This window comes from Cebidichthys violaceus, unplaced genomic scaffold (assembly GCF_023349555.1).
Source record: "Cebidichthys violaceus isolate CVI_PGR_0920_01 unplaced genomic scaffold, fCebVio1.0.p SCAF_1, whole genome shotgun sequence".
NCBI lineage: Eukaryota > Metazoa > Chordata > Actinopteri > Perciformes > Stichaeidae > Cebidichthys > Cebidichthys violaceus.
In genome coordinates this window covers 1202948-1275036 of record NW_027176262.1, presented here as the reverse complement: position 1 = coordinate 1275036, position 72089 = coordinate 1202948, and the positions used below count along the sequence as shown (strand labels likewise).

General features: G+C 43.8%; 7 protein-coding genes across 7 annotated transcripts; 1 reads left to right on the top strand and 6 right to left on the bottom strand.

Moving 5' to 3' along the window:
• Positions 1 to 1574: 1574 nt before the first annotated feature.
• LOC137870352 (olfactory receptor 4B13-like) lies at positions 1575 to 2510 on the bottom strand. The gene has a single exon (XM_068707573.1). The coding sequence runs from the start codon at positions 2508 to 2510 to the stop codon at positions 1575 to 1577; it is 936 nt and encodes a 311-aa protein (XP_068563674.1).
• Positions 2511 to 5516: 3006 nt separating this feature from the next.
• On the top strand, positions 5517 to 6443 carry or60a1 (odorant receptor, family 60, subfamily A, member 1). The gene has a single exon (XM_068733814.1). It carries the CDS (start codon positions 5517 to 5519, stop codon positions 6441 to 6443), a length of 927 nt encoding a protein of 308 aa, XP_068589915.1.
• A 9537-nt stretch (positions 6444 to 15980) lies between these two features.
• On the bottom strand, positions 15981 to 16907 carry LOC137870295 (olfactory receptor 10A6-like). The gene has a single exon (XM_068707436.1). It carries the CDS (start codon positions 16905 to 16907, stop codon positions 15981 to 15983), a length of 927 nt encoding a protein of 308 aa, XP_068563537.1.
• An 11264-nt stretch (positions 16908 to 28171) lies between these two features.
• Positions 28172 to 29164, bottom strand: LOC137889683 (olfactory receptor 11A1-like). The gene has a single exon (XM_068733691.1). The coding sequence runs from the start codon at positions 29162 to 29164 to the stop codon at positions 28172 to 28174; it is 993 nt and encodes a 330-aa protein (XP_068589792.1).
• An 8786-nt stretch (positions 29165 to 37950) lies between these two features.
• Positions 37951 to 38916, bottom strand: LOC137889599 (olfactory receptor 6N1-like). The gene has a single exon (XM_068733570.1). The coding sequence runs from the start codon at positions 38914 to 38916 to the stop codon at positions 37951 to 37953; it is 966 nt and encodes a 321-aa protein (XP_068589671.1).
• A 1831-nt stretch (positions 38917 to 40747) lies between these two features.
• Positions 40748 to 45961, bottom strand: LOC137889520 (olfactory receptor 8U3-like). The gene is made up of 3 exons (XM_068733446.1): positions 45041 to 45961; positions 41795 to 42012; positions 40748 to 40775 (listed from the first exon to the last, which is right to left on the bottom strand). The coding sequence occupies exons 1-3, from the start codon at positions 45959 to 45961 to the stop codon at positions 40748 to 40750; spliced, it is 1167 nt and encodes a 388-aa protein (XP_068589547.1).
• Positions 45962 to 58000: 12039 nt separating this feature from the next.
• On the bottom strand, positions 58001 to 64879 carry LOC137889434 (olfactory receptor 4B13-like). Its single transcript, XM_068733330.1, has 5 exons — positions 63952 to 64879; positions 58906 to 59073; positions 58531 to 58697; positions 58324 to 58383; positions 58001 to 58141 (listed from the first exon to the last, which is right to left on the bottom strand). The coding sequence occupies exons 1-5, from the start codon at positions 64877 to 64879 to the stop codon at positions 58001 to 58003; spliced, it is 1464 nt and encodes a 487-aa protein (XP_068589431.1).
• Between the last annotated feature and the right edge of the window lie 7210 nt (positions 64880 to 72089).

The window sequence follows — 72089 nt, the reverse complement described above, 5'->3', positions numbered from 1 at the left end:
TTTACACATCTAAATAAATCTCACAAGTGTTCCTTTTATTATAACACCAACACTATTAAAATACACCTTGTAGTTGCAGAAATATACTCATTTGAGTATGGGTATGCAATTTTCGAGCAGAGGCCTAAAAATAGGGTTAGGGTTCAAGAGGAGACCGTTTTCTCCAGTTAGCTGATTTCTTAAACTTAATGTGCACGAGGAAACAGGGACCCTGTTATTGGGGTAGGGAAATCGGATTTCCAAAGGTCATAGATGGCAGAGATCCGCCTACAGACGGATTTCCATCAAATGAGAATTATTTCTTCTGTCATAGTCCGTTTATGTATTTATTCATGTCCCACCTCTGAGCAGGCGGTCCGGCCGACACCTGTTTCCAATTACCAGTCAGCAGTCCAGAATATGTGGCCCATTGTGACAGGGCTTTGGTGGCTTTACTGTAGGGAACATTTTAGCAAGTCGGAAAGGGACTTTAACTGGATCAATCCATGTCCTACATAGAAGGATGAGATGTGGGTGCATGCTACACAGTTTTCTATATTTGCTCCGATAGTTCTTCCCCAATGTCTTGTGCCCAAACTGCTTTGTATATCAGCCCATGTAAGGAATTTAATATGCTGGATCAAGGTACACCATGGAGATTAGGCCCTTCCCATAAGGTTTAAGATCTAAAAGGTAGTGTACTGAATTGACTGGGGGAGTACAAAAGGATGGAAAATGCTTTTTAGCAAAACTCTTGACCTGCAAGTATCTAAAATAGTGTGACCCAGGGATATTGTTTTTACAGTGTAGTTAAATGTAGTCAAAGTGTTATTAATAAACAAGTCAGAGAAAAAAACAAGACCATTTCTTCACCAAATCTATTCAGTGTTAGCATAGAAATAATGCTTGCTTGAAGCGTCTTCTGAATTGCAGCCAAATTGGAAAGGAATTTTTGTAAAGATTTGTAAAGTGGGTACCAGGGTTTTGTAATCCAATAAGGGAATTTAGAAATGTTTGCTGCCCAGTATAAATACTAGAAATTGGCTTTAAACATTCCAGATAGACCTTTCAGATACGTAGGTGGAGTTATTCCAATACACAAAAATATATTTTTGTTCAATTCATAGTGCGTTGTTTGTTTCATGGCACCAAGTGCGTCCAGACTTAACAGCACCTGGGAATTTAATGGGTAGTTGGACCGGGCAATAATCTGCGATCTCTTTGATTTGGTTATTGGATATATATGGCAACATATTGAGTATGATATAAACTTTCCAAGATAAGTGCTGATGAATTAATTTAGTTTTGATAACAATTAGAAAACAATACTTTTCAGCTCCTTTCTTTGAGGTTTGTAAACATGTTTTTCTAAAATAATTAGACAATCAGATTAATTCTAAAGTAGAAGACAGAATAAAACAGTATGTATGAATGCACTTTTGGTCATTTAAAGAAAACCAACTGATAAGTGTTTTATTAAAAAATAGTTGTCACATATAGTTGTAGTTGACAATAGTATTGGGAGAGTTATCTCATTTAAAAAATTTTTTTTACCAAAATGAGCAAATCTGTTAGCTTTCAGACAACAAGTGTAGTTACATTTTACCCCCAAAGAGCAGACTTCTACATAAAATGCGTATCTTGGACATGTTCAGTCCGTACATTAAAGGGTTTAAGAGCGGTTGGCATGTAAGCCAGTATAATGACAAAATAATGCGAAACATGTTGGGTAGATTGTTCATATTAAACCTACCCTGCACTATTTCAAAGAAAGTCCCAAAGGAGAAGTTGAGCAGAGAAGCGAGGTGAGGTGTGCAGGTACTGACAGCTTTCTGTCTGCTCTGTTTACAACCAGAGAAACAAACTCTGAGGATCCTCGTGTAGGAGTAAAAGATTGAAACTATAAGACCTAAGATTACTGTAAACATGTTAACAAGTCCAACAATGTTGTTGACTGTAGTGTCATAACAGGCCAGTTTAACAACATAATAGTTGTCACAGTAGACTTTGTTAATGATGTTCCCACACAGCTGTAAAGGAACAGTCAAACCAGCCAATATCAAAGCATTGATAAGAAGAGGATATAACCATATTAAAGCAATAAGCACAGCAATCTTATGATAAGTCATTCGTGTGTTATATTGTAGAGGATGACAGATCGCAAGATATCTGTCATAAGACATGACGGCTAAGTTTAAAAATTCTACACCTCCATAAGAGTACAAACTGAAAATCTGCAGGAAACAAAGTGAAGCAGAAACAGTGTGAATGTCAGAGAGGATCTGAACCAGGAGGAATGGAAACAACCCTGTACTACCATACAGTTCATTTACAAACAGGCTGCAGAGAAAAAGGTACATAGGTTCATGTAAGCTTCTGTTCATACAGATAACCACAATCAGCAGAAGATTAGAACCAATAATTGAAATATAAAAAGTCAGAATAATCAAGAAATATAAGTATTTAAAAAGCCCGGTGTCAAAGTAGCCACTAAGTGTGAAATAAGAAACCCGTGTGGAGTTTATCATCATCCTCACTTTGATTCTTAAAGCAATAAATAGTACCGCTCAATGGATGAACATATTGCAGGAATTAAGCAACACTTTGTGAAAGTTAATCAAATTTAAATGAATGACGGAGAAATAAATCATCAATAATATACAAACACACCTCAGTGTATAAACACCAACTAAATTCATCCGAATGAAAACAAATATCACCAATACAGCACACTTACACTACGTTCTTTAAAGTCAGTCAAACACAGGCTGAGACATTGGATGAACCTAACATTGATCTGCTCACCTGTTATTGTCACAATGACTCCCTCCAAACTAAGTTCAGACACTGAGTCTCTGTAGTTTAACCTTTTCAAGTCAGGGAGTTGCCCACAGCAGTAGTCTATCCTAATAATTAGATTACAGCAGGGGCGTCGCTAGGCCTATTTTAGGGGTGCTTCAGCCCCCCCAAATAATTTGGCTTTATTGGCTTTAAAAAAATAAAAAATAAAAATAAAAATGATTTTGGTGATGTCATTAAATTAAACTATTGTTTCTCACATGGACAAGTTATTTATAACTCTAACATGCTATATATATATATATATATATATATATATACAAAAGTATATACGTATATGAACATAAAACACAACAACAATGACAATGAAATGGAGGCAAATTAGGAGCATAAATCAAGGCCGACAACCTGATCCTGAAACAAGAACAGTTCCAAGAAACAATATCAAAAACAAAAGTAAATTGTATTATTGGAAAACCTTGTAGTGGAAAGTTGCATCACCTGTAGTGTAATACAGAGTGTGAGTAGGATTTAGTGGCACAAATTAGGACTGTAGCGTGATTGTTTGTTGCAGTTTAATAAATAATTAATATCAAAATATGTAGTGATTAACAATAACTCAATTATGAATCATAAACCCATAAATTTGTATAAAAAGAATGATGCTACTAAGCTTTCGCGATAAGACATCATTGATATAAGTAAGAGGATTTAACTTTATTTTAAATTTAGGACCCCAGCTAATTTCGAAAAATAAGGAAACTCCAAAATGTGATATTAATCAACTATATCTTAATCTCAGGGTTACTACAGAGTTCTTGTCATGGTGTACAGGGACCTATTATTTAATTTACACACAAATCAAATGATCAAGTTCTTTATAATAGAAATATGTATTGGACTAACTACATAACTGAAGTACTAAACAGAAAATAAACATCTGGGATGGTGGGTGGTTGTGAGGCATGGGCCCCTGCTGAGCTGGAGGAGGGGGACCTGGTGGTCTTGAGCTGGTGGATGGGGTCATGGGGGATTGGCTCAGGACTGTTTCATTGTCTTTCAAAGCGGAAGTAAAACTCATTCAGTGGGTTTGCCAGGCGTAGGGCGTTCATGGAGTGGGGGGCTTTAGGCTTGTGGTTTGTTATCTGTCTGAGAGTCTCCAGACAGAAGCAGAGTCACTTGCTGAGTCTGGTGTTGCAGTTTAGCATCCCCACTCTTAAATGCCTGTTATTTGTTCAACCTTAGCTGTCTGAGTTAAGCTGTGATATGGTAACTTTAGGTTTTCATATTCATTGAGGCAGAGGTAGTGTTTTCCTCCCCTCTATGCTTTTTCACTGCGGTTTAATGTCAGATCAGCAACACTAAATATGTTCTACACAGACGTGAAATACATTACCTATTCTATGTAAAGAAAGGACATATAATAAAAGTATCTACAAATATTTTGTGGTGGTTTGTCACCACTTGTTTGTCACAGTGGTGACAAACAATGAGAAAGCAAAAAGCACGAGCTCAACACAGTTAGTGAGGGATTCACAATCTGAGATGAGGCACAGCTCGTCGCTGCCTCACCTGACCGCACGTCCCTGATGACACCATAGCACGACAGGACACTTACAAGCTACGGTGCTTTTGAAAACCTTTGCTGAGACCCGAGTGGATCTACAACTCAACAAACACGTTCGCAGGAGGACCTCTGGCTGGAACTGATCCGCACCGATGTTCTGTAGAACCGCGTCATTAAGTCTTCATTAACAAAGAAAGGAGGATGGACTTTGTCTTTAAGTGAACAGCAGCTTTGGTAAGTGAACTGCTTTTGTTTTTTTTTACATCTGCAGTAGTGTTACTACTGTGTTCATGTGTCTATGGTGTTGTTTTTATGATATGGTTATATGGTCATATTATTCCTCTGATGTAAATCATATCTGAATGGTGCTCTTCAGTGTGTGGATGAATATGTGTTGTAGCGCCGCAGTGTTGCTGGATTGATTTGTTGCTTTGTTGTCATAGGGTCGGATATTTGATTCTCTGTTTGGGGTTTTGTTTTGTTTAACAAAGCAAGAATTATGGTCTGGAGAGATGTGGATTGTGTGCTGATTGCTTTAGTCCTGTTTGAATCAGTAGAACAGCTAAACACTGCGGGGAGAGTGTAGCGTGTTTGCTGTTGTTGGATTTAATGCTAAGCTAGTTTAGCAGAACACACTCGCCGTACCAGAGTACAATGTTGTGGTTCCGGGGTGGGCGTGTCAGACAGCATGTTGCCAGGTTGGGCGCAGTGGCTCCACCGAAAACATTATATTTCCCACAATTTAAGCTTCTGCATTTTCCAAACGCACTAGTATTATTCAAACGTATTGTTCGGTTCTTAAGCCTTGTACCGAACGGTTTAATATGAATATGTGTATTATTACACCTCTAGAAACAAACAATAACCGTAACATTTTATATTGCTACTACTGAGGAGGAAACAGCTGTTATCAGAGCGGTTATCAGTCAACAACTATTGAAGTCAGTCAAACATTTCATCAGATCTTAGCTGATGAAATGTTTGAAATATAATCCAAACATTTCATCAACTAAGAGCTGATGAAACATTGTGTTGCCTTCAGGACCCCAGAGGAAAAATCCACAGATGGATATCAGAGCATTAAAAACAGCCACATGTAATGGACTGATTCAGAGGAGGAGGAGGAAGAAACATTATTGCAGGTCTAACTGTGAGTGTGTTGTGTTTCACTATGAACAGCTCTGAGTCTTCGGCCTCCGTCACCTTCGCCGTCTACAGCTCTCTTCGTCTGAATAACGCCACTCTGCTCATATGTATATCCGTCCTTTACGTTTCAGGACTGTGCATCAACCTCTTCCTCCTTCTGGTTGTCTGCGTGGAGTCTGGTCTCCACAGGCCGATGTACCTTCTGCTGGTGAATCTGTGTCTGAGCGGAGTGATGGGCAGCTCATCCGTGTGTCCTCACATCATCACGCGCCTGTTAGCCGACAGGGAGGCGTCTCTCCCCGGATGTCTGACTCAGGTGTTCTTCATCAACGTGTACAGCGGCTGTGTATTCTGCATCTTAGCTCTGATGGCCTATGATCGCTACGTCTCCATCTGTAAGCCTCTGCTGTACCACTCCCTCATGACTCCGGCTAAAGTCCGGCTGATGCTGCTGCTGCTCTACTCCGGCCTGGGCTCCTCCTCGGCCGTCCAGGTGTTCCTGACCTCCAGACTGCGACTGTGCAGACACCAGGTGGATAAACTGGTCTGTGACAGCTTGGCGGTGGCGAACCTCTCCTGTGAAAACACGCCTCTGATCAATGTGTATGGTCTGTGCTGCGCCGTCTGTTGGGTCCTGTGCCCCTGTTTCCTTGTCATCGCGTCCTACGTTCACATTTTCACGGTGGTCCTAAAAAGCTCGAGGGCGTCTCAGAGGAAAGGGCTGCAGACACTCACCCCTCACGTAGTGACCTTCATCAACTTCTCCGTGGCCTCCTTCTTTGGGGTCATTTATAACCGCATGAATCACCGAGTTCCTGAAGCGGTGAATATCTTCACAGGGATTAACTTCTTCATCCTCCCTCCTCTGCTGCATCCCATCATTTATGGTATCAAAATGCAAGAGATTCGGCAAAGTGTAAAGAAACTGATGAAAAGGAAAATGTTTCTTTAAGGGTTCACTGTTCTTCCTTCCTGTGAAGCTGATGATGATGATGATGATTATTCTGTTGTTATTAGTGCTCCTACTCTCATTCTATGAATCATTGATATCACATGGATTGAATGTGTTGTAGTTGTGTTCACATCTATTGTTCTCTATTGTCACATGTTGTTCACATGTAAAGCTGCTGTGTGTTTTCTGCTTTGTGTTTCATAACTTACTGAATGTTTGACTCTTAATTAAAGAGCATCAGGGTCCTGAGATAAAAAATGTAAAACTGTAAAAGTGAGTTTATTTTACTGATGATCAGAACGGGAAATTAAATCAAAACAGACAGAAAAGAAAGAAAAGAAAGAGTGGAGACAAAAATGAAAGGATCAGAACCAAATGAAGAGCGATGCATAATAAGTGAAAGAATGAAATGTGATCAGACGACGGTTACAAACTTAAAATCAGAACATGTTTCTTGTTTTCAGTGAAACTCTGACTTTGTTCAATAAAAACATTTTACCAAGAAAACGCTCCAAATGTTTCTTCATTTATTGTTGAATCTATAAAATGAACCTTCGAAAAACACAAAGAGATAAGTGAAATATAAAACGCTGAAAAAGTTTCAGTAACATCACATATTAGTATTTATATCTGTATATATACAGACAGATAATATACTGTGTGTATATTAGTCTATATACACACACATACTGATATACTGTGTGTATATTACTATGTGTATTATATTGTATATGTATATTACTACTCTACTAATCCACTGATTCACAATCTAAAACACGTCTGAGGCGTCACAAGATGATTCAAAGTAAAAATGTTTCTGTGACACAACTTTACTTTTAGGTTGTGAACTTTCATGAACGAAGCTGAACCTGAACGTCTCACTGAGACTGGAACAGGTCAATAGAGTGTACGGTCCACCTGAAGAGACTCGGACTCGTTCTGACGGTCCTTGAACACATCATGTGTGACGAACGCTTCATCAGAAAAATAAACAGAAAGAAGATTAAAGTTGTGATATTTAATAAACACATTTTGTTCTTCATGTCCTCATTATAAGTCTCTCCTCTAATAAAGAGTTCACTTTAACCAGATTGTGTTAAAACATTAAATTATGAACTCCTCGGTGAAACTGAGGAGAGGAGAGGAGAGGAGGAGAGAGGAGAGGAGAGGAGAGGAGAGGAGACATGTCAATAGTTTAATATTTATAACATAGAGAGACTTATCTTTTCTTTTCCAACATTAGTAACACTATACAGACACTATATATACATATTATAATATGTTGGATATATAGATTCCAAACTTGTTTTTGTCTTTTTAATGACTGATGTCATCATAACTGTGTTATTCTCACTAAAGACATGTTCTAGTTCTACTTCCAGTCATGATGGTTCTGTTTCTATAGAGATGAATTACTTTTATTTTGAAATGAAAAACAAGGTCATAATGTAACAGGAGATAAAAAAGGCCCTGAAACAGCTCGACGTTCAGAGGATTACTGATCGAGTTACACACCGAGGAAGATCAGTGACTCCTCAGGTAAACAATGTCACATGATCAACAGAGAAGAAACAGGTGACGTCATGAATAACCTGCTGAATGTCCTTAAAGAGGACAAGGAGATGGGTTGTTACTTCATATATATATTTAATATGTTCTTCATTGAGCCTTCATGTTACATGCGTCTGTTTGAAGACAAAGAAGATCTTCATACCATAATTGATTTACTTGATGAAGATCAATGGAACTTCTACAGACCTCTAAAAGTAGCTGGTGAGCTTCATTGAGCTGGTCTCCTAAACATCCTTCATGCATTGTTCTCTATAAAAACACAAGCTGCTCAGCTGACGGAGATAAAGTGAGCAAAGACTCATGTCTTTAACCGTGGTAACATCTTTGATCAAATGCCAACCACTTCTCAAAAACACTCCCCGTCTAAGCCCCTCCCTCTCCTCCTCATCCTCGTCTTCATCACCTCTCGACGGGACTACAGCGTACGGCTCATCCACCAACACCATCAACAAACTACAAAACATCCAGAACTCAGCAGCCTGTCTGCTCTCCCAGTCCACCAGAGACCACATCCCACCTGTCCACCAGAGGCCACATCCCCCAGTTCACCAGAGACTACATCCCACCTGTCCACCAGAGACCACATCCCCCCCAGTCCACCAGAGACCAAATCCCCTCAGTCCACCAGAGACCACATCCCCCTAATCCACCTGAGACCACATCCCCCTAGTTCACCAGAGACCACATCACCCCAGTCCACCAGAGACCACATCCCCCCAGTCCACCAGAGACCACATCCCCCCAGTCCATCAGAGACCACATCCTCCCAGTCCACCAGAGACCACATCACCCCAGTCCACCAGAGACCACATCCTCCCAGTCCACCAGAGACCACATCACCCCTGTCCACCAGAGACCACATCCCACCTGTTCACCAGAGACCACATCCCTCTAGTCCACCAGAGACGACCAAATCCCCCCAGTCCACCAGAGACGACCAAATCCCCCCAGACCATCAGAAACCACATCCTCCTAGTCCACCAGAAACCACATCACCCCAGTCCACCAGAGACCACATCCTCCCAGTCCACCAGAGACCACATCACCCCAGTCCACCAGAGATTACATCCCACCTGTCCACCAGAGACCACATCCCCCCAGTCCACCAGAGACCACATCACCCCAGTCCACCAGAGACCACATCCTCCCAGTCCACCAGAGACCACATCACCCTAGTCCACCAGAGACCACATCACCCCAGTCCACCAGAGACCACATCACCCTAGACCACCAGAGACCACATCCCCCCAGTTCACCAGACATCACATCCCCCCAGTCCACCAGAGACCACATCCCCCCAGTCCACCAGAGACCACATCCCCCCAGTCCATCAGAGACCACATCCTCCTAGTCCACCAGAGACCACATCACCCCAGTCCACCAGAGACCACATCCTCCCAGTCCACCAGAGACCACATCACCCCTGTCCACCAGAGATTACATCCCACCTGTCCACCAGAGACCACATCCCCCCAGTCCACCAGAGACCACGTCACCCCTGTCCACCAGAGACCACATCCCCCCAGACCACCAGAGACCACATCCTCCTAGTCCACCAGAGACCACATCACCCCAGTCCACCAGAGACCACATCCCCCCCAGTCCACCAGAGACCAAATCCCCTCAGTCCACCAGAGACCACATCCCCCTAATCCACCTGAGACCACATCCCCCTAGTTCACCAGAGACCACATCACCCCAGTCCACCAGAGACCACATCCCCCCAGTCCACCAGATATCACATCCCCCCAGTCCACCAGAGACCACATCCTCCCAGTCCATCAGAGACCACATCCTCCCAGTCCACCAGAGACCACATCACCCCAGTCCACCAGAGACCACATCCTCCCAGTCCACCAGAGACCACATCACCCCTGTCCACCAGAGACCACATCCCCCCAGTTCACCAGACATCACATCCCCCCAGTCCACCAGAGACCACATCCCCCCAGTCCACCAGAGACCACATCCCCCCAGTCCATCAGAGACCACATCCTCCTAGTCCACCAGAGACCACATCACCCTAGACCACCAGAGACCACATCACCCCAGTCCATCAGAGACCACATCCTCCCAGTCCACCAGAGACCACATCACCCTAGTCCACCAGAGACCACATCACCCCAGTCCACCAGAGACCACATCACCCTAGACCACCAGAGACCACATCCCCCCAGTTCACCAGACATCACATCCCCCCAGTCCACCAGAGACCACATCCCCCCAGTCCACCAGAGACCACATCCCCCCAGTCCATCAGAGACCACATCCTCCTAGTCCACCAGAGACCACATCACCCCAGTCCACCAGAGACCACATCCTCCCAGTCCACCAGAGACCACATCACCCCTGTCCACCAGAGATTACATCCCACCTGTCCACCAGAGACCACATCCTCCCAGTCCACCAGAGACCACATCACCCCTGTCCACCAGAGATTACATCCCACCTGTCCACCAGAGACCACATCCCCCCAGACCACCAGTGACCACATCACCCTAGTCCACCAGAGACCACATCACCCCAGTCTACTAGAGACCACATCCCCCCAATCCACCAGAGATTACATCCCCCAGTCCACCAGAGACCACATCCCCCCAGTCCACCAGAGACCACGTCACCCCTGTCCACCAGAGACCACATCCCCCCAGACCACCAGAGACCACATCCTCCTAGTCCACCAGAGACCACATCACCCCAGTCCACCAGAGACCACATCCTCCCAGTCCACCAGAGACCACATCACCCCAGTCCACCAGAGATTACATCCCACCTGTCCACCAGAGACCACATCACCCCAGTCCACCAGAGACCACATCCTCCCAGTCCACCAGAGACCACATCACCCTAGACCACCAGAGACCACATCACCCCAGTCCACCAGATACCACATCACCCTAGACCACCAGAGACCACATCCCCCCAGTTCACCAGACATCACATCCCCCCAGTCCACCAGAGACCACATCCCCCCAGTCCACCAGAGACCACATCCCCCCAGTCCATCAGAGACCACATCCTCCTAGTCCACCAGAGACCACATCACCCCAGTCCACCAGAGACCACATCCTCCCAGTCCACCAGAGACCACATCACCCCAGTCCACCAGAGATTACATCCCACCTGTCCACCAGAGACCACATCCCCCCAGTCCACCAGAGACCACGTCACCCCTGTCCACCAGAGACCACATCCCCCCAGACCACCAGTGACCACATCACCCTAGTCCACCAGAGACCACATCACCCCAGTCTACTAGAGACCACATCCCCCCAATCCACCAGAGATTACATCCCACCTGTCCACCAGAGACCACATCCCCACAGCCCACCAGAGACCAAATCCCCCCAATCCACCAGAGACCACATCCCCCCACTCACCAGAGACCACATCCCCCCAGTCCACCAGAGACCACATCACCCCAGTCCACCAGAAACCACATCACTCCAGTCCACCAGAGACCACATCACCCCAGTCCACCAGAGACCACATCCTCCCAGTCCACCAGAGACCACATCACCCCTGTCCACCAGAGATTACATCCCACCTGTCCACCAGAGACCACATCCCCCCAGTCCACCAGAGACCAAATCCCCCCAATCCACCAGAGACCAAATCCCCCCAATCCACCAGAGACCACATCCCCCAGTCCACCTGAGACCACATCCCCCCAGTCCACCAGAGACCACATTCCTCCAGTCCACCAGAGACCACATTCCTCCAGTCCACCAGAGACCACATCCCCCCTGTCCACCAGAGACCACGTCACCCCTGTCCACCAGAGACCACATCACCCCTGTCCACCAGAGACTACATCACCCTAGTCCACCAGAGACCACATTCCCCCAGTCCACCAGAGACCACATCACCCCAGTCCCCCAGAGACCACATCCCCCCAGTCCACCAGAGACCACATCCCCCCAGTCCACCAGGGACCACATCACCCCAGTCCACCAGAGACCACATCCTCCCAGTCCACCAGAGACCACATTCCTCCAGTCCACCAGAGACCACATCCCCCCTGTCCACCAGAGACCACGTCACCCCTGTCCACCAGAGACCACATCACCCCTGTCCACCAGAGACCACATCACCCTAGTCCACCAGAGACCACATTCCCCCAGTCCACCAGAGACCACATCACCCCAGTCCCCCAGAGACCACATCCCCCCAGTCCACCAGAGACCACATCCCCCCAGTCCACCAGGGACCACATCACCCCAGTCCACCAGAGACCACATCACCCCTGTCCACCAGGGACCACGTCACCCCTGTCCACCAGAGACCACATCCCCCCAGACCACCAGTGACCACATCACCCTAGTCCACCAGAGACCACATCACCCCAGTCCATTAGAGACCACATCCCCCCAATCCACCAGAGACCACATCCCCTAGTCCACCAGAGACCACATCACCCCTGTCCACCAGGGATCACATTCCTCCCGTCTTTCAGACCCTCCACTGGCTCCCATACAGCAAAGAATCCAGATCCAGATTCTCCTCATCACATAAAAACCCCTTCATGACCCTGAACCCCTTTATACCTTCAGACCTCCTTCATTGACGCATTCCCAACCTGAGATCCACCGACACCAACCTCCTGACCCCCTCTACTGGGTCCGAGCATCCGACCCCTCGGTCCACCGGACCTGGAGGGCCAGGGTCTTCTCCATTGCTGCCCCTTCCCTCTAGAACTCTCTCCTCCAGCTCCTCAGACATTCTCCGTCACTTAAACCTTGTCTATTTAAATCTGCCTTTAACCTTTGAAGTTAGTTATGTCTGTTTCTGTTTATTACTGTTATGATGTTACGCTATACAAATAAAATGTTTTATTATTATTATAAATATATATAGACTTTGTCATGATAACGTGATATGTTATTTACACCATTTCAAGCCCTCAGTCTCTCACACTCAAACATTTAACAGGTGACATCGGTTTAGTCCCTGAGGGTTCAGGGTTTAAGGCTGGGACTGGGTCTCTGTGAATCAATTACTTGAAAGAACTCTACAGCATTTACTATATTTTGTATGTTCATGGTGACGTGTGGAGACAAGCAGCTGGTTGTCCTTTCATCTTTGTTCCTGGAGTCAGTATGAACCATATATATATATACATATACATATATATATATATATATATATATACGTATACATATATATGTATATATATATACATGTATACATATATATATATACATATATATATATATACATATATATATATATATGTATATATATATATATATATATACACATATATATATATACGTATATATATATATATATATATATATATATATATATATATACATATATATATGTATACGTATATATATATATATATATATATATACGCATATGTATATATATATATATATATGTATATATATATATATATGTATATATATATGTATATATATATATATATACGTATATGTATATACATATATATATATGTGTATATATATATACACATATATATATATATATACATATATATATATACGTATATGTATATATATATATATATATGTATATATATATATATATGTATATATATATATATACATATATCTGTATATAAAAGAACTCACAGTGTTTGAGGCGACACTTCCTTCATTCATATGAAAGCTACTCAGTTTGACTTCCGAAAATAGAGATAGAAATACATTCACATGAACGCAGGAAGGAAAATAACTTTTACTTTATTATTTCATATTAGAGTATTATAAGTAATTTGTTGTATCCATCAACAATATAAAGTTTATATTTTCACTTTGAGTCTTCTTTAGATCTGTGACTACAAACGCTGCTGTGTTTCCTGTAGTAACCATGGCGACAGCAGAGCGTCCTCCCATGATGCAGTGCGAGAATGCTGATTGGCCCGTTGGTGACGCTGGTTGGAGCCTCCAGAGTGTCCAAGTGTCCACAGTCTCCTCTGGGTTTTGGCCTTGTGTTGGTTACTGATGGAAATAGCTGCTGTTGATGAAGCTGCTACAGAGAGGAGCTCCTCCGGGACTCATTACTGTCAAACGATACAGTAAACATGATGAGTCCTCGCTGTCCTTATGTCCACCACAACAAGGACAACTAACAGAGCTGTGACAGGCAGAGGACCTCGAACTGGTTGATGGAATGCTGGCGCCCCAGAAAATGACGTAATCAAGGACGGCCCGTAAGCTCTGCATGTGCATTGGTCTCTACTGTAGACATCAGCAATTAGACGTGTCCATTGGTCTCTACTGTGGACATCAGTAGTTAGACGTCTCCAATGGTCTTTACTATGGACATCAGCAGTTAGATGTGTCCATTGGTCTCTACTATGGACATCAGCAGTTAGACAAGTCCATTGGTCTCTACTATGGACATCAGCAATTAGACGTGTCCATTGGTCTCTACTGTGGACATCAGCAGTTAGACGTGTCCATTAGTCTCTATTATGGACATCAGCATTTAGACGTGTCTATTAGTCTCTACTGTGGACATCAGTAGTTAGACGTGTCCATTGGTCTCTACTGTGGACATCAGCAATTAAACGTCTCCATTGGTCTCTACTGTGGACATCAGCAATTAGACATCTCCATTGGTCTCTATTGTGGACATCAGTAGTTAGACGTCTCCATTGGTCTCTACTGTGGATATCAGCAGTTAGACATGCCCATTGGTCTCTACTGTGGACATCAGCAGTTAGACGTGTCCATTGGTCTCTACTGTGGACATCAGCAGTTAGACGTGTCCATTCGTCTCTATTATGGACATCAGCAGTTAGACGTGTCTATTAGTCTCTACTGTGGACATCAGTAGTTAGACGTGTCCATTGGTCTCTACTATGGATTGGAGGTTCATAGTTATGGCCGGCTCAGGTTTATAGTCAGGGCTGGATCAGGTTTGCCTTGGACCAGCCCCTAGATAAACTGCTGTAGGCCTGGACTACTAGAAGACTTCCTAGGGTACACTGAGCTCCTCGCTCCTCTTCTCTCTCTACTTTTGTATGAATTCATGTCCCATTAATTCTCATCACTAACTTTGCCTCTTCCTCAGAGTCTTTGTGTTTTCTCTCCTCACAGGTTTCCATGGATCGTGGTTTTATCTGGACTATCATTATTATTAGTAGTTGCATTGCTATTGCCGATATCATTACTGCTTTTATTATCATTGTTATTTTACTATATCCACTTCTGCTGTCATTAGTAGTAATCGTAATGTTTCCATCACTATTATACTTACTCTCATTATATCAATAATTTCTGTCATAAGCATTGAATGAGTTGTAACTCTGTTGTGTTGTTCATTGTGTCCACATGACATCTATCACACTTCATCCTGATAGAGGATCCTCCTCTGGTGCTCTCTCTGAGGTCTCTTCCTCTTTTCTCTGTTAAAGGTTTTTTGGGGAGTTCTTTTGTGTTCTTCTCAGGACAGCAGAAGAGATCTCTAGCTAAACTAAGTTGAAGACTTTAAACATGGAAGCATCCATCATGAAAATCACTTTAGGGCTTTTCTGATTAAGAGCAAACAAAATCCCCCTAAATTCCACAGTACAATTATGATGTTTAACTTTGAAAAGGCGTTCTAACAACCTTGGCTTAATACAAATTACATGAGAAATGTTGACATCTTCAACTATCAAACATACTCTTTTATGTTTCTATTGTTTTTCAGACTGAGAGAATATCAATGCCTCTCATGCATATTATTTATTTGCATCTTTAAAACAGCTTTCAATAAAAAAAAACACATTTCTCGTATTATTATCACTTTGTGGAAATGCTTTTCATAACAGTGTGATAAGAAAATGTTCCTCCAATACTAATATATCTAATCAGAGGGAAGCTTGTGAGTTCACAGCAGTCGTGCAGCTGAATTTCGATTGTCATACTTTACACCTTAAACAACCACGAATGCATTCTCAATGTCTGATAAACCCTTACATCTGCTGGGCCGCCTGACATAAGAGGCCTACATTTTAGCAAAGACAAGACTTTTACATATGATTCGGATTTTGGACATATTTAGCCCGTACAGTAAGGGGTTGAAAACCGGCTGGCATGTAAGCCAGTATAATGATAACACAATTCTCAAAGTATTGGGTAGATTGTTCATATTGAATCTGCTCTGTAATATTTCAAAGCAAGCCCCACAGGAGAAGTTGAGCAGAGAAGCGAGGTGAGGTGTGCAGGTACTGACAGCTTTCTGTCTGCTCTGTTTACAACCAGAGAAACAAACTCTGAGGATCCTCATGTAGGAGAAAGAGATTAGAATTAGAGGACAAAAGATTGTGAGTGAAGTGACAAAGAGTCCATAGATGTTATTAACTGAAGTGTCATCGCAGGCCAGTTTGACAATGGAGTAGTTGTCACAGTACACTTTCTCAATAATGGTCCCACACAGCTGTAGAGAGCTACTCAAGCATGTCATCACAACACACAGCAGTAAAGGGCAAAGCCATGTTACAGCAAAGAGAACAGTAATCTTGTTAAATGTCATACGTGTGTTATATTGTAGAGGATAACAGATAGCAAGGTATCGGTCATAAGACATGATGGCTAAGTTTAAAAATTCTACACCTCCATAACAGTATAGGAAGAAATTCTGCAGGAAACAAAATGGAGCAGAAACAGTGTGAATGTCAGAGAGGATCTGAACCAGAAGGAATGGAAACAACCCTGTACTACCAACCAGTTCATTTACAAACAGGCTGCAGAGAAAAAGGTACATAGGTTCATGTAAGCTTCTGTTCATACAGATAACCACAATCAGCAGAAGATTAGAACAAACAATTAACACGTATAAAGACAAAATAACCACGAAATATAAGTATTTAAAACCCCCGGTGTCAAAGTAGGCACTAAGTGTAAAATATGAAAACTGAGTGGAGTTTATCATGATTTCCTTTTGCTTCATAAAGCGGTCGTAACACTGTTCATAGGACAAATTAATTCCAATAAATGTTACATTTTGTTTTTGTAAAACATAATACACTCTCCATTCGTTCAGGACAATGTGCTAAAATATTAAACACTATTATATCTAGTATTCAACCTATAGAAAATAAAGACATTCATTATCAAGAAAACAATTGGGACAATTTTCCCAAATTCCGTTATTTAAAATCTATACAACACTAACGCAATAGAGTATAATCCTAACATTCATCTGTTGACCTGCTGTAGTCAGACTCCCTCCTAACTGAACTGACTCTCTGCCTCTACTTCTTTTAATATTTTCAAGTCAGAGGACGCCCACAGCGGCAGACTGGCCTCATTCCTCTAACTCAGGGGTGTCAAACTCAAGGCCTGGGGGCCGGATCTGGTCTGCCACGTCATTTTTTGTGGCCCGCGAATCCGCCAGCAAATTAAAAAAAATATAGAATATAAAGTTAGACTTGATAATAAAAATATCCCCATAGTCGAAGTTATGAGATACTTCAACAGTCATAGAAGCAGCTCTTCATAGGTTACTCTACATTTTAACATATAAATGTATTGTGAGTACAGTGAAGAGTACTTTGGTTTTACAACAGATTCAATACTTCATGTGGGATTGTGCAAACGCACCCTCGAAAGGATTTTAAGTTTTGAACAAAGTTATTGTAATAACTTGTGTTTGATATTTTTTGAAAAGTTTGATCTTTGATAGAGTAATGTGGGTTTCTTAACCCTAAAATAAAATGATATACTGTATGTTATAATAACAGAAATGTGCTTAAATATATTTTACATGTACAATAGTTTAATTTACTTGAATAAACAATAATCAAATGAGACAGTTATTTACCAATATGTTAGGAGTAGTTACACTTACACAGTCTTACATTTACAACCGGCCCTTTGAAGGAAACCGTGATGCTGATGTGGCCCAGAGTGAAGATGAGTTTGACATCCCTGCTCTAACTGATGTCAGAAAAGTTACGATTAATAGATACTTTATATTAGTAAAAATACAAACAAAAAGTAAGGAATCCTATATTTGTTGACGTATGTATAATGTGTCAAACTTGAAATATTGGAACCATAATTATTTCCATTTCTGTATGTCCTACAAAAATGATATCTGACTGACCTATGGCGGGGGGTCACACGCTACAAGAGTTTCCTTCTGGAGTCCCTGATGAGGTGTCGAAACTAAGTTTTGTCACGAAAACATGCGAGAAGTGACACATGCGAAGCATAGTCATGCTTCTTGATGTTGACGTTGCCACACGTGTTCCCATAAAAGCCTGTTTCCATACGTCTTTACTATTTTCCCTATGTAGATCAGTGACTGTGATATGATTCATGTAAACATCGACCGCCATACGTGCAGTAACAACAACTTTGGTTTGTGTTACAAATGCAACGCATAGCTCACACAGGTAGGCTACAGGCGAGGCGACCCCTCCACCAGGTCTCCCCTCAACCCGAAGTCTGCGCTCTCATTGGCTGGAGCGTCCAGACAACCTCCGCGATCTATTCAAATATTTAACATGCTAGATATCTGGTATGAATCTACGATGCACCGGCTTGCATCTTTGAACAGTTCACCCATAGTGTTCTAGCGCCGGTGTGCGAGCGTAAAGTTGTGTAGTGTGAACTAGGCATAAGGCTAAAAGTAGCTTCTAATGGGCTGAATTAGGAGAGACTCCTAAAAGCAATGCTTGTGTCAGTCCTTTAGCAAACATCCACAGAAAGATGATAAAACTGAAATGTGATAATAACAATAATGACACAATCGGAACTAGAGACTGCTCTCAGGAACTTAATGGTTTTACTCTCAATTTACCATTTTTCTGGACAGAGCCAGATGAGAATTGGGGTCAATCACTGACCCCATTTATGAACTACAAGACCTTCGTTAAGGCTGACCCTTGAAGGTTTTCTGACCTTAGGGGGGAGCGGGCCGTTTGTCCGTCTTGAGGCTTGAAGGCCCACTGCCAGCCGAAACATCTCCACAGGCTGAGAGGACATGCAGCCGACCTGAGAAGCAAGAACCTGAAGAAGTGCCTTCCTTCACCTGGTTTCTAAAATACTACAAATATGATTGATCCAGATCTCTCCCTCTAGGCTCTGCTGGTTCCGCCTCTTCTCTGGTATTGTGTTCCTGACCCATCAACTATGGCCATCCGGTGCCATCTAATGTGCCGCGCAGCTCCGACCTGCGAAGCACCAATGTGCTGAAGATTTAGTCCAGCAAATATTGAGAGAAAGAAACCCTAAGAAAGATGCCCTAATCACCCCTGCCGCTACAAAAGGGGATGATAAGATAATTCAGCACAGAGATGGAGACAAGAAGGAACGGTACAAGCCGAACCTCAACATTACATTACGGTCATTTAGTAGACGCTTTTATCCAAAGCGACTTACAATTCAGTATCTATCTATACACCGTAGACACAGCTACGGGAGCAATTTTTGGGGTTAAGTGTCTTGCTCAAGGACACAATGACATGAGACTAGTGGAGCAGGAGCCGGGGATCGAACCACCGACCCTCTGATTGAAAAGCGGCCCTGCTCTCCACTCAATCACGGTCACCCCAACAAAGAAGATGATCAGGTTTACAACAACTTTAGAAAGCACAACACGTCATGTTGATTTAGATTGGGAAATTAACTTTATGAAGCTTAAACACAAGTTCAGTCAGGAAGACTATCTTTACTCTTCTTCTCATTCATAATCTCAGTCTCTCTCTCTGTGATTACTGTGATCAGCTGATTGTGTCAGGATCCCTGTCTGACCCTTTGTGTGTTAACCTCTGTTTTCCCCTCGATCTCCTCTCCTCATGTGTCTGTCATTCCCCTGTTTGTTATTGTGTGCCATGTGCTCTGTGTTTGTTTTCTCGGGCCTGCCTCCAGACACCTCCCATGGTCACGCCCCCTGATCGGTGCACAGCTGCACAATCTGGCTCGTTACCACCTGCAGTTGGACACACTGGGTCTTGATCCCACTAATCACCGCCTGGCAGTATATCTACCCTAATCTTGCAGGCCTGGGTTGTCAGTCCGTACTGTCTTCTGCCTCGGTATTTCGCTACCGCAGTTACGTAAGTTCCCATTGTCTAGTCCAGACCCTAATCGCTCTCCTCTCTGTTACGGGTATAGAGTAGCGGAAAATCTGCCTGCCTCCGGTGTCGAGCCACAGGACATCACACCGTCGATTCGCCAGCCATCCTGTGTCGGACCACGGGCTCCACACAGGCATTCCTGTCTTCGCCGGTCGAAAATAAATAGATTGGTACCGTATTCTGTGTCCTGTGGTTGCTATTGGGTCCAGATCCTGAACTCCCGTGACAGAACGGACTGACCAATGGATCCAGCTACCACAGGAGCAGTTACGCTGGCTGACCATAGCATGCAGCTTGAGGAACTCCGGCAGATGCTCAAGGACATGAGGGAAACGCAGAGGTCCATTGTGTATGAGGTTTCCCAGATTGGCTGCATCATGCAAGAACTAGCTCGGACAGTCCAGCCTCCACCGGCTCCAGCACCGGCACCATCCTCTCCGCTCCTCGCCCCGCTGGTTCGGGAGTCCCCTGTGCTGTCTCCGGAGCCTTAAGACGGTACGCTGGGGAGGTGCCGGGGTTTCCTGTTTCAATGCCGGCAGGTATTCGACCGTTAGCTTCAGACTTTTGCCTGGGACAGATCCAATGTTTCGTGGTCGGATTACTGCGGGGACGTGCTTTGGACTGGGCCACGAATACAGCGAGCATTGACCAGCCTGATTCCGTGTGTTACGTGGACTTTGTGGAGGATCTGCGGAGGGTTTTCGACCACCTGGTGGACTCCGAGGATGCAGTGCAGCGCCTTCTCCGCCTAAGACAGGGCCAGGCGAGTGGAGCGGAACACTCGGTGGATTTCCGCATTCTCGCAGCCGAGTCCGGATGGGGAGAGACGACGCTCAGGGGAGTGTTCCTTCACGGACTATCTGAAGCCATAAAAGATGAACTGGCCACCGGTGACAAGGCCGGTTCATTGGATGAGCTGATTAAGCTCACGATCGGGCTGGATGATCGGATGCGGGAGAGGCGACGTGAGAGGAACAACAGGACCTGGGGGGCATCGCACATGACGTCATCCTCTTCCAGCTTCCGCCCTCGTGCTCCTGCATCAGCCTATCGGGGCGAGTGGACAAATCCTCGGGCTCCAAGTCCGCCCCTTTTCTTCACCTCAGAGGTGGAGCCAATGCAGGTTGGCCGTGCTCATCTGTCACCACAGGAGAGAGAGAGGCGGATCAGAGCAGGCGAGTGCCTGTACTGTGGCCGCCCGGGACATTCAGTTTCCTCTTGTCCAGCTCGGCCAAAAGGGTGCGCTCGCCAGTAATGGTTGGGATACTGGCGGACCCAAGCACTCTCTCCAACCCCTCTCTCCAACCCCTACCAAGACTGTTATTGCCTGCGTCTCTCTCTCTGCACTCTCGCTCTCTCTGCACTGGTAGACTCTGGAGCGGAACAAAATTTCATGGACACAGAATTTATAGCCAGAGCTCAGATTCCGTTAGAGATGCTTGAGTGTCCGCTAGTGGTCCAGGCCCTAGATGGCAGCTTCCTGGCCAGAATCACTCACCGGACCCAGCCGCTCCGGCTCATCCTGTCCGGCAATCACAGAGAGAGACTCCAATTTTATGTTTTTCCTTCTCCTAAGACCCCTCTAGTGTTGGGCCACCCTTGGCACACCACTCATAACCCTCAGATTGACTGGACGGTAGGGAAGATTGCCACATGGAGCCCCTACTGTCATGCTAACTGCCTAAGGTCTGCGCGGCCCCCTGGAGGTCATCCTCAGGGATTACCCATTCCTTCGTCAGATCTCGCCTCCAATCCCGACGCCTACCATGACATCGGGGAGGTGTTTAGCAAGGCTCGGGCTCTCTCCCTACCACCTCACCGCCCCTACGACTGCGCTATTGACCTCCACCCTGGTGCTTCGTTCCTGTCCAGTCGGTTGTATAACCTGTCCAGACCAGAGAAGGCGTCCATGGAGGAGTACATCTCACAGTCTCTAAAAGCTGGAATCATTTGGCCATCCTCGTCACCACTCGGAGCCGGATTCTTCTTTGTCACCAAGAAAGATAAGAGCCTCTGGCCCTGCATCGACTATCGGGGTCCGATCAACATCACCACCCAAAACAAGTACCCTCTGCCACTGATTACTTCTGCATTTGAACCTCTCTCTGGAGCCACGATCTTCACCAAGCTTGACCTTCGCAACGCTTACCACCTGGTGCGGATCTGAGCAGGGGATGAGTGGAAGACAGGTTTCAACACCCCCCTCGGTCACTTAGTCATGCCTTTTGGACTGACCAATGCCCCCGCAGTATTCCAGGCATTGGTAAATGACGTACTCCGGGATTTCCTGAACCGTTTTGTATTTGTTTACTTAGATGACATCCTCATCTATTCCGCGGACCCTCAGGAGCATCAGCGTCATGTCAGGATGGTCCTCCAGCGCCTACTGGAGAATAAACTGTTCGTGAAGGCGGAGAAATGCGAGTTCCATGTGACCTCAGTTCAGTTCCTGGGATTCATCATAGAGAGGGGTCAAGTGAGGACATACCACGAAAAGATTAAGGCTGTGACTGGATGGCCGACCCCCTCCTCTCAGAAACAGCTCCAACAGTTTCTGGGGTTTGCCAACTTCTACCGCCGATTCATCAGGAACAGCAAGGTAGCTGCCCCCCTCACTAGACTCACCTCCTCGAAGACCATGTTCGCATGGACGCTGGAGGCCGGTCAGGCGTTCCAACTCCTCAAGGAGTGGTTCTCCTCTGCCCCATCCTGATTCAGCCCGACAACACCCATCAGTTCTTTTTTGAGGTAGATGCCTCTGACACAGGCGTGGGGGCCATCCTGTCACAACGCTCGGACACAGACTCTAAGCTCCGTCCCTGCGCTTACTATTCCCGCCGGTTGAACCCGGCAGAGAGAAACTATGACGTTGGAAATTGAGAATTACTGGCAATCAAGCTGGCTCTCTTTGAATGGAGACACTGGCTAGATGGGGCTGCCCATCCATTCGTGGTCTGGACAGACCATAAGAACCTGGAGTACATTCGGACCGCCAAGAGGTTAAACTCTCGCCAGGCTCGGTGGTCACTGTTCTTCGGGCGTTTTGACTTTTCCATCTCCTACCGTCCAGGCCACAAGAATATCAAACCAGACGCTCTCTCTCGCCAGTTCTCTCCCGAGGGTCACTCCTCCAGTCCGGGAACCATCCTCCCCGCAACTTGTGTGGCAGCCTCTCTCAACTGGGAGATCGAATCGAAAGTGGTGCAGGATGCTCTCCGGACCCAGCCAGACCCCGGAGGCGGGCCCCCTAGCCGCCTCTTTGTCCCCCTGTCCGCACGCTCCCAAGTACTCCAGTGGGCGCACACCTCCCGGTTCTCCTGTCACCCTGGCATCAGACGCTCCATTAACCTGCTTCGGAGAACCTTTTGGTGGACATCGCTGGAAGCGGACACAAGAGCGTTTGTCTTCAACCTGTGCCCGCAATAAGACATCACAACGACCTCCCGCCGGCTTACTGCAACCCCTTCCGGTGCCACATTGTCCCTGGTCCCATATCACCCTGGACTTCGTCACAGGTCTGCCTCCCTTGCAAGGGAACATGGTCATCGTTACGATGGTTGACCGCTTCTCAAAGGTGGCTCACTTCCTCGCTCTGCCCAAGCTCCCCTCAGCTCAGGAGACGGCTGACATTATGTTCAGCCAGGTGTTCCGTCCTCATGGGATTCCAGTGGACATTGTCTCTGATCGCGGCCCGCAGTTCATTTCCCAGGTCTGGAGAGCCTTCGGCCGGGCCCTCTGCGCGACCATCAGTCTGTCCTCCGGGTTCCACCCCCAATCTAACGGGCAGACAGAGAGACTAAATCAGGAGCTTGAGGCCTCCCTCCGCTGTGTGGCAGCTTCGAATCCTTCCAGCTGGAGTATTCACCTGGCCTGGGTGGAATATGCCCACAACTCCCATACCTCATTGGCTACTGGTCACAATCCATTCGAGGTCTCCCTGGGGTACCAACCACCTCTGTTCCTCGCTCAGGAGGTGGAGATAGCCGTTCCCTCAGTTCAGCTCCACCTCCGTTGCTGTAGGAGGGTGTGGAGGGAGACCCGGGCCGCTCTTCTCCATACGGCAGAGCAAAACAAACGCTTGGCGGATCGCCGCCGCATCCCTGCTCCACAGTACAAGGTTGGTCAAAGGGTGTTATGAAGTGTAGTAGGTGGACCCAAACGCACGCTTGCACAGCAGGTTTAATCCAGCCAAGGACTTCATTTCAAAAAGCAAGTTCAAAACAGAAAAACACAAACAAAAAACTATAGCATCGTGTCCAGCGAACCGAAGTCGGGAGGGAAACTCCACCAAACTCACATCTGGAATCGGTCCGGACAGGGGAACAACAGGACCTTGATCGGTGCGCTCCGTGGCACTACGCGGATCGGCCTCTTCGCACTGGTGAATTCCCGGGGATCGACTCGGCGCGGCAGGAGAGCAGAAGAACAGTCAAAAAGGTTAGAAATGACCCTCTTCCCTTAAACAGACAATCTGAACTCACGTGGCAACAAAATCCAGACAGGTAACCCGACGGACTGACGGCATGTCGGTGGAAAGCTGAGGTATTTAAGTCAGCTGGAGCTGATCATCCAAATTACCCACAGCTGAGCCCAAGGAGAGGGGCGTGGTCGAGGACGGAACTCGGGGATGAAAACTGTAGGCTGATACAAAAACAAAACATAAGCACATGCCCCTCAAAAACAAACCAGACAGGGGAAGAACAGAGGAGCACACACTAGGAGCATACAGGAAAACTTAACAAAGGGTGTGGCTCTCTGCCAAGGACATCCCGCTAAGGACCGAATCCCGGAAGATGTCCCCCCGGTTCATCGGCCCATTTGAGATCCAGGCCATTATCAATCCTTCCGCGGTCCGTCTGAAACTCCCCTCGTCCATGAGGATCCACCCGACATTCCACGTGTCACAGATCAAACCGGTGTCCACCAGTGCTCTGTGCCCTCCGGCCAGAGCCCCACCACCCGCCCAACTCATCGACGGAGGTTTGGCTCACACAGTTAACAGACTGCTGGATGTCATTCCTGTTTGTTATTGTGTGCCATGTGCTCTGTGTTTGTTTTCTCGGGCCTACCTCCAGACACCTCCCATGGTCACGCCCCCTGATCGGTGCACAGCTGCGGACAATCTGGCTCGTTACCACCTGCAATTGGACACACTGGGTCTTGATCCCACTAATCACCGCCTGGCAGTATATCTACCCTGGTCTTGCAGGCCTGGTTTGTCAGTTCGTACCGTCTTCTGCCTCGGTATTTCGCTACCGCAGTTACGTAAGTTCCCATTGTCTAGTCCAGACCCTAATCGCTCTCCTCTCTGTTACGGGTATAGAGTAGCGGGAAATCTGCCTGCCTCCGGTGTTGAGCCACGGGACATCACACCGTCGATGTGTCGGACCATGGGCTCCACACAGGCATTCTTGTCTTCGCCGGTAGAAAATAAATAGATTGGTACCGTATTCTGTGTCCTGTGGTTGCTATTGGGTCCAGATCCTGAACTCCTGTGACAGATTGTTGGCGTTCACTTTCAAGTAACCAACCAGATTCTGCACAGTTTACTAAAACCAAACTTTAAAAATGTTCTCTGTGCTGCTGTTGGTTGTCATTTCAGCTGCAGATGCGATACGAAACATTTTCGCAACAATGACGGATTCCGACTTTGATCCTTTTCAGCAAGAGGCAGGTCTCAACATTGATGTTCAGCCAGAGGCAGCAATCAGCCTGCCGGGCAGCCAGCAGAGGAGTACTTGCACAGCGCGGCGCAGTGACTCCTCCTCAGACTAACAAGAAGCCTTCTTGGCTCAGCTAGAAGAACGCAGTGTTATCCCAGCACCAGGCCTTCCTCTCTCCCAGCTGGAAATATGCCCCACCTTAAAACAACGGTGCTATTTCTCTCACTTTAGTTTGCTCTAGCGGCATGTTTATCTCCACATCTGTAGCACAGCTGTCGGGCCCATTGATGCCATCCTCACTGCTCTGCACTCTGATTTAGATCTCCACATTAGATTTAGATTAGTCTCTATTGGTAATGTATTCTGTGTGGCCTCAGCACTCAATCCACTCACAAACCGATCAGGTAGAGCTTCACTGACCGATGCTTTAGTGCAGCAACATCATCTGATAAGGACTCGCAATCTTGTTGATTTACTATCTGAAATAAGAATTGCATACCATGCAATAACAATTGGTTTTGGTTTGTAATGGTTTGCTCCGATCTTCATAGTTTTTCTCACTTGGTTTCTCTGGCATGACTATATTCTTTCAATGTCTGTAAGCATCTGCTCCAAAAACTGAAAGGAACAAACTGTCTCCACCTCATTTGGGATCATTCATCGTAACCCTCAAACAACCATCCATGCATCTCCTGCTAAACGGCCTTAAAATAGAGAAACCACAAGGCAACGATAATCGTCTCCTTCGTCTTTGTCTTATACAGACTTGTTATAAGAAACAGTCTTCATTGCAGCTACTTATGGATTTAATCTGAGAAGCCAACCTCAACGAGAGCCTCTGTTTGCCCCGGAGGAAGGGAAACCCATGTCCCGAGCTCGGTTTGCTTCTTGCCTTCGCCTCCTCTGCCCACCCTTTGAGCAATGCACTCCTCACTCTTCACATAAGAAAACTGCAGCATTAATAGCTCTTGTCTTCACATTCAAGGCTATGAGCCGATGGTCATCAACTGCTTATGAGCATGACCTCCAGCCCTGAAGCTCAAAAAGCTATGAGTGCCCTTTGAATCGCTGGTTACCACAATACATGTTTTGGTATATCTGCTGGGCTCTGTTTATTTAACTCACTGGCTATGTTACCTCATCTAGCAATCTGGGTATTAGTCTAATTGTCCACTAAGTCATTCAGCTAGCCCCTCCTTCAGATGCCATGGAGGGCTGCTTGGTACGACCGTTTTGAGGGTCTTTGCTGCTGCTCTAACTGCTTTGGTCTTTCCATGTATGCACATGAAAGTTGTGCTCTCGAAAGCTCCCGGACCAGAACCCCGCCGCCAAATATATTTTACTGCATTCAGAAATAAAAGATGATTGTTCTTCTCTTTGCAAAAATATGTCGTCCAGTCTGTTGAATGCTGATACGACAGCGGCTTCAACAGAAAGTTTCACATCAGCTGCAGCAATTTTGGTTGTTTTAGACAATGCCTCAATGGTGCTCCTCTTCACGGTTTTGGTCTGAAACCATATTAGATGAATGGTTGTGATTGGCCCGATACGTCTCAGGCCAAAGTGGAGACAAACTAGACAAATCTACCAGAGCAAATAAAACATAATTTGCAGATTTTTCTGGTTCCAAGGCTGGTTAAGTTGGAGCATGACATCAAAAGTCAAATGAAGACTTTGAACCAGACTGTTGTGGTTAAGCTGCTTCTTCATGCCACCACAATCTTGTCCTGGAAAAGCGCCAGAAAATATTGTTGAAAGTGATGATAATAAATAATTCACCAAACATTAATGTCGCTCATAGACCAGATGGTGTGAAGGCTGTCCAGGAAAATAGTTCACTGATGAAACACTTAATATTTACTACATCTGCCAAATATTGTTATTCTGTTTCTCCATATTGTTATTGTCTTACTGCTCCAGCTGTCTACTCTGCAAAGACGACCGCTGTTGAATGTTTGTCTGTCCTGAAAGACGACAGTTGGACATTTTCTCCTGTTAAAGACAGTCTTTCCTTATTTTAATTTGTATAGATATAAACAAAACCGTTGCAATACATTCAATTTGGAACTTATTCTGTGTTTGTGGTTTTCAGTTTTACTTTTCATAATGAAAGTTGAATAAATTAACTTTATCAGCTAATTCATGCTCATTGGACAATTTCAAATTACTTTCAAAATGTCTAATTTCAACCATTACATTATTGTGAGAGAATGCTATGGCTTGAGAATTTTAGATAATTGACTTCATATTGAAGATGAAAACATAACAATGTGAAAATAAAACAGGAATAGACAGAAATAGATCACCTCTCACTGGTTGCATCAACAGTCACTTGCATGATAAATGTCCTACACACACACACACGCACACGCACACACACACACACACACACACACACACACACACACACTAGTCAGCCAAAGACTTACATTTATTGTTTTCTCTTGTTACTCAAGCTGAACAAATCTGCCACATGGTCTACACTTCCTAACTGAACTTAAAAGCAGACTTTTACACATGCTACGTAATTTGGACATGTTCAGTCCGTACATTACAGGACTGAAGAGCGGTTGACATGTCAGCCAGTAGAATGATAAAAAGATGCCCACTATATTAGATACATTTTTTATATCAAATCTGTTCTGTATTATATCAAAGAAAGCCCCAAAGGAGAAGTTGAGCAGAGAAGCGAGGTGAGGTGTGCAGGTACTGACAGCTTTCTGTCTGCTCTGTTTACAACCAGAGAAACAAACTCTGAGGATCTTCATGTAAGAGTAAAGAATTAAAGAAACAATACAAAGAAATACAGTTGTGTAAGTCAGTCCATAGACGTTATTGACCGTCGTATCATAACAGGCCAGTTTGACAACAGAGTAGTTGTCACAGTAGACTTTGTTAATGATGTTCCCACACAGCTGTAAAGGGACAGATAATGACAACAAAACAACGATTCCAATGAAAGGGCATAACCATGTTAGAGCAATAAGTATGGCTGTCTTTTTGTAGGTCATATGTGTGTTAAAATGTAGAGGACAACAGATAGCAAGATATCGGTCATAAGACATGATGGCTAAGTTTAAAAATTCGATGCTGCCATAAGTACACACACAATAAATCTGCAGGAAACAAAGTGGAGCAGAAACAGTGTGAATGTCAGAGAGGATCTGAACCAGAAGGATTGGAAATAACCCTGTACTACCATACAGTTCATTTACAAACAGGCTGCAGAGAAAAAGGTACATAGGTTCATGTAAGCTTCTGTTCATACAGATAACCACAATCAGCAGAAGATTGGAACCAATAATTAACACATATAAAGACAAAATAACCACAAAATATAAGTATTTAAACAACCCAGTGTCAAAGTAGCCACTAAGTGTGAAATAAGAAACGTATGTAGAGTTAATCCTGATTAATCCTTTTGTTTTAAAGTACTTCATCACGTTGCACAGGAACAAAAATAAGTATAATACAAATGTCACATTTTGTTTGTTGTAAGTGTACAACTAGTTAACATTTTGACATGTATGACAGAGTTTAGTTAAAGCACCAACAAACAGTCCACTTACTGTCAACAAACTAGTTTGAAATCTTTAGTGACAAACATCTCAAACTTAACACCACTCTCTTCTTTACAGTCAACATAAGCAAGAAGCTACAAACAGTTCATCACCTTGTGTGAAGGACTGACTGAGTCCCTCTTTACTGAGCTGTAACTCTGCTTCTTATAGACATGTCAAGTCAGACAGCAGCAGCAGAGCAACGTCAACATTAAAGGTTACAACATGGTATTCTCTAATTGATGATCGGTTGATGACTGGTATCTAGAAAATGTTCATTAAAAAGAGATATATAAAGAAATAGTTAAAGACGGTGGAGGAACTAAAGATATGTCAATTTTTTGCCCCCTCAGGTACTCTGCTCGAGATAATATAAATAACAAAATATCAACATTAATAAAAACATATAAGAAATACAATATATATATATATATGTATACATATATATATATACATATATATATATATGTATATATATGTATATGTGTGTATATATATGTATATGTATATATATGTATATGTGTGTATATATATATATATATATATATGTATATATATATATATGTATATGTGTGTATATATATATACACATATACATATATATATATATATATATATATATATATATATAACGTAAGAGAGAAGATTGTGTATGAGTATAAATTTGGAGCAATATTAAAGGGATGCAGGGGAAAATGGTTTCTGCCTGTCAAGAAATCTAAAGTAGTGTTAAGTCCTATGTGCGTAAGCTTGAGTCTGGTGGAGACGATGGTGTTGAGGCTGTTATCAATAAAACACATTCTCACTTAGTTCCCCTTCCTGTAGTCCAGATGGTTATGACTTCATCAGTTCATGTGTTGGAATGGAAGGCAAACTGATGAGGGTCTTGGGATGTGGGTAGCGAGGATCAGATGTGGTCCTTTACCAGCTGCTCAAAGTGCATAACGACCACAGAGGTTAACACCTGTGGACGGTAGTCGTTCAGGTATGCTGGGCGAGCAACTCACTGCTGGAAGTGGGACTCTGGATAATAGTTAGGGCTGGCTCAGGTTTATAGTTAGGACTGGCTCAGGTTTATAAGGCTGACTCAGGTTTATAGTTACGGCTGGTTCAGTTTTATAGTTACGGCTGGTTCAAATTCATAGTTAAGGCTGGCTCAGGTTCATAGTTAGGGCTGTCTGAGGTTTATAGTTAGGGCTGGTTCAGGTTCATGGCTAGGGCTGGCTGTGTTATGAGGTGTAGTAGGTGGACCCAAACGCACACTTGCACAGCAGGTTTAATCCAACCAAGGACTTTATTTTAAATGAAAGTTCAAACAGAAAACATAAACAAAAAACTACAGCACCGTGTCCAGCAAACCGAAGCTTCTCCGGAGTCGGGAGGGAATCTCCACCGAACTCACACCTGGAAACGGTCTGGACAGGGAACAAAACAGGACGTTGATCGGTGTACTCCATGGTACTACGCAGATCGGCCTATTCGCGCTGGTGAATACCCGGGGCTCGACTCAATGTGGCAGGAGAGCACATGACAGCCAGAGAGGCTGAAAGCTGGGGTGTTTAAGTCAGCTGGGAGTGATCATCAGAATCACCCACAGCTGAGCCCAAGGAGAGGGGCGTGGTAGAGGGCGGAACTCGGGGATGAAAACTGTAGGCTGACAAAAACAAAACATAAGCACATGGCCCTCAACAACAAACCACACACACACACACACACACACACACACACACACACACACACACACACACACACACACACACACACACACACACACACACACACACAGGAAAGCCTAACAGGCTGAGGTTTATAGTTAGGGCTGGTTCAGGTTTATAGTTAAGGCTGGCTCAGGTTTATAGTTAGGGCTGGCTCAGGTTTACAGTTTGGGCTGGTTCAGGTTTATAGTTAGGGCTGGACTAGCCACTAGTTATGCTGCTATAAACCCAGACTTCTGGAAGACTTCATATGATACACTGATCACTGTTGTGGAAATTTAGCATATTGTTCTTTTAGTTATAACTTGCATCGCTTAAACCTGCATATATGCAGACCATCCGGACTCATTTAAACCCAAATAATAAATGTTACTATATCTGTCATGGGGTGTGGTTGAGGACTCAAATGCAGACATATGGAGATTCAGTGAGAAAACAGGTTTTAATGATAACTGAACAAAAATAGGAATCGTTACCGGAATACAACTGGGAATCCACGACAAGACAAGACACGAGGGGAGGAAATCCAGCAGAGTAGGCAGACGGGGAAACCGGGAACAAAACGAGCAAAACGAGCGAGTAGATATGACAATGACCTGACAAAGAGTGACTGAGAAGCAGGGGTTTATATAGTAAGTGCAGCAGAGTGAGCAGGTGGGAGTGATAGAGCTGATGAGGTGGGTGACTAACAGGAACTCCTCCGAGGCCGAGAGTCAGAGTCCACAGTTGGGTTGGTGTAGGGGATCCGGAGGAGGGATGGCTGGAATCAACCGGCCACAGGGCTCCGGGGAACAGGCAGGAGGGCTCCGGACACAGGTGCTCGGGTGCTCCGGCGCTCCGGCGGACGGCCGGACTTGGGATGAGACGGGGAACTGGGCTCTAGAGGCTGGGGATTGGGAGGACGGAACTCTAGGGACTGGGGATCGGGAGGACGGAAGTCTAGAGCCTGGGGCTCAGGAGGACGGAACTCTAGAGACTGGGAACACTGGAGATCAGGGGGACTGCACTCTAGAGGACGGGGATCCGGAGGGGAAGTCTAGAAGCTCAGGTTTACTCACTATAAACCTGAGCCAGCCCTAACTATAAACCTGAACCAGCCCTAACTATAAACTTGAACCCTCCCTAACTATAAACTTGAGCCAGCCCTAACAATAAGCGTTATCAAAGAGGAAAGTCTTAAGTCTACTCTTACATGTGATGAGGGTGTCTGACCCCCAGACTGAAACAGGAAGCTGGTTCCACAGATGAGGAGCTTGATAACTGAAGGCTCTGGCTCCCATCCTACTTTTTAAGACTCTAGAAACCACAAGTAATCCTGAATTTAGGGAGCACAGCTCTCTAGTAGGGGCCGGTCATTTTGGGCTATCCGTGGCTTAGGAGACACAATCCACACATTGACTGGGCGTCAGGAACTGTAATACAGTGGAGTGTTCATTGTCATGCTGTCTGTCTAAGATCTGCCTCATCGTCTGCCCTTAGTCTGCCCATCTCTTCTGAGTTTCCAGAGGTTTTTAACAAAGCTTGGGCCACCTCGTTGCTGCCACATCGGCCGCATGACTGTGCCATTGACCTCCTCCCGGGTACATCTCCTCCCAGAGGTTAGACTTTTTTCCCTATCTGCTCCTGAGACGAAAACTATGGAGAAATATATTAATGACTCATTGGCTACAGGAATCATTCGACCATCTTCATCTCCAGCTGGAGCAGAGTTTTTCTTTGTTGGACAGAAGGACAAATCCCTGCATCCTTGCATTGACTACAGAGGACTCAATAACATTTCTGTAAAAAATAGGTACCTTCCACTTATTGCCTCCGCCTTTGAGCTGTTACAAGGTGCTACCATTTTTTCCAAACTCGATCTCTGCAATGCTTACCTCTTACCTGAGGACCAAAAGGTTCACCCATGTGCCTTCTTCTCCCAGAAGCTGTCCCCCGCGGAGTGGAATTATGACATTGGGAACCGGGAGCTGTTGGCGGTCAAACTGGCATTGGAGGAGTAGAGACACTGGTTAGAGGGGGCGGAGCAGCCGTTTGTGGTCTGGACGAATCACAAGAATCTGGAATACATCCGTTCGGCCAAGCGACTGAACTCTCGTCAAGCTAGGTGGGCTCTTTTTTTTAACCGTTTTGAGTTTTCACTCTCATACAGACCAGGTTCAAAGAATGTCAAGCCTGACGCCTTGTCTCGTCAGTTCCAGCGAGAGAGCTCTCCTTCCCATCCTGAAGGTATCCTTTGCCCTGAGTGCGTTATTGGTATGGTAACCTGGGAGGTGGAGGACAAGGTAAAGCGCTCCCATGACGAACACCCTGCCCCCAGTGCTTGTCCTGATAACCCTTTGTTTGTCCCTGTCAATCTCCATCCACAGATCCTCCAGTGGGGCCACTCTTCCCGCCTAGCTTGCCATCCTGGGATCAGACGCACACTAGCACTGCTCAGACAGCGTTTCTGGTGGTCTTCCATGGAGGAAGACACCAAGGGGTTCATCGGTGCTTGCCAGGTCTGTTCTCAGCATAAGAGCACTCGCCAACCTCCCTCTGGGCTTCTTCATCCTCTGCCAGTTCCTAGTCGTCCCTGGTCTCACATTGCTTTGGACTTTGTAACCGGCCTACCCCCTTCTGACGGTAACACAGTTATTCTCACAGTCATTGAACGATTCTCCAAGTCTGCTCTGCTCATTCCACTACCCAAGTTACCTACTGCCAAAGTGACTGCTAAAATATTACTGCAAAATGTTTTCTGGCTGCATGTTCTGCCCATTGACGTGGTTTCCGACCGGAGACCACAATTCACCTCTCGCTTCTGGTCAGAGTTTTGCAGGCTGCTGGGGGCTACGGTCAGTCTTTCATCAGGGTTTCATCCCCAATCTAATGGGCAGGCTGAACGGATGAATCAGGAGATGGAGACAGCCTTACGCTGTCTCTCCTCCAGCAACCCCTCCTCCTGGTCTGACCAGCTCTTGTGAGTCGAGTATGCTCAACAACACCCTCCCCAGTTCATCCACCGAGCCCTCACCGTTCCAGTGTGCCCGGGGATATCAGCCACCACTCTTCCCGGAGCAGGAACAAGAGGCAAGTGTCCCCTCAGTCCAGGCTTTCGTCCAGCGGTCCCAACGCACTTGGAGGCAGGCCTGCTCCACACTCTTGCGCTCTTCCGACCGGTACCAAAGGTCTGCCAACAGACGCTGTGTCCCTGCGCCCCGTTATGCACCGGGACAAAGTGTCTGGCTGTCTACGCGGGACCTTCCCCTAAGAATGGAATCCAAGAAATTGGCTCCTCGCTTCGTGGGCCCCTTTCCTGTTTCTCGAATCATCAATCCTGCTGCGGGCCGTCTTCGTCTGCCATCATCCATGAGAGTTCATCCCACCTTCCATGTCTCCAGGATTAAAACAGTGAAGGAACATTATCTGTCTCTCTGGTAGAGCTCAATGAGGTAGTCAAAAAGCCTTACACTGACACAGGGGAGGATATGATTTGGTCTGATATGCTGAAGGTTCTCGACATGAATGCACACACTAAGTGTTTTGAAGGTCCTGTTGCTTTGAGGTCATGGTCAGTGACTAGATCACTGGAAGTCGTTGTCATCAGGCTTCTCTAATAAGTCTCTTAAATCTCTCCAATTGATCCAGAATTCTGCAGCATGTGTACTAACGTGTAACTAGACCATATAACCATTTTTTCAAACTGTGCTAGATTAAACACAACCCTGCAAACCGATATGCTCTCTGCTGCTCACTATATGCGATTTGGCGTAGCTAGTATTACATAAAAAATGGTCAGACTTCATCTCCTTGATGGCACATTCCCGTCAATATATATCATATGTGCCTTCATAGTTCACTGTTTTCAATCATTCCTCCAAAAAGGGACTTGTAGCAAGAATCCAATTTTCACCTGTGCTGTTTGTCAACCAACAGCCTGCTCAAACAACCATCCATGCATCTCCTGCTAAACGGCCTTAAAATAGAGAAACCACAAGGCAACGATAATCGTCTCCTTCGTCTTTGTCTTATACAGACTTGCTATAAGAAACAGTCTTCATTGCAGCTTTTTATGGGTTTAATCTGAGAAGCCGACCTCAACGAGAGCCTCTGTTTGCCCCGGAGGAAGGAAAACCCATGTCCCGAGTTCGGTTTGCTTGTTGCCTTGTAACAATTCACCTAATTACATAAACCAAAAAAGGGAAAAGTACAAACGCTAAAATTAAGGACACGGGCGGATCTGAATTGGTTGGTTTACAGAGTCTATATCTGCCTGAATAACCTGGTATTATTATTATTAACCTATTATTCCCTATAAGAATAGACCACACCAGACACCAAAGAAACCACACTCCCAGGTAAATGTAAAACAATATATTAATATAACTCAAAATTCACTCGGCATACAAAATACAAAACCAAAAATAACCGTGATGCTCCCGCCGTACTTTGGCACAATAAACTAAACATTCACAAACGATCACCCCAAACCCCGTGTCCCATTAGTTCAGTAAGTTCCTTAAGTAACGAAAAATAGTCCGATGACAAAAAACAATCCCCCGAGGCAAAGTCAATAACAGGCGGATGCGTGGCGAGACGCCGCGGTCCCTGTATCCACCGAACCCGCGCTACCTCACCACAGCTCGTCCCGATGGTGGCCCTCTGTGCCGTTCCCAGCAAAGACTCCAGCCTGTTAATCCCTTAAAGCTTGCTTCGGATCCGTGGCTGAGCAATCGCCGGCAAACAGTGCTCTCCTGAGTCCACTGAACGGAGCTCGCTTCCTCCAGTGTGCGTTCACAATCTTCCCTCGCGTCACTTCCCCCCGACACAATTTATACAAAAACACCGGTAAACACAATTACACCAATAACAATAACAGATCCTATTTATATCCTGTGTCATAAATACTGGCAACTGATAAGATTACATTACTTTATATGGGTGAAGGAACGTAACCCACAGGTTCCCCATTCACATTTGCTGTACATAGCAGGCAGACTTCTGGCAATCATTACAGCCTTCGCCTCCTCTGCCCACCCTTTGAGCAATGCACTCCTCACATAAGAAAACTGCAGCATTAATAGCTCTTGTATTCACGTTCAAGGCTATGAGCCGATGGTCATCAACTGCTTATGAGCATGACCTCCAGCCCTGAAGCTCAAAAAGCTATGAGTGCCCTTTGAATCGCTGGTTACCACAATACATGTTTTGGTATATCTGCTGGGCTCTGTTTATTTAACTCACTGGCTATGTTACCTCATCTAGCAATCTGGGTATTAGTCTAATTGTCCACTAAGTCATTCAGCTAGCCCCTCCTTCAGATGCCATGGAGGGCTGCTTGGTACGACCGTTTTGAGGGTCTTTGCTGCTGCTCTAACTGCTTTGGTCTTTCCATGTATGCACATGAAAGTTGTGCTCTCGAAAGCTCCCGGACCAGAACCCCGCCGCCAAATATATTTTACTGCATTCAGAAATAAAAGATGATTGTTCTTCTCTTTGCAAAAACATGTCGTCCAGTCTGTTGAATGCTGAAGCAACAGCGGCTTCAACAGAAAGTTTCACATCAGCTGCAGCAATTTTGGTTGTTTTAGACCAGTGATTCTCAACTGTCTGGCTGCGGGACCCACCATAAATTCTTAATGACAAGACGCGAACCAAATTTTCAACGTCTCAAATGTACTTAATGAAAAGATGGTGCAAATCCATTTCTCATTAGTCGGTGATGTACTTGCATTTCGCTCAATTAGCATGAAAACAAACTGTGTGGGTGTTCTTCTATACTGTGAAATGGGTGTCTATTAGCATTACAAGGCATTAACGCCATATACTGTTAAGGAGTGTGAATAACTCCGCTGCATTAAAAATCCCCTTCGAAATAAAAGCATAGGATTTTTATTTTTTTATTCAGGCAAAGGTCCGTGACCCACTGAAAACGGGTCCGCGACCCAAAAGTGGGTCGCAACCCATCATTTGAGAATCACTGTTTTAGACAATGCCTCAATGGTGCTCCTCTTCACGGTTTTGGTCTGAAACCATATTAGATGAATGGTTGTGATTGGCCCGGTACGTCACAGGCCAAAGTGGAGACAAACTAGACAAATCTACCAGAGCAAATAAAACATAATTTGCAGATTTTTCTGGTTCCAAGGCTGGTTAAGTTGGAGCATGACATCAAAAGTCAAATGAAGACTTTGAACCAGACTGTTGTGGTTAAGCTGCTTCTTCATGTCACCACAATCTTGTCCTGGAAAAGCGCCAGAAAATATTGTTGAAAGTGATGATAATAAATAATTCACCAAACATTAATGTCGCTCATAGACCAGATGGTGTGAAGGCTGTCCAGGAAAATAGTTCACTGATGAAACACTTAATATTTACTACATCTGCCAAATATTGTTATTCTGTTTCTCCATATTGTTATTGTCTTACTGCTCCAGCTGTCTACTCTGCAAAGACGACCGCTGTTGAATGTTTGTCTGTCCTGAAAGAGGACAGTTGGACATTTTCTCCTGTTAAAGAGAGTCTTTCCTTATTTTAATTTGTATAGATATAAACAAAACCGTTGCAATACATTCAATTTGGAACTTATTCTGTGTTTGTTGAGTTCAGTTTTACTTTTCATGATGAAAGTTGAATAAATTAACTTTATCAGCTAATTCATGCTCATTGGACAATTTCAAATTACTTTCAAAATGTCTAATTTCAACCATTACATTATTGTGAGAGAATGCTATGGCTTGAGAATTTTAGATAATTGACTTCATATCGAAGATGAAAACATAACAATGTGAAAATAAAACAGGAATAGACAGAAATAGATCACCTCTCACTGGTTGCATCAACAGTCACTTGCATGATAAATCTCCTACACACACACACACGCACACGCACACACACACACACACACACACACACACACACACACACACACACACTAGTCAGCCAAAGACTTACATTTATTGTTTTCTCTTGTTACTCAAGCTGAACAAATCTGCCACATGGTCTACACTTCCTAACTGAACTTAAAAGCAGACTTTTACACATGCTACGTATTTTGGACATGTTCAGTCCGTACATTACAGGACTGAAGAGCGGTTGACATGTCAGCCAGTACAACGATAAAAAGATGCGCACTATATTATGTACATTTTTCATATCAAATCTGCTCTGTAATATTTCAAAGAATACACCAAAAGCGAAGTTGAGCAGAGAAGCGAGGTGAGGTGTGCAGGTACTGACAGCTTTCTGTCTTGTCTGTTTACAACCAGAGAAACAAACTTTAAGGATCCTCATGTAGGAGTAAAATATTAGAGATCCAGAACCAAAGACTGTGAGAGAAGCAACAATGAGTTCAAAGATATTATTTACTGTGGTGTCTAAGCAAGCCAGTTTTATGATGGAGTAGTTGTTACAGTACACTTTGTTAATGATGTTCCCACACAACTGTAAAGAAACACTCAAGCAAGTTGTAACAAGAACACCAAAAAAAGGAGGAACCCATATAACAACAATAAGCCTGACTGCCTTATTAAATGCCATACGTGTGTTATAATGTAGAGGATGACAGATAGCAAGATATCGGTCATAAGACATGATGGCTAAGTTATAAAACTGTACATTGCCATATGTATACAAACAGAAAATCTGCAGGAAACAAAGTGGAGCAGAAACAGTGTGATTGTCAGAGAGGATCTGAAGCAGAAGGAATGGAAACAACCCTGTACTACCATACAGTTCATTTACAAACAGGCTGCAGAGAAAAAGGTACATAGGTTCATGTAAGCTTCTGTTCATACAGATAACCACAATCAGCAGAAGATTGGAACCAATAATTAACATATATAAAGACAAAATAACCACGAAATATAAGTATTTAAAACCCCCGGTGTCAAAGTAGGCACTAAGTGTGAAATATGAAAACTGAGTGGAGTTTATCATGATTTCCTTTTGCTTCATAAAGCGGTCGTAACACTGTTCATAAGACAAACTAATTCCAATAAATGTTACTTTTTGTTTTTGTAAAACATAATACACTCTCCATTCGTTCAGGACAATGGGCTAAAATATTAACTACTAAATGTATTCAACCTATAGAAAGTAAAGACATTCATTATCAAGAAAACAATTGGGACAATTTTCCCAAATTCTGTTATTTAAAATCTATCAAACACTAACGTAATAGAGTGTAATCCTAACATTCATCTGTTGACCTGCTGTAGTCAGACTCCCTCCTAACTGAACTGACAGGTTGCAGAGAAAAAGGTACATAGGTTCATGTAAGCTTCTGTTCATACAGATAACCACAATCAGCAGAAGATTGGAACCAATAATTAACACGTATAAATACAAAATAACCACAAAATATAAGTATTTAAACAACCCAGTGTCAAAGTAGCCACTAAGTGTGAAATAAGAAACGTATGTAGAGTTAATCCTGATTAATCCTTTTGTTTTAAAGTACTTCATCACTTTGCACAGGAACAAAAATAAGTATAATACTAATGTCACATTTTGTTTGTTGTAAGTGTACAACTAGTTAACATTTTGACATGTATGACAGAGTTTAGTTAAAGCACCAACAAACAGTCCACTTACTGTCAACAAACTAGTTTGGAATCTTTAGTGACAAACATCTCAAACTTAACACCACTCTCTTCTTTACAGTCAACATAAGCAAGAAGCTACAAACAGTTCATCTACTTGTGTGAAGGACTGACTGAGTCCCTCTTTACTGAGCTGTAACTCTGCTTCTTATAGACATTTCAAGTCAGACAGCAGCAGCAGAACAACGTCAACATTAAGGGTTACAACATGTGATTCTCTAATTGATGATCGGTTGATGACTGGTATTTAGAAAATGTTCATTAAAAAGAGATATATAAAGAAATAGTTAAAGATGGTGGAGGAACTAAAGATATGTCACTTTTTTGCCCCCTCAGGTACTCTGCTCGACATAATATAAATAACAAAGTATCAACAATAATTAAAGCTGCAAGCAACATTGATCGGGCCCTTGCATCTTGACGCATGTCGAGGGTACTGGCAGGACTCTGGATGATGTGGCCATTCAGTTCTGTGACCATCATACACTGCATGCACAAGTTAGACGCTATTTCCTGTGGTACCAGCGGCGTAGCCAGGTAATTTTGTCAGGTCTTAAGACTTGAATGTTTTGAATGTTTCTCCAAATACAATCCTAAATCTAAGCCTGTAAAGATTGACAAAAAGATCATTGTTTGTGAATGCGCTTTAGTGTAACATAACAGACTGTCAAAGTAAATGCAGGTCTCAAAACCGACTGTTTGTTTGTGCAGGTAGCTCTGACAATCATTGCTGAGTGAGTCAAAGCGGGAACAGTTGAGGAGAAATGGTCAAACGTTCTCCAAACATCTCACTTTGCACATATTTAGATCAGAGAAGTCTTATTTTCTGGTGGTGTGGCCAGGAATATTTAATAAGTTCATTGTTTGGACGGCTGTAATTTTAGAATCCTGTTTACTGCCATGGTTGCCAGAAGGTGGCGCTATGAGCTAATATTGGCATGCAGAAGTTCTAAAGCCATGACAGTCATCAAGCATGTCAAGTTTGGAACAGTTTTGAAAAAGTACAGTCGAGTTACAACAGCTTGATGGATGCTGGCGAACCATGTAAAATGGCCGCCACACCATGTTCTCAACATTCCATGGAACCTCAAGGTTTCTATAGTTTTCAATCACAAAGGTCTTTAGATTGTTCTGACCAAATTCTAAGTTGATCTGATTCTAATTCCCTAAGAGGAGTTCGTTAAAGTAGAGTGCCTGGAAATGACAAAAAAAACACACAAAATTTTCACACAAAATTAAAAATGGCCGACTTCCGAATGGTTTTAGGGCATGGCCCCAAGAGACTTTTATTCATGTCCACATGTGATGCATGTGCCTACCAAATTTTGTAAATCTATGTGAAACATACTGCGAGGGCGGCTTTGTCAAAATTGTGCAGGGGGCGCTATTGAGACGATTTGCCACTCTTAACGAATAAAATAAAATTATATAACTACATTTTTGGCTTTAAATCTGTGTGCCAAGTTTTCGTATGTTTCAAGCATTTTTAGCCTCTCAAAAATACCGTAGTTTTTTACGGCAAAGACTGCGTCGCCACGGCAACGGCGTTCGCCGAAACATCAAAAGCTTCATGAACTGGCATTATGAACTTCTTACATTTGTGTGGAACTAATTTGATGTTGATCTGATTTACCTACTAAGAGAAACAAGCCAAAGTATAAAGACTCTAACTTACTGTTGCCAGTAGGTGGCGCTATGACTATGTGTCAAAATTAGCCTGCAGATGTCTTCAGGACTGGAGTCTAATCAAACATGTGAAATCTGGTAAAGATCTGATGATGTGGAGTTGAGTTACATCTGTTCATGGCGAAGGATCGAAATTCGCGGAGCCGCCACGTCGCCGCCCTTCAACAACTTCTTACAAACTACACAATGAAGCATTATCAAGGTCTTAAGACTTTTCTGACAACATTTGAGAGGGATCTGATTAATCTGTGTGGAGCAGGATGTCAAAGTACAACACATAAAACTTCCAGTTGCCACTAGGTGGCGCTATTACTATGATTTTAAATTGTCATAGAGATTGTTCAGGGTCAGGATGTTATGACATATGAAAAATTTGGAGCAGATTAGACAATGTACGGCCGAGTTACAATAACTTCCTTTTTCATGGCGAATGGTGTTTTTTTGCCGACACGCCACGGATACATATTTCGATAACTTTTTGATCTTTGAGTAACTTTTCACTGCCAAGTTCTCAAGAGCATACTGACCGAATCTGAACGGTAGGGGCCCGGAGGAGGGTTAGAACTCCTCCGAGGCCGAGAGTCAGAGTCCACAGCCGGGTTGGTGGAGGGAGTCCAGAGGAGGGACGGTTGGAATCAGTCGGCCACAGGGCTCCGGACACGGGTGCGGAACTGGGCTCTAGAGGAAGTGGATCGGGAGGACGGAACTCTAGAGCCTGGGGGTCGGGAGGACGGAAGTCTAGAGCCTGGGGGTCAGGAGAACAGAACTCTAGAGACTGTGGATACTGGAGATCAGGGGGACTGCACTCTAGAGGAAGGGGATCCAGAGGGGAACTGAACTCTAGATGCTCAGGTTTACTAACTATAAACCAGAGCCAGCCCTAACTATAAATTTGAACCAGCCCTAACTATAAACCTGAACCATCCCTAACTATAAACTTGAGCCAGCCCTAACTATAAGCGTTATCAAAGAGGAAAGTCTTAAGTCTACTCTTACATGTGATGAGGGTGTCTGACCCCCGGACTGAAACGGGAAGCTGGTTCCACAGATGAGGAGCTTGATAACTGAAGGCTCTGGCTCTAATTTCTCTAAATTGCTTTGAGGCAGGATGTGCCTGATTTTTTAAATGTTGAAATGGGGTTATTTTTTTCTACATATTGTCTACAAAGCCCATGTGCAGGTCAAAACCAACAATGTGTTGTTGAATCTACTCGAGCAAATAAAACATAATTTGCAGATGTGTCGGGTTCCAAGGCCGGTTAAGTTGGAGCATGACATTAAAAGTCAAATGACTGGACCACGGCATGAGGCAAGACCAGGGTCCAGATAAAACCACGATCCACGGAACCCTGCGAGGCGAGAAAGCACAAAGACTCCGGGGAAGAAGCAGAGTCAATAATGGTATCGATATCGCTGGAGTTATTTTTTTCTATTTATTGTCTACAAAGCCCATGTGCAGGGCCAAACCAACAATGTGTTGTGGTTTCATCAGATCTTTGGCCAGTGGGGGCTGGATAGACCTCCAGAAGAATATTTCAAAGCAGAGGAAGGCTGGTCCATAAAATCCAAGTAGGCCATGATCAAAGCCAATGACTGTAGATTACATAATAACCTACTGGTGGACACAAGCAGTGACTCTTTTCAGGGTTGGTGGACCAGAAGACTCCTGTAGCAACAATAAGGCACCACAAAGCCAGAAGAACAGCAGCTTTGTGGTCACCAAAGGAAACATCTGGGAGTGGGAGGAGTTCGGGAGACTACGGATAGGGACTTTTGGTTAGCCTCAAAGAGATTCTGGTAAACCATCAAAAGTCTCAGGACGAGTGTAATCGCTTGGTCCAGCCTGCTTTCGGTAGGGCAGGAAAAACTGCTTTTGTGCACTAAGAATATTGTTGGACTGTTGAATAAAAACTACGAAGAACTCCTGAAGTTCCATAAAGCTCCAGAAAAACCGTATCTGTCTCTCTGGTAGAACTCAATGAGGTAGTCAAAAAGCCTTACACCGACACAGGGGAGGATATGATTTGGTCTGAGATGCTGAAGGTTCTCAACATGAATGCACACACTAAGTGTTTTGAAGGTCCTGTTGCTTTGAGGTCAGGGTCAGTGTAGACTAGATTACTGCAATTCGTTGTCATCAGGCTTCTCTAATAAGTCTCTTAAATCTCTCCAGTTGAGTCAGAATTATGCAGCATGTGTACTAACGTGTAACTAGACCATATAACCATTTTTTCAAACTGTGCTAGATTAAACACAACCCTGCAAACCTATATGCTCTCTGCTGCTAACTATATGTGATTCGGCGTAGCTAGTATTACATAAAAAATGGTCTGACTTCATCTCCTTGATGGCAAATTCCCGTCAATATATATCACGTGTCTTCATAGTTCACTGTTTTCAATGCAAGGATCCAATTTTTATCTGTGCTGTTTGTCAACCAACAGCCTGCTCAAACAACCATCCATGCATCTCCTGCTAAACGGCCTTAAAATAGAGAAACCACAAGGCAACGATAATCGTCTCCTTCGTCTTTGTCTTATACAGACTTGCTATAAGAAACAGTCTTCATTGCAGCTTTTTATGGGTTTACCAGACCAGAACCCCACCGCCAAATATATTTTACTGGATTAAGAAATAAAAGATGATTGTTCTTCTCTTTGCAAAAATATGTCGTCCAGTCTGTTGAATGCTGATGCGACAGCGGCTTCAACAGAAAGTTTCACATTAGCTGCAGCAATTTTGGTTGTTTTAGACAATGCCTCAATGGTGCTCCTCTTCATGGTTTTGGTCTGAAACCATATTAGATGAATGGTTGTGATTGGCTCGGTACGTCTCAGGCCAAAGTGGAGACAAACTAGACAAATCTACCAGAGCAAATAAAACATAATTTGCAGATTTGTCTGGATCCATGGCTGGTTAAGTTGGAGCATGACATCAAAAGTCAAATGAAGACTTTGAACCAGACTGTTGTGGTTAAGCTGCTTCTTCATGTCACCACAATCTTGTCCTGGAAAAGCGCCAGAAAAGATTGTTGAAAGTGATGATAATAAATAATTCACCAAACATTAATGTCGCTCATAGACCAGATGGTGTGAAGGTTGTCCAGGAAAATAGTTCACTGATGAAACACTTAATATTTACTACATCTGCCAAATATTGTTATTCTGTTTCTCCATATTGTTATTGTCTTACTGCTCCAGCTGTCTACTCTGCAAAGATGACCGCTGTTGAATGTTTGTCTGTCCTGAAAGAGGACAGTTGGACATTTTCTCCTGTTAAAGAGAGTCTTTCCTTATTTTAATTTGTATAGATATAAACAAAACCGTTGCAATACATTCAATTTGGAACTTATTCTGTGTTTGTGGTGTTCAGTTTTACTTTTCATGATGAAAGTTTAATAAATTAACTTTATCAGCCAATTCATGCTCATTGGACAATTTCAAATTACTTTCAAAATGTCTAATTTCAACCATTACATTATTGTGAGAGAATGCTATGGCTTTAGAATTTTAGATAATTGACTTCATATTGAAGATGAAAACATAACAATGTGAAAATAAAACAGGAATAGACAGAAATAGATCACCTCTCACTGGTTGCATCAACAGTCACTTGCATGATAAATCTCCCTCCCCCACACACACACACACACACACACACACACACACACACACACATACACACACACACACACACACACACACACACACACTAGTTGTTTTCTCTTGTTACTCAAGCTGAACAAATCTGCCACATGGTCTACACTTCCTAACTGAACTTAAAAGCAGACTTTTACACATGCTACGTATTTTGGACATGTTCAGTCCGTACATTACAGGACTGAAGAGCGGTTGACATGTCAGCCAGTACAACGATAAAAAGATGCGCACTATATTAGGTACATTTTTCATATCAAATCTGCTCTGTAATATTTCAAAGAAAACACCAAAAGCGAAGTTGAGCAGAGAAGCGAGGTGAGGTGTGCAGGTACTGACAGCTTTCTGTCTGGTCTGTTTACAACCAGAGAAACAAACTTTAAGGATCCTCACGTAAGAGAAAGAAATTAGAGATCCAGAACCAAAGACTGTGAGAGAAGCAGCAATGAGTTCAAAGATATTATTTACTGTGGTGTCAAAGCAAGCCAGTTTTATGATGGAGTAGTTGTCACAGTACACTTTGTTAATGATGTTCCCACACAACTGTAAAGAAACACTCAAGCAAGTTGTAACAAGAACACCAAAAAAAGGAGGAACCCATATAACAACAACAAGCCTGACTGCCTTATTAAATGCCATACGTGTGTTATAATGTAGAGGATGACAGATAGCAAGATATCGGTCATAAGACATGACGGCTAAGTTATAAAACTGTACATTGCCATATGTATACAAACAGAAAATCTGCAGGAAACAAAGTGGAGCAGAAACAGTGTGATTGTCAGAGAGGATCTGAACCAGAAGGAATGGAAACAACCCTGTACTACCAACCAGTTCATTTACAAACAGGCTGCAGAGAAAAAGGTACATAGGTTCATGTAAGCTTCTGTTCATACAGATAACCACAATCAGCAGAAGATTAGAACAAATAATTAATGCGTATAAAGACAAAATAAACACAAAATATAAGTATTTAAACAACCCAGTGTCAAAGTAGCCACTAAGTGTGAAATAAGAAACATATGTAGAGTTAATCATGATTAATCCTTTTGTTTTAAAGTACTTCATCACTTTGCACAGGAACAAAAGTAAGTATAATAATAATGTCACATTTTGTTTGTTGTAAGTGTACAACTAGTTAACATTTTGACATGTATGACAGAGTTTAGTTAAAGCACCAACAAACAGTCCACTTACTGTCAACAAACTAGAGAGGAATCTTTAGTGACAAACATCTCAAACTTAACACCACTCTCTTCTTTACAGTCAACATAAGCAAGAAGCTACAAACAGTTCATCAACTTGTGTGAAGGACTGACTGAGTCCCTCTTCACTGAGCTGTAACTCTGCTTCTTATAGACATTTCAAGTCAGACAGCAGCAGCAGAGCAACGTCAACATTAAAGGTTACAACATGTGATTCTCTAATTGATGATCGGTTGATGACTGGTATTTAGAAAATGTTCATTAAAAAGAGATATATAAAGAAATAGTTAAAGATGGTGGAGGAACTAAAGATATGTCAATTTTTTGCCCCCTCAGGTACTCTGCTCGACATAATATAAATAACAAAGTATCAACAATAATTAAAGTTGCATGCAGCATTGATCGGGCCCTTGCATCTTCACGCATGTCGAGGGTACTGGCAGGACTCTGGATGATGTGGCCATTCAGTTCTGTGACCATCATACACTGCATGCAGAAGTTACACTCTATTTCCTGTGGTACCAGCGGCGTAGCCAGGTAATTTTGTCAGGTCTTAAGTCTCAAATGTTGACAGTCATCAAGCATGTTAAGTTTGGAACAGTTTTGAAAAAGTACAGTCGAGTTACAACAGCTTGATGGATGCTGGCGAACCATGTAAAATGGCCGCCACACTATGTTCTCAACATTCCATGAAACTTCAAGCTTTTTATAGCTTTTAATCACTACGGTCTTTAGATTGTTCTGACCAAATTCTAAGTTGATCTGATTCTAATTCCCTAAGAGGAGTTCGTTAAAGTAGAGTGCCTGGAAATGACAAAAAACCACACAAACTTTTCACACAAAATTGCTGACTTCTGGTTGGTTTTAGGGCATGGCCCCAAGAGACTTTTATTCATGTCCACATGTGATACATGTGCCTACCAAATTTTGTAAATCTATGTGAAACATACTGCGAGGGCTGCTATGTCAAAATTTTGTAGGGGGCGCTATTGAGACAATTTGCCACTCTGAATGAATAAAATCATATTATATAACTACATTTTTGGCTTTAAATCTGTGTGCCAAGTTTTCTTATGTTTCGAGCATTTTTAGCCTCTCAAAAATACCGTAGTTTTTCATGGCAAAGACTGCGTTGCCACGGCAACGGCGTTTGACGAAACATCAAGCGCTTCATGAACTGGCATTTTGAACTTCTTTCATTTGTGTGGAACTAATTTGATGTTGATCTGATTTACCTACTAAGAGAAACAAGCCAAAGTATAAAGACTCTAACTTACTGTTGCCAGTAGGTGGCACTATGACTATGTGTCAAAATTATCCTGCAGATGTCTTCAGGACTGGAGTCTAATCAAACATGTGAAATCTGGTAAAGATCTGATGATGTGGAGTTGAGTTACATCAGTTCATGGCGAAGGATCGAAGTTCGCGGAGCCGCCACGTCGCCGCCCTTCAACAACTTCTTACAAACTACACAATGAAGCATTATCAAGGTCTTAAGACTTTTCTGACAACATTTGAGAGGGATCTGATTAATCTGTGTGGAGCAGGATGTCAAAGTACAACACATAAAACTTCCAGTTGCCACTAGGTGGCGCTATTACTATGATTTTAAATTGTCATAGAGATGTGTTCAGGGTCAGGATGTTATGACATGAAAAATTTGGAGCAGATTAGGCAATGTACGGCCGAGTTACAATAACTTCCTTTTTCATGGCGAATGGTGTTTTTTTGCCGACACGCCACGGATACATATTTCGATAACTTTTTGATCTTTGAGTAACTTTTCACTGCCAAGTTCTCAAGAGCATACTGACCGAATCTGAAGGCAATCGGGTCAAATCTCTGGGAGGCGTTTGTTAAAGTACGGCGCCTTGAAACGGTCCAAAAACGTCATAAAAATAAAATGTCCGACTTCCTGTTTGGTTTAGGATATACCTCCTCCTGAATTTTTTGTACGTCCCATCACGTTCCACATACCTACCAAATTTCATACAGCTAGGTGAAACCCAAAGTTGGGGCTACTCTATAGGGGGCGCTATCGAGCCAATATGTCATATTGGACACCCCAATCAGACTGGAATTGTCAACACGACTGAATTTCATGCCAAATTAAAAAAAAATTCCCAGTATCCCAAGCACGTCCTTTTTGCAATGAAACTGGTACAATAAGAATAAGAATAATAAACATTAGAATAACAATAGGTCCTCCGCTCCGACTACGTTGGTGCTCGGGCCCTAATAAGAAAATATAAAAAATACTATATATATATATATATATATATATATATATATATATATATATATATATATATATATATATATATATATATATATATATATATATATATATATATATATATATAAACGTAAGAGAGAAGATTGTGTATGAGTATAAATTTGGAGCAATATTAAAGGGATGCAGGGGAATGGTGGCGGTACTCTGTCTGTCAAGAAGTCTAAAGTAGTGTTAAGATAGATAGATAGATAGATACTAACTTTGTTGATCCCGCGAGGGGAAATTATTTTGTTACAAGCAGCAATAGGTTACAGAGCAGCAATAGGTCACAGGTAAAAAATCTTAATATTATATAAAAAGAAAAAGAAAAATACAAGAAAAATACACATGTCACAATATATACAGTTATAATATAGTAAAGATGTTATATAAAAAATGCACACTATATACACAGTGAATAGAACAGAATAATATTAAATCAACTAAATAAACAGTAGTGCAGAGGTTTAACGATTTGATTTGGCCCGAGGTGATTTATTGTACAGTCTTATAGCAGTAGGCAGGAATGTTCTCCTGTACCTGTCCTTATGACAGCGGAGCTGGATCATTCTGTTGGAGAAAGTGCTCCGCTGTCCCTGCAGTAGGTGGTGGAGAGGGTGGTCCTGGTTATCCAATATGGATGATAGTTTCTTCAGTGTCCTCCTCTCCACCACCTGTTCCAGATAGTCTTGTTTACAGCCGATGATGGAGCCGGCCTTCTTAACCAGTTTGTTAAGTCTGTTGGTGTCTCCGGCTCCAATGCTGCTCCCCCAGCAGACTACGGCGAAGTACAGTGCACTGGCCACAACAGACTGGTAGAACATCTCCAACATCTTGCTGCACACGTTGAAGGATCGAAGTTTCCTCAAGAAAAAGAGTCGACTCATCCCTTTCTTGTACACAGCGTTGATGTTGGCCTTCCAGCTCAGTCTGCTGTCGATGGAGACACCCAGGTACTTGTCCTCCTCCACCATGTCCACGTCCTCTCCCAGAACTCTCAGTGGCTGTGGAGCCGTCGTCCTCCTCCTGAAGTCGACCACCATCTCTCTGGTCTTGGCCACGTTCAGAAGCAGGTGATTTCTACCGGCCCACTCCACAAAGTCATCCACTACTGCCCTGTACTCCTCCTCCCGTCCGTCCCTTATACACCCGACCACTGCAGAGTCATCAGAGAACTTCTGCAGATGGCATGACCCAGAGTTGTACTGGAAGTCAGTGGTGTATAAGGTGAACAGGAAGGGAGACAGAACAGTTCCCTGTGGGGCTCCAGTATCACTGACCACCGTATCAGACAGCACACGGCCCAGTCGGACAAACTGTGGTCTGCCTGTGAGGTAGTCAGTGATCCAGGAGACAGTGGACGCGTTAACCCCCACCTCCCGCAGCTTCTCACTCAGTAGCACTGGTTGGATGGTGTTAAATGCACTGGAGAAGTCAAAGAAAGTGATTCTCACAGAGCCACCGGTTCCATCCAGGTGCGACTGAGCTCGTTGCAGCAGATAGATGATGGCGTCGTCCACTCCCACATGAGGCTGGTATGCAAATTGCAGAGGGTCCAGTGATGATTTCACCTGCGGTCGGAGGTGGGCCAAAACCAGCCTCTCCAGCACCTTCATCACATGGGATGTGAGGGCAACTGGTCGGTAGTCATTGAGGCCAGATGGTGTCGTCTTCTTAGGAACAGGAACCAGGCACGACGTCTTCCACAGCACCGGGACTTCCTCCTGCTTCAGGCTCAGGTTGTAGAGGTGTTGTAGGACATCAGACAGCTGGATGGCGCAGGTCTTCAGGACCCTGGGGCTGATGCCATCAGGTCCCTCAGCCTTTCCTTGGTGGAGTCTCTCCAGCTGTCTTCTAACCTGGCCAGTCGTCACAGAGAGGGGGGGGGGTGGTCATGGTGTCGGTGGTGGAAGAGCCCTTTGAAGTAGAGGGCTCATTGTCCGTGCCGCTCACCAGGGGGGACAGAGGGGGGAGGGGAGGAGGCAGCCGAGGTGTTTGTGAGGTGAGGTGTGTTGAGGAGACAGATGAGGGCTGTGAGCTAAATCTATTGAAGAAAGAGTTTAGCTCGTTGGCCCTCTCCAGGGAGCCCCTGGTTGTCTCCCTCCAACCTTGAAGCCAGTAATCAGCTTCATTCCGGTCCACACCTCCCTCACATTGTTCTGCTGGAGTTTGGCCTCCAGCTTCCTCCTGTAGGTGTCCTTGCACTCCCTGATCTTCACCTTCAGGTCACGCTGGACTCTCCTGAGCTCGTCCCTGTCCCCAGACCTGAAAGCAGCTTTCTTCTTATTAAGAAGTGCTTTCAGGTCGCTGGTGATCCATGGCTTGTTGTTAGGGAAGCAGTGTACAGTCCGGGATGGAATGGTAGTGTGTTCACAGAATTTTATGTATTCTGTGATACAGTCCGTTATGCTGATGATGTCCTCCCCATGTGGTCCACACAGCACATCCCAATCCGTTGACTCAAAGCAGTCCTGCAGGGCGTCCTTAGCCTCCTGAGACCACCTCCTCATAGTCCTAGTGGTCACAGGCTGTCTCTGTTCCAGAAGAACATACCTGGGTGTCAACAGGATCAGGTTGTGATCGGATCGGACCTGCCAAGCGGGGGGAGGGCAGTGGTACTGTATGCATCAATGGCATTTGCATACAGTAGGTCCAGAGTTTTATTGTTCCGTGTGGGGCAGTCAACATATTGGTGAAAAGTTGGCAGTACTTTATCCAGGGTGGTGTGATTAAAGTCTCCAGTAATTGCCAAAAATGCACCAGGATGTTGACTCATCAGTCCAGATATAGTGGAGTGGATGGTGTCCACTGCTCTCTCAGCGTCAGCTGATGGAGGTATGTACACAGCCACAACAATGGCGGATGAGAACTCCCTCGGCAAATAGTAAGGACGCATTCCCACGGCTAACAGTTCAATATCCGGGCTACGGAAACGTTCCTTCACACACAGGTGGTCGGGATTGCACCACCTCTCGTTCACATACACTGCAATCCCGCCACCTCTCTTCTTACCGCTCTGTATAACGTCTCTTAAGACTTAAGTCCTATGTGCGTGAGCTTGAGTCTGGTGGAGACGATGGTGTTGAGGCTGTTATCAATAAAACACATTCTCACTTGGTTCCCCTTCCTGTAGTCCAGATGGTTATGACTTCATCAGTTCATGTGTTGGAATGGAAGGCAAACTGATGAGGGTCTTGGGATCTGGGTAGCGAGTATCAGATGTGGTCCTTTACCAGCTGCTCAAGTGCATAACGACCACAGAGGTTAACACCTGTGGACGGTAGTTGTTCAGGTATGCTGGGCGAGCAACTCACTGCTGGAAGTGGGACTCTGGATAATAGTTAGGGCTGGCTCAGGTTTATAGTTCCGGCTGGTTCTGGTTCATGGTTAAGGCTGGCTCAGGTTTATAGTTAGGGCTGGCTCAGGTTTATAGTTAGGGCTGGCTCAGGTCCATAGTTAAGGCTGGCTCAGGTTTACAGTTTGGGCTGGCTAAGGTTCATAGTTAACGCGATGCAAGTTATAACTAAAAGAACAATATGCTAAATTTCCACAACAGTGATCAGTGTATCATATGAAGTCTTCCAGAAGTCTGGGTTTATAGCAGCATAACTAGGGGCTAGTCCAGCCCTAACTATAAACCTGAACCAGCCTTAACTATAAACCTGAGCCAGCCCTAACTATAAACCTGAACCAGCCTTAATTGTAAACCTGAGCGAGCCTTAAATATAAAGCTGAGCCTGCCTTAAACCTGCATATATGCAGACCATCCGGACTCATTTAAACCCAAATAATAAATGTTACCATATCTGTCATGGGGTGTGGTTGAGGACTCAAATGCAGACATACGGAGATTCAGTAAGAAAACAGGTTTTAATGATAACTGAAGAAAAATAGAAATCGTTACCAGAATACAACTGGGAATCCATAACAAGACAAGAGATGAGGGGGGGAAATCCAGCAGGCCAGGCAGACAAGGAAACCGGGAACAAGACGAGCAAAACGAGCGAGTAGATATGACAATGACCTGACAAAGAGTGACTGAGAGGCAGGGGTTTATATAGTATGTGCAGCAGAGTGAGCAGGTGAGAGTGATAGAGCTGATGAGGTGGGTGACTAACAGGTGCACTGAATGAGCTGATTAGGAGGCAGGTGAAGAGAGTTATGCTGATGACCAGAGTGAGGAGAGTGTGGAGTGATGGGAGAGAATGGGCAGAGCTGTGACAGAACCCTCCCCCCCTCCTCAAGGGACGGCTCCGGAAGTCCCCCAAAAAAACGAAAAAAACAACATTAACGTCTCCCAAAGGAGGGCGGTGGGGGCCTGGAGGAGGGTTAGAACTCCTCCGAGGCCGAGAGTCAGAGTCCACAGCCGGGTTGGTGGAGGGGGTCCAGAGGAGGGACGGTTGGAATCAGCCGGCCACAGGGCTCCGGGGAACGGGCAGGAGGGCTCCGGACACGGGTGCTCCGGCGGACGGCCGGACTTGGGATGAGACAGGGAACTGGGCTCTAGAGGAAGGGGATCGGGAGGATGGAACTCTAGAGCCTGGGGGTCGGGAGGACGGAAGTCAAGAGTCTGGGGGTCAGGAGGACAGAACTCTAGAGACTGTGGACACTGGAGATCAGGGGGACTGCACTCTAGAGGAAGGGGATCCGGAGGGGAACTGAACTCTAGATGCTCAGGTTTACTAACTATAAACCAGAGCCAGCCCTAACTATAAACTTGAGCCAGCCCTAACTATAAGCGTTATCAAAGAGGAAAGTCTTAAGTCTACTCTTACATGTGATGAGGGTGTCTGACCCCCGGACTGAAACGGGAAGCTGGTTCCACAGAAGAGGAGCTTGATAACTGAAGGCTCTGGCTCTAATTTCTCTAAATTGCTTTGAGGCAGGATGTTATGCTCTGCTTCATGCTCTTAGATGCTTGTTTGGAAAAGGAAATGTACTGATGACTTCTGGTGACTAGTAGTTCTTTTGATTACCAATGTTGAATGCACTTATTGTAAGTCGCTTTGGATAAAAGCATCTGCTAAATGACTGTCATGTAATGTAATGCAATGATGTGCCTGATTTTTGAAATGTTGAAATGGGGTTATTTTTTTCTACATATTGTCTACAAAGCCCATGTGCAGGTCAAAACCAACAATGTGTTGTTGAATCTACGAGAGCAAATAAAACATAATTTGCAGATGTGTCGGGTTCCAAGGCCGGTTAAGTTGGAGCATGACATTAAAAGTCAAATGACTGGACCACGGCATGAGGCAAGACCAGGGTCCAGATAAAACCACGATCCACGGAAACCTGCGAGGCGAGAAAGCACAAAGACTCCGGGGAAGAAGCAGAGTCAGTAATGGTATCGATATCGCTGGGGTTATTTTTTTCTACTTATTGTCTACAAAGCCCATGTGCAGGACCAAACCAACAATGTGTTGTGGTTTCATCAGATCTTTGGCCAGTGGGGGCTGGATAGACCTCCAGAAGAATATTTCAAAGCAGAGGAAGGCTGGTCCATGAAATCCAAGTAGGCCATGATCAAAGCCAATGACTGTAGATTACATAATAACCTGCTGGTGGACATAAGCAGTGACTCTTTTCAGGGTTGGTGGACCAGAAGACTCCTGTAGCAACAATAAGGTATCACAAAGCCAGAGGAACAGCAGCTTTGTGGTCACCAAAGGAAACATCTGGGAGGGGGAGGAGTTTGGGAGACTACGGATAGGGACTTTTGGTTAGCCTCAAAGAGATTCTGGTAAACCATCAAAAGTCTCAGGACGAGTGTAATTGCTTGGTCCAGCTTGCTTTCAGTAGGGCAGGAAAAACTGCTGTTGTGCGCTAAGAATATTGTTGGGCCGTTGAATAAAAACTATGAAGAACTCCTGAAGTTCCATAAAGCTCCAGAAAAACCGTATCTGTCTCTCTGGTAGAGCTCAATGAGGTATTCAAAAAGCCTTACACCGACACAGGGGAGGATATGATTTGGTCTGAGATGCTGAAGGTTCTCGACATGAATACACACACTAAGTGTTTTGAAGGTCCTGTTGCTTTGAGGTCAGGGTCAGTGTAGACTAGATTACTGCAATTCGTTGTCATCAGGCTTCTCTAATAAGTCTCTTAAATCTCTCCAGTTGATCCAGAATTCTGCAGCATGTGACACAAACAAAAACTACTGCACCGTGTCCAGCGAACCGAAGCTTCTCTGGAGTCGGAAGGGAAACTCTACCGAACTCACACCTGGAAATGGTCCGGACAGGGAAAAACAGGACGTTGACTGGTGTACTCCGTGGTACTACGCGGATCGGCCTCTTCGCGCTGGTGAATATCTCGGCTCAGCGCGGCAGGAGAGTAGAAGACAGCCAGAGAGATTAGTATGATCTTCACTGAAATAAACAATTCAGACTCACCAATCCAGACAGGTAACCGAACGGACTGACGGCGTGTCGGCAGAAAGCTGGGGTATTTAAGTAAGCTGGAGATGATCATCGGAATTCCCCACAGCTGAGCCTAAGGAGAGAGGCGTGGTAGAGGGCGGAACTCGGGGATGAAAACTGTAGGCTGACACAAAAACAAAACATAAGCACATGCCTCTCGATAACAAACCAGACAGGGGAAGAACAGAGGAGCACACACTAGGAGCATACAGGAAAACCTAACAGTAACCCCCCCTCAACGGGAGCCTCTTGTGAACCCCCTGGTTTGCTGGGGTTCTGTCGGTGGAAGTCACGTACGAGCGCTGGATCCAAGATCCGGGATCGCGGCACCCAGCACCGCTCCTCCGGTCCATAGCCCTCCCTGTCAACTAGGTATTGAAACCCCCTACCTCGTCGACGGACATCCAGGAGGTGATTGACCGTGTGTAAGGGAACGTCGGGCTGGAACAATTGGGCTAAGTTATCAGTCCATACAAATGTAGGAGGAATGTCATTTTTTTTAGATTTGTAAGGATCAATCCTTGTAAATCACAAAAACTGACATTCCTACTACATTTGTATTGGCCGAGATTTAGCCCAATTGTCCCAACCCAATTGTCCCTTTTGTTCCCATTTTCCCCAAACAATATCTCCAGTGTGCTTGGGAAACTTGGGAAAGGGCATACCTGGGTACAGCCCAACATCTGAGCAGAGTTTCAAATCGGAGGACTTTCAGTAAAACCAGGCAATTATATACAGGCTCTGGGCTTGATTGACGTGGGAACCAAAAAATGCACTTTCTCCAATCTTTTTCATTTTCATACCGTTGGATCCAGGCTGTGAGGAGATGGTACAGTCCAAATTTCATCTTCCCAGCCCAAAGGGCTGGAGAGATATTGTTTGGGAAAGATGGGATAAAAAATGCCATATCGGTTGGGACTATTGGGCTAAATCTCGGCCCATACAAATGTAGGAGGAATGTCAGTTTTTGGATTTGTAAGGACTAATCCTTGTAAATCACAAAAAACTGACTTTTCTTCGACATATGTATTGGCCAAGATTTAGCAGAATTGTCCCAACCCAAATGTCCCAATTTTTCCCAAAAGATCAATTTCGTACAATTAGGCGTTGGTCCAAGATATCTTAGTTTCAGAGAGGAATATTGAACGGTTGAGGAGATATTGCAGTTTAAAATATGGACCCGGAACCCACCACGGCCTCCCCCAAATCGTTCCAATTTGTCCCATCTGTCCCCACAAAATGGCCCTTTTTTCCCATTTGTCCCCACTGAATGGCACAATTTTTCCCATTTGTCCCGGGCAATTTGTGTCAAATTGTGACTTTTCGGATACAGCTTTTCTGAAATTCCCAATTGTCCCTTTTTGTTCCAAAAGTCCCGCCCCAAATGTCCCTTTTGTTCCTGAGAGTCCCTGCTCATTTTCCCTCTGGTGGACAAAGTCGGTATTGGGACAATTGGGCAACCGTGGGACCGAATGGAGCGCCATTCGCCCATGTTAGACTAGGGCAAATATGTTGTCTGAACCCGTTCCCGGCTTATTTTTAGCAGCGCTCCAAAGGTCTGTTAGGGGCCCCTGAAAAAGGTGACTTTTGGCCCTTATGCTTAGTTCATTTGTATGAGAAAAGTCCCAACTGCCCCTACTAGCGGGACGGGGCCCCCCTTGATGAGTCGGGGGGTGGAGGGGGTTCTGGAGGAGGGTTTAGGGGGCTAGAGACTACGGGTTTAAAGAGGGAGACATGAAACACCGGGTGAATCCTCATGGAGCGAGGTAACTACAGTTTTACCGTGACCGGATTGACGATGGAGACGATGGGGAAAGGGCCGATATATCTGGGGGAGAGCTTCCTAGGCTTGATGCGTAGGGGGATGTCCCTGGTCGAGAGCCAAACCGGTTGTCCGGTACGGTAAACAGGAGCTGGAACACAATGTCGATCCACCACTCTCTTATTCTGCTCCGCAGTGCGAAGCAGAGCGGCCCGAGTCTCCCCTCCACACATGCCTACAACGACGGGCATTATTCTGGACTGAGGTAACTGCAACCTCAACCTCCTGGCTAAGGAACAGGGGAGGCTGATAGCCCAAGGAGGCCTGAAATGGGGTTAGTTCAGTGGCAGTAGACGTGTGGGAATTGTGGGACTACTCGACCCACGGGAGGTGACGGCTCCATGAGGAGGGATTGGTGGCGGTCACGCACCTGAGGATGGCCTCGAGCTCCTGGTTCAGCCTCTCCGTTTGGCCATTAGTTTGTGGGTGGAATCTTGAGGAGAGGCTGACTGTGGCACCGAGGGAGTGACAGAAAGACTTCCATAACTGGGATGAGAACTGCGGGCCACGGTCCGAAACTATGTCCGCAGGGATGCCATGGAAGCTTGGGCAGGGGGATGAAGTGAGCAGCCTTTGAGAACCGGTCCACCACAGTTAGAATGACGGTGTTGCTGTCTGATGGGGAGAAGCCAGTGACGAAATCCACAGCGATATGGGTCCACGGGCGTTGGGGAACAGGGAGTGGTCGTAGTAACCCCATGGGGCGTCGGTGCGAGGCCTTGTTGCAGGTGCACGTAGTGCAGGCCAGCACAAATGTATGGGTGTCCTCCTCGAGAGACGGCCACCAAAATGTGCGGCGGAGCCAGTTTATAGTCCGGTGGATGCCAGGGTGACCAGAGAGGCGGGACTCGTGGGCCCACCACAGGACTCGGGACCGGACAGCCGGAGGAACAACCAGGCGATTCGGGGGACCCCCTCCAGGGTCAGGTTGGGTGTGCTGGGCCTCACGTACTACCCTCTCGATCTCCCAGGTAACAGCACCGAGCACGTACGAGGCGGGTAGGATGGTGTCGGGAGTAAGGTCTCCCTCGTCCGGGGCAAACTGACGGGAGAGTGCGTCCGGCTTGGTGTTCTTGTGCCCCGGCCGATGGTAAAATTTAAATGGGTGAAGAACAAGGCCCAGCGGGCCTGGCGGAAATTGCGGCATCTAGCCGTATGGATATATTCCAGATTCCTGTGGTCAGTCCACACGACAAAAGGGAGCACCGATCCCGTCAACCAGTGCCTCCACTCCTCCAAGGCTAACTTGACGGCCAACAGTTCTCGGTTGCCTACGTCGTAGTTTCTCTGCGCCGGAGAAAGTCTACGGCAGAAGAAAGCACATGGGTGGAGCTTAGAGTCGGAAGCTGACCGCTAGGAAAGTACGGCTCCAACTCCGGTGTCCGAGGCGTCCACCTCGACGACAAACTGGTGGGTCTCGTCTGGGTGGACCAGGATAGGTGCCGAAGCAAACCGCTCCTTGAGGGCATGAAAAGCCTTGTCGGCCTCTGAAGTCTATGAAAAAGGCACCTTGGAGGAGGTGAGTCGTGTCAGCAGTTCTGCCCTCCGGCTGTAGTCCCGGATGAACCACCGGTAGAAATTAGCGAACCCCAGAAACTGCTGTAGCTTTCTTCGTGAGGCGGGTACCGGCCATTCCGTTACTGCTTTGACCTTCTCGGGGTCCCTTCTCACCTGACCTCCTCAATGAAGACGCCCAGGAACTGAACAGAGGTGACGTGGAACTCGCACTTCTCAGCCTAAATGAAGAGCTGATTCTCCAACAGGCATTGCAGAACCTGGTGGACATGGAGAGTGTGTTCCTAGGGATTCGAGGAGTAGATAAGGATGTTGTCAATGTAAACAAACACAAAACAGTTGAGGATGTTGTGGAGAATGTCGTTTACCAGGGCCTGGAAAACGGCAGGGGCATTGGTCAATCCAAACGGCATCACCAGGTACTCAAAGTATCTCAAAGGTGTGTTAACGGCCGTCTTCCATTCGTCCCCCTCGCGAATCCGGTCCAGATGATACGCGTTGTGGAGGTCCAGTTTAATGAAGATCTTGGCCCTGGCTAAGGATTAAAAAACAGAGGTAATAAGCGGTAACGGGTATTTATTCTTGATAGTAATTTGATTCAAACCTCTGTAATCGATGCAGGGACGGAGGCTCTTATCCTTCTTGGAGACGAAGAAAAACCCCGCCCCCAGAGGTGAAGATTGAGTCAATTATATATTTCTCCATTGATTCGCGTTCTGGCCGGGAGAGATTATATAGCCGACTGGTGGGAAGTGGAGCGCCCGAAAGCAGGTCAATAGCACAGTCGTAGGGGCAATGAGGAGGAAGTGAAAGGGCCCGCTCCTTGTTGAATGCCTCTCCTAAATCCATATATTCCCGGGGCACAGCGGAGAGGCTTGGACCGGTGTCAGGTCTCCTGGGGGACCGCAGATCTGAGGCAGCGGGAGTGACAGGTGGAACTCCAACCGGTGATTCTACCCCCGGCCCAATTGATCTGTGGATTATGATCCCTGAGCCAGGGAAGTCCCAGGACCAGGGGTGCTTGCGGGGATGGAAACGTGTAGAACCGATCGGCCTCTTCGCGCTGGTGAATACCCAGGGATCGTCTCAGCGTGGCAGGAGAGCAGAAGACAGCCAGAGAGATTAGTATGATCTTCACTGAAACAAACAATTAATCCAGACAGGTAACCGGACGGACTGACGGCGTGTCGTTTTGAGGGTCTTTGCTGCTGCTCTAACTGCTTTGGTCTTTCCATGTATGCACATGAAAGTTGTGCTCTCAAAAGCTTCCGGACCAGAACCCCACCGCCAAATATATTTTACTGCATTCAGAAATAAAAGATGATTTTCTTCTCTTTGCAAAAATATGTCGTCCAGTCTGTTGAATGCTGATGCGACAGCGGCTTCAACAGAAAGTTTCACATCAGCTGCAGCAATTTTGGTTGTTTTCGAAAATGCCTCAACGGTGCTCCTCTTCACGGTTTTGGTCTGAAACCATATTAGATGAATGGTTGTGAGTACATAAGAGTACATCAAAACTTAAAGAGTTTTGTGTTAAAAGTAACTGGCAGAGAACCCACGAAGAACGAATATAGTGATGTTATAGTTCTGCAGAAACCTCAGCGTCCTGGGAACAACATGAACTAGGTCACTTCTACATGAGACAAACACATCTCACACTCCTCGGCTTCTTGGGGAGGGTTGGAAGCTCAGCAAATTAGATTTCAGATCTGCCATCAGATGGGACGTTTTTGAGCTTTATTGGCTAATAGTGCTGTCAATCATCTAGCCAGGCAATTCTATTGGCTCCTACGGTTCGAAGGATGTCTCAATGGTGAAAGTCGGAGAAAGGGGGGCTGAGATACAGCCCTGAACAGAGAGAGTGGGCTGAATCTGAAGCAGTATTTGACCTTAAAACCTTTTACACCCGAGGCCTATTTGCAGGCCTCAGCTAGAATAAAGATAAGAAATACCTAATTAATTGTATAAAAAAAAATAAAAAAATAAAAAAATAAAAAAAAAAATATTTTTTTTTTATATTTGTTTTTGAGATGAGAAAAATCATGGAACTATCAGAATACATGTTACAGGTTCACATAAGATAAGGATGGAACACAGCACAACTTGGAAAACTCAAAAGCTCGATCTTGAAAAACAGCACTTTTAGGGTATTGTTTTTTGGAAAGTATGGGTATCCAAGACTTTTAATATGCTGGGCTCTTAGAACAACTGATATAGGCTCTATATACACAGCTATACATAGATACAGTGAAACATTTATAAAATATAGAGCATATAAAATTAGAAAACTGATCAAATATTCCAATATTTGAATAAAAAAGTATTTTTTAAATTCAAAAACACTCTATATCACTTCTATGTATCACTCATGATGTTCATTGAATCAATAGACCGAAGATTGGACCTTTTTTGAGTGTTTTAAGCTCTTTCTAAGCCCTTTTTAGTTGTTTAGTTTAAGGTCAAATACTGCTTCAGACTCTCTGTTCAGGGCTGTATCTCAGCCCCCCCTTCTCCGATTTTCACCATTGAGACATCCTTCGAACCGTAGGAGCCAATAAAATTGCCTGGAATTGAAAGCTAGATGATTGACAGCACTATTAGCCAATAAAGCTCAAAAACGTCCAGCTCTGAAATCTGATTTGCTGAGCTTCCAACCCTCCCAAGAATCCGAGGAGTGTCGGAGAGACACGAATCGAACGGATTCACACGGAGCACCAGCAGCTGGACATACATGCAGTGGAAGTACGGAGATATTCCATTTTTTCGCTGAGATTCGACCAAAAGTAAGTACAATATTCGATGAAAGCTGTGTGACTTTTTGTGTTCGAAGCTGAATATCTCTGCGATGGTTTACCAAGGAGAGAAATGGAAACTATGTCCGTAATCTCCGTCAGGCGGACATGCTTTTTCATGCTGCATGTTCGTAGGTAGCACGTTGCTAACGGAGTGTAGCAGCTGCTTTCTCCGGTCTGTCCCAGTCATATCGAGTATGATTTATGATATTTTGTTATTTGTTTGCTTGGCTCATGGGAGATGTGTTTGTCTCATGTAGAAGTGACCTAGTTCATGTTGTTCCCAGGACGCTGAGGTTTCTGCAGAACTATAACATCACTATATTCGTTCTTCGTGGGTTCTCTGCCAGTTACTTTTAACACAAAACTCTCTAAGTTTTGATGTACTCTGCGTCCAAATGGGGGACCTACGGGTGTATAAGGTTTAAAGTAAACAACTAAAAAGGGCTTAGAAAGAGCTTAAAACACTCAAAAAAGGTCCAATGTTCTGTCTTTTGATTCATTGAACATCAGGAGTGATACATAGAAGTGATATAGAGTGTTTTTGAATTTAAAAAATATTTTTTTATTCAAATATTGGAATATTTAATCAGTTTTTTAATTTTATATGCTCTATATTTTATAAATGTTTCACTGTATCTATGTATAACTGTGTATATAGAGCCTTTATCAGTTGTTATAAGAGCTGAGCATATTTAAAATCTTGGATTTCCATACTTTCCAAAAAACAATATCCTGAAATTTCCAGAGCGAGCTTTTGAATTTTCCAAGTTGTGCTGTGTTCCATCCTTATCTTATGTTAACCTGTAACATGTATACTGATAGTTCCATGATTTTTCTCATCTCAAAAATATATTTTAAAAAATATATTTTTTTTAATTTTTTTTAATTTTTTTATTTAATTATACACTTAATTAGGTATTTCTTATCTTTATTCTAGCTGAGGCCTGCAAATAGGCCTCGTTTATAAAAGGTTTTAAGTTGGAGCATGACATCAAAAGTCAAATGAAGACTTTGTACCGGATAGTATTTACTACATCTACCCAATAGTTATTCTGTTTCTCCATATTGTAATTGTCTTACTGCTCCCGCTGTCTACTCTGCAAAGACGACCGCTGTTAAATGTTTGTCTGTCCTGAAAGAGGACAGTTAGAAATGTTCTCCTGTTAAAGAGAGTCTTTCCTTCTTTTAATTTGTATAGATATATAAATTATAGAGTATAGACATACTTGGTGGAATGCAAGTCATTTTCTATGTTTCCATTTCACTTTGGGACTAAACCAGGAGTCAACCTCTGGTTCTTTGAGTGAAGTCAAAGCTTCATGTGTTAAAGCTGCATTCTCTCTAGTGTCCACCAGGGGGCGACTCCTCTGGTTGTATAAAAGTCTAGTCTAAAATGACTCTACTTCTCTCTTGATTTATTCCCTCAGTAAACATTGTAAACATGAGTTTATGGTCTCAATCTCTAGTTTACAGTCTTCTTCAATACAGCATGATGTTCATTTAGTACATTATGCTCCATTTAGAGTCAAACAGACCATAAAGCAGGGGATGATTTAGGGGCGGGGCTACACACTGATTGACAGGTCTCTACCAGAGACGTATACGGCGTCTCTACGTCACTCCTCCTCAGTCCAGATATGGTCACTTCTGTGACCACTAGCTACAAAAACTGTTGTACTGACCCTTGAGAAGAGAGTGCTGTCGCTTTAAGAGACAGAGAGTTACGAAGGCTGAAAGAATAAAGTGCTTGTACTGAACTCCACACAGTTTTATTGTTTGTGTGTTTTGTCATTTTGCTGAAGAGAAAGCAGCGACAGTTGATGAAACTCCAATTTCAGCTCACGTTCTTGGTAACTGACAGTGAACTGCAGCACCCCCTGGTGGAGGTCTGCTCCCAAAATGTCCCACAGTATTTAAATATATATCCACAGTTGCATGAGAACAGATAGAGATCAAGTCAAAAAAATTGAAAACTTTATAGAGCCAGAGTTTGATCAAAGTTTACTACAGAAGAATATGAAAAAACAGTAGAATAAAAATATATAAACAAAGGAGTAATAATTATAGAATTTAAAATAAGTAATAATAGTGAAACTAAAAATGGAAAAAGTTTAAATACAAGAGTAAAAATATAAAGTATATAAGAAGTACTACTAATACCAGTACCTAATAGAAACTCAAAATGTAAAGTAATATTGTGCATTAACACTAATATTGTCAATAATATTGAAAAGTAATAAAAAGTCATATGGCACATGATGAGGTTATTGTTGTTGTCTGATGCCTGTCCTTTCTGCAGGAGGTAGAGGATTAATCCAAACATATGGTAAACTATTTGAAGCTCTGTGTTCTGTACTGGATTATATTATCGGCGTTAGAGGCCTTAGAAATATCTCCATGAGTGAAATGGTGCAAAACAGTGATGTCAGATATTTCCTCGCTGTGCACAAATCTACGCAGCAGCATTGGTTCTTGTTCTAAAGACAATATGAGCACATTGTTTTCCAACTCTGTGTTTAGTTCTTATAAAGAAAAAGCTGAAGGATGAAGGACAAAAGGCTGAGGATATGTGGACTGATGATGGTAAAAAACTGTATATGGCATGGAGAATTACTTTGTATATATTGAATATAATTTACAAATTTAATTTCATCACTTAATTTCATCAGCTAATTCATGCTCATTGGACAATTTCAAATGACTTTCAACAATTAAATTATTGTGAGAGACTTCATATAGAAGATGAAAACATAACAATGTGAAAATAAAACAGGAATAGAAGGAAGTACATCACCTCTCACTGGTTGCATCAACAGTCACTTGCATGATAAATCTCCTACACACACACACACACACACACACACACACACACACACACACACACACACACACACACACACACACACACACACACACACACACACGTCTGCCAAAGACTTACATTTATTGTTTTCTCTTGTTACTCAAGCTGAACAAATCTGCCACATGGTCTACACTTCCTAACTGAACTTAAAAGCAGACATTTACACATGCTACGTAATTTGGACATGTTCAGTCCGTACATTACAGGACTGAAGAGCGGTTGACATGTCAGCCAGTACAATGATAAAAAGATGCTCACTATATTTGGTACATTTTTTATATCAAATCTGCTCTGTAATATTTCAAAGAAAGCCCCAAAGGAGAAGTTGAGCAGAGAAGCGAGGTGAGGTGTGCAGGTACTGACAGCTTTCTGTCTGCTCTGTTTACAACCAGAGAAACAAACTCTGAGGATCTTCATGTAAGAGTAAAGAATTAAAGAAACAATACAAAGAAATACAGTTGTGTAAGTCAGTCCATAGACGTTATTGACCGTCGTATCATAACAGGCCAGTTTGACAACAGAGTAGTTGTCACAGTAGACTTTGTTAATGATGTTCCCACACAGCTGTAAAGGGACAGATAATGACAACAAAACAACGATTCCAATGAAAGGGCATAACCATGTTAGAGCAATAAGTATGGCTGTCTTTTTGTAGGTCATATGTGTGTTATAATGTAGAGGACAACAGATAGCAAGATATCGGTCATAAGACATGATGGCTAAGTTTAAAAATTCGATGCTGCCATAAGTACACACACAATAAATCTGCAGGAAACAAAGTGGAGCAGAAACAGTGTGAATGTCAGAGAGGATCTGAACCAGAAGGATTGGAAATAACCCTGTACTACCATACAGTTCATTTACAAACAGGCTGCAGAGAAAAAGGTACATAGGTTCATGTAAGCTTCTGTTCATACAGATAACCACAATCAGCAGAAGATTGGAACCAATAATTAACACATATAAAGACAAAATAACCACAAAATATAAGTATTTAAACAACCCAGTGTCAAAGTAGCCACTAAGTGTGAAATAAGAAACGTATGTAGAGTTAATCATGATTAATCCTTTTGTTTTAAAGTACTTCATCACGTTGCACAGGAACAAAAATAAGTATAATACTAATGTCACATTTTGTTTGTTGTAAGTGTACAACTAGTTAACATTTTGACATGTATGACAGAGTTTAGTTAAAGCACCAACAAACAGTCCACTTACTGTCAACAAACTAGTTTGGAATCTTTAGTGACAAACATCTCAAACTTAACACCACTCTCTTCTTTACAGTCAACATAAGCAAGAAGCTACAAACAGTTCATCTACTTGTGTGAAGGACTGACTGAGTCCCTCTTCACTGAGCTGTAACTCTGCTTCTTATAGACATGTCAAGTCAGACAGCAGCAGCAGAGCAACGTCAACATGAAAGGTTACAACATGTGATTCTCTAATTGATGATCGGTTGATGACTGGTATCTAGAAAATGTTCATTAAAAAGACATATATAAAGAAATAGTTAAAGATGGTGGAGGAACTAAAGATATGTCACTTTTTTGCCCCCTCAGGTACTCTGCTCGAGATCATATAAATAACAAAATATCAACATTAATAAGAAAATACAAAAAATACAATATATACACAACGTAAGAGAGAAGATTGTGTATGAGTATAAATTTGGAGCAATATTAAAGGGATGCAGGGGAATGGTGGCGGTACTCTGCCTGTCAAGAAGTCTAAAGTAGTGTTAAGTCCTTTGTGCGTGAGCTTGAGTCTGGTTTAGACGATGGTGTTGAGGCTGTTATCAATAAAACACATTCTCACTTAGTTCCCCTTCCTGTAGTCCAGATGGTTATGACTTCATCAGTTCATGTGTTGGAATGGAAGGCAAACTGATGAGGGTCTTGGAATCTGGGTAGCAAGGATCAGATGTGGTCCTTTACCAGCTGCTCAAGTGCATAACGACCACAGAGGTTAACACCTGTGGACGGTAGTCGTTCAGGTATGCTGGGCGAGCAACTCACTGCTGGAAGTGGGACTCTGGATAATAGTTAGGGCTGGCTCAGGTTTATAGTTAGGACTGACTCAGGTTTATAGTTACGGCTGGTTCAGGTTCATAGTTAAGGCTGGTTCAGGTTTATAGTTAGGGCTGGCTCAGGTTTATAGTTAGGGCTGGACTAGCCACTAGTTATGCTGCTATAAACCCAGACTTCTGGAAGACTTCATATGATACACTGATCTCTGTTGTGGAAATGTAGCATATTGTTCTTTTAGTTATAACTTGCATCGCTTTAAACCTGCATACATGCAGACCATCCGGACTCATTTAAACCCAAATAATAAATGTTACCATATCGAAGGTATTTTCATGTCTAACCCTCTTCCTGCAAAAACAATACCTAGTCTGGGAATATGGCCTCGGTTGGTGCATCGGCATATATACTTTGTTCATCTATTCCTTGTTGTTAGACCTCTGAACCATCTGTGGGGAAAGAGCTCTATCCATTCAGCTGAATTATTATTAGTGTCTGTTCAATAAATATATTTTTGATAGTTAAAGAGTTTTCTCATCTCAGTTATTTCTCACAGGGAGGTTGAAAAGATTTATTTCCACCACAATCTCCTCTCTCCTCCTCTTCCCCTCCAACTGTCACATTAATGCGCATTAATAACTTTGCTTCTTCCTCAGAGTCTTTTTCTCCTCACAGGTTTGTTGTTGTAACCTGTAAAGATTGTAAAGCCCTCTGAGAAAGTAGTCCTTTACATGTGTCAAGATGTCCTTCAGGAGGACGAGTGGTCCTTTACATGTCTCAAGATGTCCTTGAGGAGGACGAGTGGTCCTTTACATGTCTCAAGATGTCCTTGAGGAGGACGAGTGGTCCTTTACATGTGTCAAGATGTCCTTGTGTGATGTTGTGTTTAAATTTGACTTTAGAAGAGTTTGATTGACTGTTTCATGCCTTGTATTATTTCCTGTAACACTACCAGAATAATGCACCGTCATCATTATTAAATAACAAAAGTTCACAGTGTTTAATGTAAAACTGCTTTGTCACTTTTCATGACAGTCGTTTGAACCGTGAACCTTCTGCTTCCTGTTTCCGTCTTTTAAAACAAACAAACATCTAAAGTGATGAATAAAAACTTTGGTAAAACTGAGATCATTCTTAGCTGAAGTTAAACTCCACAGAGGCTGCTGCTGTTTGGAAAGTTACATCACGGTCACTTCAGCCTGTCAACATGTTTGTCTCTGAGGCTTCTTCACAGTAGCCACAGTTTCCACTAATTCCCTCTGAAGCAAATTAGTCAGAGCTGTTAACCAGTGAGACCTCAGCATTTGTTTCACTGGTCCACAGGGTCCGATAATGACCTCCCCTCAGACCGTTCTGAGACAACAGATACCCAATGATGATGTCAACAGAAAACTCCTAAAGAAGTTCTACACCGAAGTTTTCTAAAGCATTCATGGAGAGTTTTTAGTTGTCTTTCATTTCTACAAATGTCTCAGTCCAAACCGACTCGTCTGTGATCAGCTGGTTTCTGTCCGAGCCCAACCCGACCCATGGCAGTGGGTACGCATAATACGCATCATATGTAAAAGTCTGTTGTTACACTCTGTTGTAAAGTGTAGATCATCCACAAGATTTGATCAGGTTAACTGAACAGTAACAACAAATAAATGGAAGCCTCTGACTCCACTAGTGTCGACAGTAATGATGTCTGCTGTTAACGTGTATGAAAATTACATTATATTACATTTACTGAGCTTTTATCCAAAGTGACTTCCAATAAGTGCATTTAACTACCAGCTATCAAATTCAACTTCAGTGCTCCAAGTGCTACATTTAGAATCACTATGTTTTTTACGGGCCAACGTTCGGTCTGAATAGATGAGTTTAGTTTCTGTCCTGATGTCAATAGGGAGCTGATTCCACCTTTGTGGAGCCAGAACAACAAACTGTTGTGATTTTGTTGAGCGGTAGCTGGAGTGTTGGAATAGCAAGCAGTAGCAAATGGGCAAATTAAAAACAAAGCTGCAAAGAAATAAGGTATATTTCCTAAAACTAAACTTGTGACTCTGACACTTGCAGTATTTACATTTTCAATTAAATTCAATTCAATCCAATTTATTTATTTATTTTTATTTTGTATAGCACAAATTCACAAATTTGCTTTACAATCTGTACACATACGACATTCTCTGATCTTTGACCCTCACATCAGAACAGGAAAAACTCCCCCAAAAAAACCTTGAATGGGGAGATTAAAAGAAAGAAACCTTAGAGAGCAACAGAGGAGGATCCTCTATCAGGATGAAGTGTGTACAGAATGAAAAACATAACAGAGGTACAACACATTCAATGCATATGCATATTCATATAATGAGAGTAGTAAGCATAATAATGATGGAAACATTACGATTACTAATAACAGCAGAAGTGGATATATTAGAAAAACAATAACAAAAGCAGTAATGGTATCGGCAATAGTAATAGAAATGTGATTAATAATAATAATGAAAGTAGCGTTTGGTGTCGGGCACGACCACAATCCAGATCGGTAATAGCAATGCAACTACTAGTAAAAATGGTAGTAGCAGTGGGTGTCAGAGAGGACCAGGGTCCAGATAAAACCATGATCCATGGAAACCTGTGAGGAGAGAAAACACAAAGACTCTGAGGAAGAGGCAAAGTTAGTAATGAGAATTAATGGGACATGAATTCATAGAGAGGAGCTCACTGTATCCTAGGAAGTCCTCCAGCAGTCTAGGCCTATAGCAGCTTATCTAGGGGCTGGTCCAAGGCAAACCTGAACCAGCCCTAACTATAAACTTGAGCCGGTCCTAACTATAAACTTGAGCCGGCCCTAACTATAAACTTGAACCGGCCCTAACTATAAACCTGAGCAAGCCCTAAATATAGACCTGAACCATCCCTAACTATAAAACTGAACCAGCCGTAACTATAAACCTGATCCAGCCTTACCTTAAAGGTAATGAAATGGAACCTTGTCATATTCAAAGAGGGGCATGTGAACATTAAATGCCTAACATTTGGTGCTCGTTGCTGCAAGTTAAGGTCCCCAAAAACAGGCCCAAAGGGCTTAATTGGTGCCATATTCCCTTATATTTGTTAATTCTTTGAGCTATGAAAAAAATTACATGATCTCTCAAATATTGGTCCAAGAGACCCCAGTTTTTCAACAGACTTGTTGCACGGGCCCTACAATAAGGTCACGTGACCAAATCCCTCTAAATATTCTAGAATTTTTTTTGCCTGGATCAAACTCAGAGAACAGCATGGTGTCAAGATCGATAAGTCTGACACCCTGGAAAAAGTTGGTCAGATTGGAGCAACTTTTTTTTCTAAACGTGTTGGAGCCCTGCCTTTTTAATATGTTGTAGCCACGCCCAAAAGGGGAACATTCATGTTAGATGGCACTCTCTAGCACGTAGCATGCCTGCGCAGGAGGAGGGACAGTTGGACTACATTTGAATGGTAGTTTTTATCGGATAAATTTAATAAAAAACAATACCCCAAAAGTCTTTCCTTCAAACAGTTATAACTTCTCAGAACATGGTTGAAAATGCTTGGAAATTGCATGAAACATTCAATTTGAGGACTTGAATGAGCACCTATTTCAGCAAGTCTGCAGACTTTCTGGAAAGCTATCTTCTTCTAACAACATGCTAATGACTTGAAACTACTTCAACCTTGAAGAGCGTCCCCTTGTGTCCACCATATGTCAATTTAATGTGTTTTTATAGGATCCAAGTACTGAATCTGGAGTAACCTTTCAAAAAAGGCCCGTTCCCTTATATCCTAAAACGGCTGTTTCGACTAAATTTGTATGGGCCGGTCATATAGGACAATAGTCCTGCTCCTTCAAATGGCCAGAACTTCTCAGAACATTGCTGAAACTGCTTGTAAATGATATGAAACCTTCTCGTTGATGACTTGAATAAGCCCATTAAGCAGCAAGTCTGCACACCCTTGTGAAAGCTATCTTTCTCCAGGAACTTGCTATTGAGCTGAAACCAAGTGATTCTTAAAGACGTCTGTTGTCCACTATTTTTGATGGAAAATCAGTTACATGGGAAATCAGGTCCAAAAGGCAGTGGCACACTTGGGAGAGTTGACCCTGTTCCATTTTTAATTTGGCCTTTTTGGAAGTATTTGGTACATCAACTGACATGTCCAAGGTGGAACTAGGCATTGTACAGTGATAACTGACACATTTCCATGTTTTCCAATGAAAGTTATAGCCAGAATGCATAACCCACCCATTTCCAAGGTTTCCAATGAAAGTCATACTTAAAAACCACAATAGCACCCATTCGGCACTTAGTCCAATCTTTTCCTATGTTTCCAATGAAAGTCGTACTTTAAACCATAAAAAGACCCATCCGACCTTTCGGCAATAGCCCCCTCTATAGGATTTGGTAATTGTGTACACATTTTGCCCCAAAGTCCTTATTTGGTCGCATCGGAACAATAGGATGTCTTCCGTCCGGCCACATCATTTCCATCGTGTCCAAATTCTGACATGGCCCACCAACGGCCCATGCAAAAGTTGGGACAAAACCCAGACGTTCCTATATACCTGAGAAAGCCCTAATTATAAACCTGAGCCAGCCCTAAATATATATACCTGAGTCTGCCCTAACTATAAACCTGAACCAGTCCTAACTATAAATCTGAGCCAGCCCTAACTATAAACCTGAGCCAGCCCTCACTATAAACCTGAACTAATCCTAACTATAAACCTGAACCAGCCCTAACTATATACCTGAACCAGCCTGAACTATAAACCTGAGAAAGCCCTAACTATATACCTGAACCAGACCGAACTATAAACCTGAACAAGCCCTAACTATAAACCTGAACTAATCCTAACTATAAACCTGAACCAGCCTGAACTATAAACCTGAGAAAGCCCTAACTATAAACCTGAACCAGCCTGAACTATAAACCTGAACCAGCCCTAACTATAAACCTGAACCAGCCTGAACTATAAACCTGAACCAGCCCTAACTATAAACCTGAACCAGCCCTAACTATAAACCTGAACCAGCCTGAACTATAAACCTGAGAAAGCCCTAACTATATACCTGAACCAGACCGAACTATAAACCTGAACAAGCCCTAACTATAAACCTGAACTAATCCTAACTATAAACCTGAACCAGCCTGAACTATAAACCTGAGAAAGCCCTAACTATAAACCTGAACCAGCCTGAACTATAAACCTGAACCAGCCCTAACTATAAACCTGAACCAGCCTGAACTATAAACCTGAACCAGCCCTAACTATAAACCTGAACCAGCCTGAACTATAAACCTGAGAAAGCCCTAACTATATACCTGAACCAGACCGAACTATAAACCTGAACAAGCCCGAACTATACACCTGAACTAATCCTAACTATCAACCTGAACTAATCCTAACTTTAAACCTGAGCCAGTCCTAACTATACACCTGAACCAGCCCTAACTATAAACCTGAGCCAGCCCTAACTATAAACCTGAACCAGCCCTAACTATAAACCTGAGCCAGCCCTAACTATAAACCTGAACCAGCCCTAACTATAAACCTGAGCCAGCCCTAACTATAAACCTGAACCAGCCCTAACTATAAACCTGAGCCAGCCCTAACTATACACCTGAACCAGCCCTAACTATAAACCTGCGTTATCAAAGAGGAAAGTCTTAAGTCTACTCTTACATTTGACGAGGGTGTCTGACCCCAGACTGAAACGGGAAGCTGGTTCCACAGAAGAGGAGCTTGATAACTGAAGGCTCTGGCTCCCATCCTACTTTTTAAGACTCTAGGAACCACAAGTAACCCTGAATTTAGGGAACGCAGCTCTCTAGTAGGTTTGTCACGAATTCCCCTTCATATTAGTTTGTTTTCATCCTGTCTGCTTGTTTAATTAACTCTCCTGTCATTTCAGATCCTACCATTCACACCCAATCACCTCTCATTCCCCTCACCTGGTCCTCCACACCCCATCTCACCTGCAGCCCATTCCCTCATTAGCCCTCACTATTTAAGTCCCCTCACTTGCACTTGTTCCCTGCCAGATTGTCTTGTGTGCTATTGCCAAGCTCTCCAGCGTACCTTAGATATCGTTCCTGATCAGTCTGTTCCGACCCTGTCTGCCTGTTATTCAACCTTGGATTTTTGCCTGCCCCTTATTGGATTTGTTTGCCTGTTTGACGGACCTCCCGGTTTTGACCCTGCCTGAATACTAAATAAAAAGAACTTTACTTGT

Excerpts from the sequence above, each read along its gene's own strand:
- LOC137870352 (XM_068707573.1), bottom strand. The coding sequence starts at position 2,510 with ATGATGATAAACTCCACACGGGTTTCTTATTTCACACTTAGTGGCTAC.
- or60a1 (XM_068733814.1), top strand. The coding sequence starts at position 5,517 with ATGAACAGCTCTGAGTCTTCGGCCTCCGTCACCTTCGCCGTCTACAGC.
- LOC137870295 (XM_068707436.1), bottom strand. The coding sequence starts at position 16,907 with ATGATAAACTCCACTCAGTTTTCATATTTTACACTTAGTGCCTACTTT.
- LOC137889683 (XM_068733691.1), bottom strand. The coding sequence starts at position 29,164 with ATGAAGTACTTTAAAACAAAAGGATTAATCAGGATTAACTCTACATAC.
- LOC137889599 (XM_068733570.1), bottom strand. The coding sequence starts at position 38,916 with ATGATAAACTCCACTCAGTTTTCATATTTCACACTTAGTGCCTACTTT.
- LOC137889520 (XM_068733446.1), bottom strand. The coding sequence starts at position 45,961 with ATGATTAACTCTACATATGTTTCTTATTTCACACTTAGTGGCTACTTT. Across the intron at positions 42,013-45,040 it reads AAAGTCTGCTTTTAAGTTCA|GCTCTAGACTTCCGTCCTCC; the intron begins GTTAGGAAGTGT and ends CCTGACCCCCAG. Across the intron at positions 40,776-41,794 it reads GCCCCTACCGTTCAGATTCG|GCACTCTACTTTAACGAACT; the intron begins GTCAGTATGCTC and ends TGTCATTTCCAG.
- LOC137889434 (XM_068733330.1), bottom strand. The coding sequence starts at position 64,879 with ATGATTAACTCTACATACGTTTCTTATTTCACACTTAGTGGCTACTTT. Across the intron at positions 58,384-58,530 it reads CTGCCGTTTTCCAGGCCCTG|GCTGAGAAGTGCGAGTTCCA; the intron begins GTAAACGACATT and ends CTCTTCATTTAG. Across the intron at positions 58,142-58,323 it reads TGGGCGTCTTCATTGAGGAG|ACTTCAGAGGCCGACAAGGC; the intron begins GTCAGGTGAGAA and ends CCTTTTTCATAG.